Source organism: Rhinolophus ferrumequinum, chromosome 7 (genome assembly GCF_004115265.2).
Source record: "Rhinolophus ferrumequinum isolate MPI-CBG mRhiFer1 chromosome 7, mRhiFer1_v1.p, whole genome shotgun sequence".
NCBI classification, from domain to species: Eukaryota; Metazoa; Chordata; class Mammalia; order Chiroptera; family Rhinolophidae; genus Rhinolophus; species Rhinolophus ferrumequinum.
The window spans coordinates 36,759,498-36,831,586 of record NC_046290.1 but is presented as its reverse complement, the minus strand read 5'-3'; the positions used below and the strand labels follow the sequence as shown (position 1 = coordinate 36,831,586).

At 37.3% G+C, this 72,089-nt stretch overlaps 2 protein-coding genes across 4 annotated transcripts; one reads left to right on the top strand and one right to left on the bottom strand.

Annotated features, from left to right (window-relative positions):
• Positions 1–21,625: 21,625 nt before the first annotated feature.
• On the bottom strand, positions 21,626–26,259 carry GAPT (GRB2 binding adaptor protein, transmembrane). 3 transcript variants are annotated; one of them, XM_033110624.1, is made up of 2 exons: positions 26,128–26,241; positions 21,626–23,421 (listed from the first exon to the last, which is right to left on the bottom strand). In XM_033110624.1, exon 2 carries the CDS (start codon positions 23,408–23,410, stop codon positions 22,550–22,552), a length of 861 nt encoding a protein of 286 aa, XP_032966515.1. In that variant the 5' UTR covers positions 23,411–23,421; positions 26,128–26,241; the 3' UTR covers positions 21,626–22,549. The 3 variants fall into 3 exon arrangements, 2 of the variants coding, with proteins under 2 accessions (XP_032966515.1, XP_032966516.1); XM_033110625.1 differs by having other exon boundaries at positions 21,626–23,418; positions 26,128–26,221; XR_004423533.1 differs by having other exon boundaries at positions 23,184–23,319; positions 26,128–26,259.
• Positions 26,260–50,710: 24,451 nt separating this feature from the next.
• PLK2 (polo like kinase 2) lies at positions 50,711–57,064 on the top strand. Its single transcript, XM_033111193.1, has 14 exons — positions 50,711–51,205; positions 51,800–51,907; positions 52,052–52,168; positions 52,366–52,495; positions 52,730–52,817; positions 53,281–53,376; positions 53,485–53,683; positions 53,772–53,919; positions 54,265–54,362; positions 54,683–54,812; positions 55,065–55,305; positions 55,425–55,554; positions 55,810–55,920; positions 56,263–57,064. The coding sequence occupies exons 1-14, from the start codon at positions 50,936–50,938 to the stop codon at positions 56,452–56,454; spliced, it is 2,058 nt and encodes a 685-aa protein (XP_032967084.1). The 5' UTR covers positions 50,711–50,935; the 3' UTR covers positions 56,455–57,064.
• The last annotated feature ends 15,025 nt before the right edge of the window (positions 57,065–72,089 follow it).

The window sequence follows — 72,089 nt, the reverse complement described above, 5'->3', positions numbered from 1 at the left end:
GTTCACCACCCAGAGTCAGCTCCCCTTCCATCACCATACATTTGATCCCCCTCACCCTCACCCCCCACCCCCCAACCCCCTTACCTTCTGGTAACCACCAAATTACGTTTATATTTGATTTTTAATTCAATTACTTATTTATGGCAGTATGGACTCACAGATACGTATTTTATACTTCAGGTTACAAAATAACACAATTTATTCATTTTCTTGCTCCCATTGTTCCAGTTTTGACCACTCAGAGCTCTTTAAGTTGGTTCCCGTGACCCTAAACATATTTCATCATTAAAAAAAAAATTGGATTTTACTATTTTGTTTTCAACATTATTTGGTTGCAGAGAATGCATTTAATTAACATTTGGCTATAATTCTCAGCAATATAATCATCATGTATACTTGAGAATTCTTGCAAAGCAAGGAAGAGCTAACCTACAAGTTATAATAAAATATAATGAAATTTTCGTGATTTTTAACAGTAATAATTAAGTAAATGTAATACAGATTTAGCTAGCACCAACTAATTTTGATTTTGCAGTTTTATTCTGTGCACTTTGGAGTCAATACCTCTTTTTTTTTTTTTTTTTTTTTGGTTGTTGCCTAAGATCCTATTTCCTTAAAAACCTCACAAGCACAAGCCCTTAGGTCCTGTACCTCAAGGAAAGAGCACAGGAGGAAGTAATCCATTCCTGTGTGATAAGTATGCAGAACGAACCTCAGGGTAGCACCAGTAACTTTCCAGGTGTTTAAGTTAATACTTCTGCTTCTGCTTTACCCCTCTCTTCTGTTCTCTTTTCCCCCTACAAAAGGAGAAAGGCTGAACAGAAGAAAGTAACAGCTGTAACTAAGATCAGATTCAGGAAAGAGAAAGGGGAATAAGTTATATTGAAATGAGCCCATGTAGTTACCACAGGCACTAGACATAAGGTTCTGGACACAGACATAAGGAACCAGACACAGGAAATAGACCTAAGGGGTGAGGGGATAAAATTGAAGATTAGAAAGGGCTTACTCTGCCAGTGATTCCCTGGAAGTGTTAGCTGAGCGTGCTTACAGGAGCCCAGAGGTTTCACATCCAGAGTGCATGTGAGTGGTAAGGCTGGCTCCCTCGTTGTGCGTTCCCTGCTGGTGGACTGGAAACAGGTAGAAGCTCTATGAGATTCATACCCAACGTGAACTGAGTTTGGCAACACGAGCCTCTCACATCATAAATTTCAGTAGCTAAATGTCACGAAGCCTCTTGCTTGCATGTCACTCCCCCTCAACCCCCAAAACAGCAGCTTAGAGATTTATAAAAATGCAAATTTCTCTGTTCCATTCCAAAAAGTTTGGTTAGGACGATCCCAGAAGTCTGTCCTCTTAAGTCTGCCAGGGATTTTTGGTGATCAAATGTTTAAGTTGATTTTCCCGTCTGTGAGAAGACATTTTGTATAGGCGATAAATCATATGCAGTAAATGTTAAGCCTCTTGGATTTAATATAATTTGTTAGTCATTGGAAGGTCACATGCTAAGAATTTGCCCCTGACTTGGGATGAATAAAAGTGTAAAAGAACAAGGACTTAAATTATATTCTAACAGCTCATGTATCATGTGCAGGACTGGGTATATAATTTGCAGGGCTCAGTGAAAAGTAAAAATGCCGGGAGTCTTGTTCAAAGATGATTGAAAAATGTAAGGCAGCAACAACAGAGTATTAAACAAAATGTGGGGCCCCTGTAAGCACAAGGCCCGGTGTAACCACACGGGTGGCACACCCATGTACCACCTGAGACGAGATTAAGATGCTGGTAAAATGCATTTGTGAATGAAGTCATCAACTTCAGAAATCAAATTGTTGGCAGGATTGAGGTTAGAATCAACCACTGAGCAGGGATGGGGACAATACTGAATATTATCATTAGCTAAGTAATGTAGTGCCTGTAGTCGGGGTAGGGACATCAACATGTCCTCTGTTCATGAAGAAAAAAGTCTTCGTCATTGAAACTTTATATGCTTCAATTAGAAAAATCAGTGTGAACTCATTCCTTAAAAAAAATACATACATGTACATATACACACACATACACCCACACACATATATTTTACCTCTGTCACTACTGAAAATGGATCAACTGCAGAAAAAACATTTTTTTCTAACATCAGCACTCTTGTGCATTCCTAGAACCCAGGTTTTTAATTCCAATACTGTGCTCAACTAAGAGGCAAAAGCTATTATAGGGAAGTAATGAATTCTGTATCTTATGGAAGAGAAATATCAGAATATGTCATTATTACCAAAAGTGGGCAGTGCTGAAAGGACAAAAAACCGGCCCAAAGGGGTTTCAAGTTGTGACAGTTTAAACTTGAAACAACTGTGTTCAACTAGAACAAGCTTTGCTGTGAAATTCAATGAGTTCCCAATGCCATTCCAAAGAAAACAGTTTGTATAAACATTATTTAAAAATACTAACAATATGAAAGAAAGGTGGGTATATTTAATATATAATAGGGTATGTTTAAATTGGTTATTTTAACATATACAAAAAAGTTACTACTATATACAAAAATGTTTGGTTTCTTACATTTTATATATCTGCTATATGTGTTTATAAAGAAAAGACATGCTCTTGCTTCCATCTGTGCACAGTGAAAAGAATCAAGAGAAAAGCCTAGAGAAAGCTAAGAAGTACTGGGAAAAAAATGGAATCTGTACCAAAACTAGGAAGAAAAGAGCATTACAGGTGATCCAATATAAAAATCAGGTAGTCGGTATCAGTGGCCACAGACAAACCCAAGTGAGAAGGAAATCAACATTGTTCCAGGATAATAAATAATAAACCAATATTCTTAATGAGGAGAGCTAACCAACTAGTTAATCCCTTATTGCCTAGAAGGTGAAGCTCCTATAGAGTACCATTGATAATAAAATTCTAAAAAGGAATATATCAGTTTGTAATAATGCCAACAGACAACATCAATATATCACAATGACAAGACAGTGAGTTATGAAATACTGGCTACGTGATTATTTAAAAGTACATTCTGTTTGGGGAAAGGCACCAGGAAACAAAATAATGGTAATAGTAATATCTACACAAGAAGTGAGGACTTAGAGTTGTTGAAATAACACATAAAATGTGTCCACTAAAGTAGCCGAATTCTTTGTTCCGGTGTTGATAGTAAAAGTTCTTGGCTGGTCTGAGAAGGTATTATTTTCCTCGTGTATCTGGTAAGATTACTCCAATCCCAAGAAGTTGTCAAAACAAATATTGCTACAACTCTAGGTATATACCAAAATGAATATAGCTAAACCCCTAAGAAAAATATTAACATCAAGCATGAAACAATAAAAAAATGAATTAAACCCAGGATATTGAAACTATAGACTCGTTTTAAAAGTTAGTAGAATAATAAATTTGCTAAGTTTGTATGTGTTTTGTCTTTTTAGGGGGATTGAAGTATTCAAAAGAGTCAGTCACAGTAAATTTGTATTTCCCATTTAAATTGAAAGGAAATTAAATTATTTGTGTGTTATTTATATTTAAAATGTATGAAAATTCTGTTCAATGTTTCATTTATTAAATATACATATGTTTAATAAATTGACTGTTATGTGGATAATTATATTTATCAACTGCACTGGATCATGGAATACCTATATGACTGGTTAAACATTATTCCATGTGTGTCTGTAAGGTTGTCTCCAGAAAATATTAGCACTTGAATTGGTGGACTGAAAAGAGCAGGCGGCCCTCCCCAATGTGGGTGGGGATCATCCAATCCCTTACGGGCCTGACAAGAACAAAAAGCCAGGGGAAGATTGGATTCCTGTTCTCTTTGCCTCACTACATGAACTTAAATATCTGAGATCCCCTGCCCTTGGCATTCCTCATTCTCAGGTCTTCAGATCCAGACTACATTCTACACCATCAGCTCTCAGGCCTCTGAACTACAACAACTATACGTTGTCTCCAGCTTGCAGATGGCAGATCGTAGGACTTCTCAGCCTCCATAATCACGTGAGCCAATTCCTTGTCTGTGTGTGTGTGTGTGTGTGTGTGTGTGTGTGTGTGTGTAATACAGTTCAGTCATTAAACAAAATACAAATAGTCATGGATGCTGTTTTCCATGAGGTGTTCCCCTCAGACGTTAAAGAAGTGATCACTGCTCTCCAAAGAAATGACACTCACTCCACATCACAACTTAATGTTTAAGTGCTTCAGAGATTTCCTTAAAGTAATTATCCACATGACATAGAAAATGAAATATCATAGTCTATTACATTTTGTAACATGTCTCTGGCACATGTATCTTGTAATGTGTAAACTCTCCATATTTTTATTAACAGAGACACTACCTGTGAGCTTCATCCTGTGGTCTGACCCATCACTACTGCATAGGTTATGTCCCCTGATCTCACTCCTTTTGCTCCTGTAAAGAGGTCACACTGGCAAGTATGGAATTGAGCTGGAAGGAAAACTTCACTATACTGTACCTCTTGTACCTTTTGAATTTTGAACCATATGAATATATAACCATTGCATTTTTAAAATGTATCTATTAAAATTCCCATTTTTGATTAATTGATGTCTTAATGATTCTTGCAGTGTTAAGAAAGTGTTAGCTACGTATTACAAAAAGAAAGAGGCACGCCTCATGACTGGCCTGGAAGAAAGTGAGGAAATCCTCTAAATGGATATCTGAGGGAAGAGCATTCCAGGGAGAGAAAACAAATAGGTAAAAAGTCTGAAGGACCGTATTGTTGGGTGTGTGAAATCACCTTAGAGGTAAGATTATGGTGAATTTTGACTACTCCTTAAATATGTCTATTAAGAGCCATTGCCATACAAATTGCTCCCAATATGTCTAGTAGTTATGCTTTTATTACTTTGTAAATTAATTGAAGAATAAGAACTTTGCTTTATACTTTTAAATCCTGGCATCTCCTGATTTCTCAGCCTAAATTTTCAATCAAGTGATACTGATTACCATTTAAAACATACCCTAAAGAAAATTATATGGTCATGGACCACTATCGTTCAGCACCTTTAAAAATTAAATGTTACACAGAAGAAATAGAAATGTAAAAGCAAAAGCATAAGACATTTTTGACTGTTTTTACTTTAACTCCTTTTCCATTTTTATATTAATCTTTAAAAGATCAACAAATGCAATTATTTTTCATTAAAAATAGAACTCTTTCATAACTAAATTGAAAACCCAAACCTATTTCTTTGGCTGTGTATGTATCTATTTTTGTTCTCTAATTGAGTTTTCCAGTTGTTATTGTTCTCTAATCTTGAGCCATTTAATCTCCTTTTGAAACAGATGCATGTTATTATTATATAAAATATGTATAATATTTTAGATAGAGCATATTTGAACAGCTGCTTATTAGAGTTAGCTTTGTCACATTTATGAGAAACTGTTAGGTTAGAAAACAATACAACTTATTTTCTATTTAAATCTTTAATAGTGGTATTTAAGCAGATATGGTGACCTAAAAAATTCAAAAGACAGCTTAAATGTATAAAATAAATGGATACTTTTTTTTTCTTTCTTTTGGTAAAGAATAGATTGGGAAAGGAGGAAGCTATTATTTTTTGAGATAATTAGTATTAGCCTTCTCTGCTCATTTTTAAAGGTTTGTTCCTACACCTGTATCTCTCCTATTTGTTCAAACTTTCCCTTATTTATTTCCACTATATACTTAGAAAGATTTCCTATTTCCCAAGAGGACATATGACTACTGATATAGGTAATGATGAAGAAAACGGATACAAGCATGTGTGCACCCTCCATATTTTTCTTTGCTGGTGGATATGTGGGGGTGGGGACGAGGAAGAGAGGTAAGAGTAAGAGATTCTTAAGTCAGGATACCCCGTTACTAGATAGTATCTATTATCTCTCGACTTCACAATCAATTTTCTATATTCTCCTCTTTACCACTGGGAAGCATGGGAACCTGCACATTATATTTCTCAAACTCCCAAGCTCCCTTGACAGTGACTTTTTGTTCGACTGGAAGGCGGGATGAAGTGAGAAGCTCTTAGTTCTGCCTACTGATGCTACTTCCCGCAGCGGTGGCAGTGATAACAGTAGTCGGAGAGCATCACTTCCGGGGGCCCTGTTCACACAGCTTGACTCCTCAAGCAGAAAATCTCAGAGCCACGGTAATTGTGGGCTGTTCCATTTTGCTTTAGCTCTCCCTCCTGTAGGAGAGGGAATGGATTCCTGCAGTTACTGATCTTCTGAGTTAGAGAACCTATTCCTTTTTGTGCGCGCAGTTCTGAAATACCTTTGCAACCAATTCTGGTATTTCATTACCTCTATTTGAAATACCTATGTATACGCATCTATATATATTCTACAAAGTACTAAGAAAAAGTGTGCATTTGTTTATTTCATTAGCTTCCCACGTCTCCTTGAGTATCTCTCCCACTTTTAGTGTTTTCCAAACAGCAAAACTCCCTCTGTTCTCTGGTTGCCTAGAATTTATCACGATGATTCTTGCTTTCTCATCATGCTCTACTGGGTCCCTGTAGTGACCGCGCCCACATTATCTCTCATATCAAGACATAGTTTTCTTGTGGCTAATGTTTCCCGGGACTTCCAAGGTAAGGAAATCTCATACTGTTCTCCAGTCTTACTTCACCATTACTTGCCTTCTGAAGACACACTTTATCCTCCCAGGCAGAATTAGATTGCAATTCTACTAAATATAGAATTCATTGCATTGTGTTAAAACTGTTGGTTTATTCATGTGACTTCCACAATAGTCGAGGAGTTCTTTGAGATCATCTCTGTTTCACTACAGTCTAGAATAGTCCCTAGGCTACGGACACTTTTATTTTTTAATAAAGCAATTGTTGTACCAACAATGATACTGAATTCCAAAGGTTTGCAGGCGTAATCATGCAAATTAACAAGCGATGGCCAATAGTAGTCCATGACTTGAAGAGGGGGGAAGTGGTTATAAGGTTAAGCAGACTATAAACTCCGTAAGGGCACACAATCGCCTCTCACATATCTTCATCTTCAGTGAACCTTGTGCTGAGGTAGTGCATGGGCTAACACCTGGAGGGCTGTAAGAGGTGTTGTGAATTAAGAAGATATGGTGATGAAAGTCAAGAATTAAAAGGACAATTGAGGACCAGGAGGAAGGAAATAGAAGCAATAAGAGGACAATCTGGCGTATTCCCTCAATAGCATCTTTTTACCCAAAGCCATCTGAACTTGCATGGAATTGTCCCCCTGAACCCAGCTCTGACTCCCAGAACCTCTACCCTAAGCTTAGAAAAAAACCCAGCTAATTAGTTGCTCAGATATGTGGTGATTCTTGTCCAAATTCCTATCATTTACCTGAAACATTAACTCTTGAAAGTATTAAGTAGTAGATAATGATTTAAGAGCAGATCTATAAGGATTTTGTACATTTTTGTACGTTTGTCTAACTAAACAAAGTTATCGTAGAGACTCTGAAGAGTAGGGGAAAACTCAGTAGTGGCATGAGTTTTAAACTCTCTGACAGGCAGGAGGGAGGTGTAAATGGGACTTTTGACATCCTTAAATTACCTTGACCCAAGCAACAATCTCCTAGGCCACCCTTATTCATAGGCAAGTGCGCCCACCAACGAGCAGGTCAATGTGTGGCAAATAACAGGGTGTACTGACAATCTTGGTAACTGAAAAGAGGACACCTCACATCGTCATATCATAGCCCCAGTGAGGGTGGATATGATTTTTATGGACATTTTGTCTTTAGGTATTACTTCTGTATCTATCATGGGAGTTTCTAGAGGCATTCTGTAATGCTCCAAGGACGGCAGCTGGCAAAATGTAGCAGTCAAGGAGAGGCAGCAAGGGACACAGAAAGCTGACAACTTTGAGCAGAAATGTAGACTGAAGTGTGCATATTTTAATATTCTTTGTTTTAGAACTCCTAGAAAAGTACGTGTGCCAACTTCAGAAGATGACATCTCACTCTAACAATGGAACCATACCAAATATTTGCATCATTGACTTAACAGTGGAATCAACAGAAACCTTTAAAACAACAAAGAATATGGTTTTGAGTACATATAAAGTTTTTCATTGACACATATTGAAATGAGGGATTTAGCTAGATCTTTCTACTACATCTGAGTCCAACTGGAACCCTCAGAGCTGAGAGGGTGAGCAGCACATACCTCAACTATCTCTAGCCCAACCTCCCTTAACCTTGTCGAGGGTCAGCATTTTTGCCTGATTTTCCTGGAGAGGAATTTGGACAAGAGCTGCTTCACCTTTCACATGAGGGGGTGGCTATTTTGAATTAAAAACACACAAAAAAAAAAACAGTGGAATGGTGTAGGCAGTTCTGGTTTTTTTGTTTGTTTTGTTTTTGAAAAAAATATAAATTCAGTTGTGATCATGATAATCAGAAGTTCTGGTTGGTAGTTTAAGTGTAAGATTGTTGGAAATTGCAAAAGGAATTATTATATAATAAATGAAGTTTATTATATTGAGAAAAATACCTCAAGGCACAAAGTCTTTGAAGAAGAAAATCATGAGAAATAGTCCTTAATGGTGAAAACGCCAACAATACGTAGGCAATGTAACTGATACAAGTAATACAGCATATTAATGTTTTACATGCGTGTCAGGCATTAAATAACTTTAATGTTTGAAGTATTTTCACATATTATCTCATTCAATTTTCACAATAACCTTGCAGGGTTCTTATTACCACCATTTCACAGCTGTGGATTTTCTGGCTCAGAGAGGATAATAACTTTTGAAAAGCCACATAGCTGATATTCATTATAACTATGATACAAATATAGATCTGTTGTATATTTTAACACTTATTTATTCCACTCTATTACACCGCCTAGAAATATTAAAGTTTGTATTAGACATGTGTAGAAAGAAATCACTATGAAATTTTCTCAACCAATATTTTCATGTTTTTTCTACTTATTTTTAATAGTTTACAAACCCTTCAAAGCAATTTGAGATTTTGCTCTTTCTTTTAAATAAACATTCTAACACAAATAATAACGTTCTATAATAATGGGCCTGTTTTGCAGAAAGGCAGTCATTGATTTTTGTTTTTATTCTAGGTAAATTCTGCTTATACAATTAGTAAATTAGGTATCCAATGTAAGTAGTATGCCCTGTTTGAATAAGTCAAGTTGAAGATCTTCTATTATAAGCTGCAATATCCCCATGGTTCTTTCCTTCATAGAATTTATTTGTATTTCTAATTATGCATTTATCTGTGTGATTTTGAGGGGAGTATTTCATCTAGGTTGTAGGCACTGTATGTTTTTATTCATTGTTGAGTCCTCAGTCCCTATAACACTGCCTAGTAGTTAATAGGCCCTCTGTAAATATTTGTTGGATAAACAGATGGCCAGATATATGTATGTGTACATGCATGTATGCATTATGTATGTATGTATAAATGGATGGATGGGTGGGTGGGTGGGTGGGTGGATGGATGGATGGATGGAAGGATGAAAAGACTAATAGCGGAAAGAAATCAGGAAATGGATAGATCATTTTGAACTGCTAGTATTGAATAAGGCTTTATAAATGACTGGGGATTTAATCTGGGCTTTGAAAGGAGGGCAAGAGTAAGATCTCAATCCACATGTTGTAATATCTTTATTGCACCTTTAATTTTTTACATTTAGTGCAATCAAGGCAATGCATCCTAAATTAAACCTCACAGCTTTCTTTTTCAACACGTGTGGGTGAAGCAGTTATTGCTATATTAAGTAATGCAGCTAATAAAAAGAGGAAATAAGAAATCATTCTTAAATGAATATAGTCCCACTTCCTCTCCAGATTCATTTAGTACTATATGTCCTGGCACTATGAAATGTTTCATTACAAAGGACCTTTTACTAAAAGGTAAACCTAAGCCATATTTATCCTTTCTACAGACCTATATGATGCATTAGAAATAGTGGAAACGACCAGCTAGATTTTGATTTAGAGCTAAAGGACAAATATTGATTATTGTTTGTTCTGCAGAACGTCTGAAAAGGCAATAAGACTCAATTGTTTCTCTTGCTCAACATACTCTTAACACCCACCGCCTTTTAGCAGACCTAATTCATAACTGTATGCTCCCTGCCTAGCCCTTATAGATATCTGAATTTTCAACTTTTTACAGAACTTACTCTCTTTTGATTATCACAAAGGGGATTATAAAACTCTATCAAGGCTTTCCTTTTTGTGCATCTCTTCATTCCTCCTTTTTCTAAATTTTCTCTCTCCTGTGCCCTTTTCCAGTCATCTTCCACATTTTTGCTCTGAGCTTTAATTAGTTGATGTAGCAAATTAAAAAGTAATTATTGCTTAGCTTTTGCTTTTTTGTCTTTTAGTTTTAAAAGGAAACTCTCCCTTACATGTAATGCCAGATTTTTCCTTGCTCAGGAACTTCACAATATTCTCAATCTTCTCCAGGAGCAAAGAGACTGAAAATAGGTTCTAGGCCCTTTCCATGCTAGCCGAGAAGGGATATTTACTTTGTCATTAGCTGTTCCTTCAAAGGTGCTCTCCAGTCTTCTCATTGCCATGCAGTTGTCACAGACACTTCCTTACTTCCTAACACTTCTTCTCACTGGGAATGCTCCTCTTCTGTGGCTCATGTTTTTCTCTTATCAGACAATTGACTTAAAAGTGTATACAGTCTAGACAAATTCTGTCAGGTGAGACAAGATGACAAAAGAGTACATTTTAAGAAATAATGACTAAAAGAGGACATGTGCACCACTCCATCCCTGATTGATTGTCCTCATTACTTCGCTCTGGCCACACACGAGCCACATGCAGTTAAGAAATCCACATACTCTGCTCTCTTAGGTCTATCTTTGCTTAACATTTGGAAAAATCAACATCATTTCTAGATGCAGAGAATATCCAGATAGAATAAAGAAAAGCAAAGGTCTTAAGCAATGAGGCTCAAAGGGATGTCATGAGGAAGACAGATTAAGAAATAAACAGAAACGTCAATAAGAAAGGAAGCAAGATATGTTGAAAAGATCTGAGTTCTGGTCCCGGTTTAGTCATTAATTCACTGTGTGACCTTGGGAAAGGCACATAAACTTTCTGGAGCTTGCTGTTCTCATTTTCAAAATAAGGAAGTCAGTCTAGATGATTTCCAAGTTATTTTCTAGATTTGAAATTCCATGATGCTAAGACAGAAGACATTATCATTTATGACTGATACTATAATAAAATAACCTAAGCAAGCCTCTGTCATCAGAATGACTGGTTTCAAATACTGCCTCAATTTTTTTAATTGACTCTAAGATCTTTGGTCAAATTTTAACTTCCCTAATTCTCGATCTTCTCATCTGTAAAATGGGGATGACAACAGTATCTATGTTATAGGGTTGTTGGTGAATTAAGGAAAATAATTCACATAAAGCCTAATTATGGTGGTGCTCAGTAGGCATACCGATGCTAGGAATTCAATATGGACTGCAGTCTTCTCAGAAACAACTAGGTAGAAAGCAAAATGTACATATTTATGTATTTTCTTGATGAGTTTCAGCTTTCCTGATTCAATATTTTTAATATCATATGCTAATAGGTAAAACCTAATTAATTCTATTCCTGCTCCTAAATTCCGAGTATCACAATTAATATGTCAGTCTAGTATCCAGTGGAGCTGGGCAATTGGGTCTAAGGTAGCAGCTAAACTCTGGATTTCATTAAGCTTCAAATCTCATGCCTTTGACAGCTTCTGGGCTTCTGAGGAGTTCACCTGAGACCCAGCTAGACATTGTCTCTGTCACTACCAAAAATTTAGAATACACCTGGTAGTGGATGATCCAGCTTCCAGGATTTGCAGTCTTTACTATTCACTAAAACCAATCTGTCCTTAAAAAGGGAACGCGCACTCCAGGACTACAGTGCTTTGGTTTCCATGACAACAGCATAGGTCAATAGCTGCAGTCACACCTTCATCAGCCTTGATTGCATCTGGCAATTTACCGTCTTCTGTGCTTCCTTTTGTCTAAGCCTCTCTCATTTGCTTAATTCCCACCTCTGTTGGGAGAATCGCAGAATGCAAAACTACAGGAGCTGAATTTAAATTAAAAGCGATAGAAGCCATAATAAAACGCTGTAGAACTGCTTGTTTTATAACTCAGACACATGCTTCTTGAAATCAAGTTCTATATCCTGAATCTCAGAATCTTTCTTCCCATATTCTGTTGCAGCTTGGAAATTCTTTACTTGCAATATCCTATATTTTTTTTTTTGAAAAATCAATGTTATTCTGCCTTCTATGACCATATTCCGATATCATGGATATCAGCTTTGTTAGGACAAAGCCCAAACTCCTCGATCTGTCATACAAAGCCCTGTATCATCTGCCTTTTGCTCACAGGTACTACCTTCCCTTGCTCTTCTCCATTCACACTCTACACTTACGTGGTATTTATCTTCCTTCAGGTCTTGAATACATCCTATACTCTGGGCCTCACACAGGCTATCCCCTCTTTTTCAAACATAATTCCCTCAATCTCTTTGTCTGGCTATTTCCTATCGTCCTTCAGGTATCAGTTGGGGTGTCACTCTCTACAGGAAAGCTTTCTTAATTCCAAGTCTTGTTAGTTTTCCATCATATCATGTGCTTCTCTAACATTATCTCGATACATTTTAGTAACCTGTATAAGTATCAGAACTCCTTTATACTGTGTAAGTCCACTGAGCAGAGACACAAGACAGTTTCTACATCCTCCACCGACCAACCCCATTCCTCTCCCAATGTTTGACACATCACAAGCACTTGATAAATATTTGTTATATGACTGAAATCACCTTACCCTCTTAGATCATGAAAGTTAATTGTTATAATTTTCATAACCTTAATATTCTACAATCCCTTATCTATCTCACTGTAAGCATCTACCAAAAGGTAATTTTAGTCAAGACGTATTTGCAATCTTCTTATCTTTCACAAGGATATCAGTGGCTATCCATTCACTCAAAATGGATAAATTCTAAAATCTCTGGTCTGGATATTTTTTATGATATAATCAAATAACTTGATTTTTAGTTCTAGCTCCATGTAGTTATCCTAAGAATATTTCAAAATAAATAGCACAGAGATATGCTGAAGTAAATTAAGTAAGTAGCACTGCTGAGCCATACACCTATAGTTATCAGACAAGTCCACTAGCCTGATGCCCAACAGGGCCTGGACCACTTCTTGCTGTATAAACACAGAGTTATGTTTCAGAGCTCATTATTCAGAAGTCAAGGAAGAGCAGGAAAGACACTGCTTTCCAAATGTGACACCACTTGGCTTCAGTAACTGGGGATCACAGAGACAAATCTTGTTTGTGGAGCCAGGCAATGATGTTGAAGAAGAAGCTACTCACTACATGGTATTCTGATACCATATTATTTTGAGGTTGATGTTTTTGACAATGGGAAATTCTGAGCTGTCAACTTTTGAAGGTATTAGCAAGCAACCTGTGCTATGGATACCCTCCCTTCATCTCTGAGCCTTCTCCTATCTCATCACTAATTTCATCTCTATTTCTGAGGGATACCCAAACTTGGATCCGTATCCATTACTTTGGCCCATGCTGAATTTTAGATATCTGAAGGACAATGAATAGAAATAAGTAATAGATGATGAGCTATGAGGGTGAAATGCTTTAAAAAGCCATTTGGGCAGGAAAGATCATGTATACATTTCTAGATCACTTAGCAAAAGAGTGGTAGGGAAAGGATCTGAGAGCCAAGAAAAGAATCACGTAGAACCACTACATTGAATGGCTATATAAGACAAAAGGAACTGCAAAGTTGCCTAAGAAGGAAGCAAGAACACAATGCTGCAAAGTGACCACATAAAGTAAACCCTAAAATGTGGATATTAGACTTATCACTCTCTGAATTTTAAAAACCAACTAGTTATTGTGGCTTAGAATAGCAGCTAAAAACATGGAAACAGGCATCATCTTCCCCTTCTCGATTTCTTTCCTTTCCCTCTCCTACATGGAGCCCAATGTCCAATCTCACAATTGACCAAAGTGCCTCATCTTGTCTGCTTTCATTCTACCTGACATATCATAATTAAAAAGGGAAAGGTTAAAGAAAAAGAGAGAATCTTAACTGCAGCAAGAGAAAGGCAGTTAATTACTTACAAGGTAGCTCCTATAAGACTGTCAGCTGATTTCTCAACAGAGATTTTGCAGGCCAGAAGGGATTGGCAGGAGATATTCAAAGCGATGAAACAAGACTACTCTATCCAACAGGGCTATCATTTAAAATTGAAGGAGAGATAAAGAACTTCCAAGACAAGAAAAAACTAAAAGAGTTCACCACCACCAAACCAGTATTACAAGAGATGTTAAAGGGATTTCTTTAAGAAAAAGAAGGGGGGGAAACATAACTATGAATAGTAAAATGCAAATAACTAGTACCTATCAATAATCACTTTAAATGTAAATGGCTTAAATCCTCCAATCAAAAGGCATATGGTAGTTCCATGGATAAGAAAACAAGGTCCATAAATATGCTGTCTACAGGAGACCCAGTTCAGATTGAAAGACACATACAGACTGAAAGTAAAGGGTTGGAAAAAGTTATTTCATGCAAATGGAAAAAAAAAAAATCCCGCAGTAGCAATACTTATGTCAGACAAAATACACCTTTAAACAAAGGCTATAATAAGAAACAAAGGGCACTTTATAATGATAAGGGATCAATCCAAGAAGAGGATGTAACCATTGCAAACATTTATGCACCCAACATAGGAGAACCAAATATATGAAATTAATATTGACGGACATAAAGGAAGATATCAACAGTAATACAGACATAATAGGAGACTTTCACACACTATTGACATCAATGGATAGATCTTCCAGAGAGAAAATCAACAAGATAACAGTGGCCTTAAATGACACATTCAACCAGATGCATTTAATTGATATTTTCAGAGCATTTCACCCTAAAACAGCAGAATATATATTCAAGGGCACATTTTTCAAGATAGACCACAGGTTAGGTCACAAAACAAGTCTCTGTAAATTTGAGAAGACTGAAATCATATCAAGTGTCTTCTCTGACCACAGTGGTATGAAACTAGAAATCAATTCCAAAAAGGTACTAAAAAACACGTAAACAAATGGAGGCTAAATAGCATGCTACTAAATAATGAATGAGCTAACAACAAGGAAGAAATCAAAAGATACCTTAAGACAAATAAAAATGAAAACACAACAACCCAAAATCTATGGGACACAGCGAAAGCAGCCCTAAGGGGGAAATTCATAGCAATACAGGCCAACCTCAAGAAACAAGAAAAATTTCAAATAAACAATCTAACCTTACACTTAAAGAAATTAGAAAAAGAACAACAAACCAAACCCAAAGTTAATAGCAAAAATAAAATAATAAAAATCAGAGCAGAAATAGAGTCTAAAAAAACAAAACAAAAACAAACAAAAAAAGCAATGAGACCAAGAGCTGTTTCTTTGAAAAGAAAATAATAATAATAATAATAATAATAATAATAATAATACCCTAACTAGATTCATAAAGAAAAAAAGAGGACCCAAATAAATAAAATCAGAACTGAAAGAGGAGAAGTGACAACTGACACCACGAAAATACAAAGGATTATAAGAAAATATTATGAGCAATTATATGCCAACAAATTGGACAATCTGGAAGAAATGGGTAAATTCCTAGAAACATACAATCTTCCAAGGCTAAATCAAGAAGAAACATAAAATATGAACCAACTAATTATTATTAACAAAATCACATCAGTAATCAAAAAACTCCCAAACAAACAAAAGTTCTGGACCAGATTGCTTCACAGGTAAATTTTACCAAATATTCAAAGAAGAATTAACACCTATCCTTCTCAAATTATTTCAAAATATTCAAGAGGAGGGAAGGCTCCCAAAATCATTTTACCAGGCCACCATTAACCTGATTCCAAAATCAGCAAAGACATTACAGAAAGAGAAAATTATAAGCCGATATCCCCAATGGACATAGATGCAAAACTCTTCAAGAAAATATTAGCAAATTGAATTCAGCAATACATTAAAACGATCATACACCACGATCAAGTGAAATTTATTCCCGTGATGAAAGTTTGTTTCAATATCCATAAATCAATTAATGTGATACATTACATAAACAAACTTAAGGATAAAAATCATATGATAATATTAGTAGGTGCAGAAAAGTGTTTGACAAAATCCAGCATCCATTTATGACAAAAATTCTCAGAAAGTAGGAATAGAGAGAACATACCTCAACATAATAAAGGCCATATATGACAAATCTTCAGCTAATATAGTCAATGGGGGGAAAGCTCCTTAAGATCAGGAACAAGAAAAGGATGCCCACTTTCACCACTTTTATTCAACATAGTACTAGAAGTCCCAACCACAGCAATCAGAAAAGAAAAAGAAATAAAAGTCATCCAAACGGGAAAGGAAGAAGTAAAACTCGTTATTTGCAGATGACATGATACTATATAGAGAGGACCTCAGAGATTCCACACAAAAAAACTATTAGATCTGATAAATTCAGTAAAGTAGCAGTATACAGAATTAATATTCAGAAATTGGTTGCATTTTTATATACTGATAGTGAATTTTCAGAAAGAGAAATTAAGAAAACAATCCCATTCCAATTGCATCCCCCAAAAAAATAGCTAGGAAAAAAAATTAACCAAGGAAGTAAAAGACCTGTACTTGGAAAATTATAAGACATCGGGGAAAAAAAAATAAAAAGATACAAATAAATAGAAGTATATATCATGCTCATGGCTAGGAGGAATTAACGTCATTAACATGTCCATACTACCCAAAGCAATCTATAGATTCAATGCAATTTCTATCAAAATACCAATGGCATTATTTCACAGAACTAGAACAAATAATCCTTAAATTTATATGGAACCACAAAAGACTTTGGATAGCCACTGCAATCTTGAGAAAGAAGAACAAACTTGGAAGTATCATGCTACCTGATGTCAAACTATATTACAAGTCTATAGTAATCACAAGAGCATGGTACTGGTCAAAGACAGATACATGGATTGATGGAGCAGAATAGAGAGCTCAAAAATAAACCCACACTTATATGGTCAAATAATATATGACAAAGGAGGCAAGAATATACAATGGGGTAAAGACAGCCTATTCAATAAATGATGTTGGGAAAATTGGACAGCTACATGCAAAAAAAAAAAAATGAAACTAGCCCATCTTATTTACACTATATACAAGAATAAAGTCAAAATGGATTAAAGACAAATGTAAGACTCAAAACTATAAAACTCCTAGAAGAAAACACAGGCAGCAATCTCTCTGATATTGCTCTTAGTAATATTTTTTCTGATGTATCTCCTCCGGCAAGGGAAACAAAAGTAAAAATAAATAAATGGGACTACATCAAACTGAAAAATTTCTGTACAGCAAAGGAAACCATCAAGAAATGAAAAGACAACTTACTGAATGGGAGAAGATATTTGCAAATGATGTTTAAGGGGTGAGTATCCAAAATTTATAAAGAACTCATATAACTTAAGACCAAAAAAAACCCAAATAATTCAATTGAAAAATGAACAGAGGACCTGAATAGACATTTCTCCAAAGATGACATACAGATGGCCAATAGACATATGAAAAGATGCTCAGCATCACTAATAATCAAAGAAAAGCAAATTAAAACCACAGAGAGATCACCTCACACCTGTCAGAATGGCTATCATCAATAAATCAACAAAAAAAGTGTTGGCGAGGATGTGGTGAAATGGGATCCTTTATGCACTGTTGGTGGGACTGCAAGTTGGTGCAACCACAATGGCAAACAATATGGAGGTTCCTCAAAAAATTAAAAATAGAACTACCTTATGAGACAGCAATTCCACTATTGGGTATTTATTTGAAGAAACACAAAACACTAATTTAAAAGGATATATGTACCCCTGTGTTCATTGCAACATTGTTTACAATAGCCAAATATGGAAGTAACCTAAGTGCCCATCGGTTAACATTGGATAAGATGTGGAACACATATACAATGGAATATTACTCGGCCATGAAAAGGAATGAAACCCTACCATTTGTGACAACATGGATGAACCTAAAGGATATTATGCTAAGTGAAATAAATCAGACGGAGAAAGACAAATACTGTATGATTTCACTCATATGTGTGATCTGAAGAACAAAATAAACAACAACCAAAACAGAAACAGATTCATAGATACAGAAAACAAACTGATGGTTGCCAGATGGGAGGGGGGGTTAGGGAGGTGGGTGAAAAGAGTGAAGGGATTAAGTCGTACAAATCGGTCATTACAAAATAGTCACGGGGATATATAGCCTAGGGAATGTAGTCAATAATATTGTAATAACTACGAGTATGTATAGTGCCAGGTGAATACTAGACTTATCGGGGGGGATCACTTTGTAAATTATACAAATGTTTAACTTCTATTCTGTACACTTGAAACTAACATAAAATAAATTGAATGCCAACTGTAATTGCAAAATAACAGACCAAAAAACTAATTGTCCCTTTTAAATAAAAATTGCCTTAATATATCCTTGCATATTAGTGATATTCAAAATAATATATGCAACTCTCCCCGTTGTTATTCTCCAAAATGTTTCAGCAATTTCACCAAGAGTGTTAGTCCTAAATTAAAAAATACCTTATTAATTTGATCAGCAAACATAATTGAGCATGTCCTCTAAGCAAAGTACTGGCAATCAAGCCAGTAAGACAAGGAGTAAGACAGAAAATGTTTCTGCCCTCATGGAGCCTGCATTCCAGGTAGGGAGAATAGATTGTAAGTAATACACACACAAACACTAATCAATATGAAGAGGACCAAAGCAAGGTTAAAAGGGTCAGAGAGCAATTGTAGGGGCCTGTTTCAGATTGTGTTGTCAGCTCTGAGTAGGTGTCTTTCGATCAGAGAGCTAAATGAAACGAGTTCACAGTGTGACTCTCTGGGACAAAGTATTCAAGGCTGAGAGAAAGTAACTTTTCAAAATTGACCGATTTTAGGACTCGCAAGAAGATTAGTGAGCACATAAATACAGGACCATGACAAGAGTATGTACACTTACCAATGTATTTTCTCATAGCCAATTATTATCTACATTCAACCAGGTTATACAGCCAGACCAGTTCTCTCTTCTTTTTTAACTGCTTACCTTACTTGCAGTTATGGGGGGTAAGGGGGAGGTGAGCAGAAGGGAATAGAGGATATTGTTGTTTAATTTCTCTTTTTACTATACATCCTCCCCATTCTTTGTCCACTCTCCTATTTCCTATTCTCTCTTCTCTCCGTCCTTCTCTCAATACCACTTCCTCCCTCACCCTCCTCCTCTTCTTCCTCTTCCTCCTTTTTCCCCTTGCACCCCCCTTTCAAATTTCTATCTCCTATCTACATCCTTTGTCACAATATTTCCCTGCCTTCTTAAAATCTCAAAAGTAAAAATTGCCTTTGAGAGATAAATAATGGAGTCTGTCTACATTTACTGAGAGCAGCAGTTTGCATTTGTGTTATATTTTTAGCAAAAGTAACCACATGTACCACAATTAAAAGAGGAAGGATATTGGGGTCAGGGAAAATAGATAGCATCAAACACAATGAGTGTGGCTTTGCTATGCACTCACAGACATGCAGAAATATTTCATCCTGTGACTTATAACTCAACTTGGTATGACTCCATAGCCAACATCCAGCAAGGAGCACCTGGAGTCTTGACCTTGTTTTCAGCCTGCAACTTGAAACATTTCACTTCAATCTGTCTTATACTTCAATATAAAGGTAATAATAACATACCCCAATAATGAAGTAGCGTGCTCCAATCTATTATTAATCTGCACAGCAAATGGGATTTTGCTTAGCCCTTTGAAAACGCTGCTTTACGACCTTCCAGTTACTGCTCAGACCGGACACTTACCCATGTCTCTTGTCACCTTAGTGGTGACTCCAGTACCCATGTCTCCTGTCACCTCAATGGTGACTCTGACTCTTCCCGTAGATAACACCAATTCAGTTGTTAATGGATTAACTTCTCTCTACTCCTTCCAGCCTGATTTCCAGTATCCTACCATGATATAGTCACTGGTGGTATTTCTGTCAGGTTATTTTCAGCTCCTATAATTGGTTGCTAGGAAGGCACGGATATTGACTATTCTAGCAAAAAAAAAAAAAAAAATCTTATTTGAGACTTTTAAATGACGATCTGCTCCAGGACCAATCTAGAAGTTGAGAACAAGGTAAATCCTTTTCTTCTCTAAAAGGAACATAGGAGCTTTTCTAACCTTTATGAATTTTCATCAATTAGTAAGTTATCAATTTTCTTCACTGCCCTACCCACTTCCATCTTGCATCTTTTCAGTCATTTCTCAACTCAGTATCTCTTTTTAAAATGTAAACATTACCATGTCACTTCTCTGCTTAGATTTCATTTGCTTCCATAATAGAGTCTAAGTCATATACCAAGACCTTCAAGAAGTTGCATTGTGTACTATTCCCTTCTCCACCAACCCAGCAGGTATCAATTCAGCCGTCCCTCACTGAGCTCCAGCCACCATGGCTTTCTTTAAGTTCCCAGAGCACCATCAATTCTTCCATGCCTCAGATTCTTTTCACATGCTGGCCTCATACCTGCCCATCGCATTTACATGGATAACTCGTTTTCATCCTCAAGTATCAACTTACGTGTGTCCTTACAGAGGTCTCCTCTGACCATCTTATTAAAATCCAAACCCTCTTCCCTACCCAACTTCATTGCTCTCAAAAAGAGAAAGCTATTATTTTTTTCTCCAAAGCACTTACTATACATTTTTTATCTGTATCATTTTGGGTTCACTTGACAGAATAAAAACCATACCAGTTTGTTTTAACATGGAGAATTGAATCTAGGAAATAGCTTTAAAAAAAATAGCACTGGTAGACTGAAACGACAGGGGGAAAAAGGAGATTTCGGTACCACAGACATAGTCAGCGCAGGAAATGTCACCATGACTATGGCTGGGACTTATCAGAACCTAGAAGGAGGTGCCCTACAGGGCTGGAACCCAGAGCTATGAAGGTGTCATTTGTCTCCTGTCAGTCCCTGGGGAGCTTGGAGGAGGGCCCTGGAGAACTGGTTCTCAGATACTAAGGAGAGGGTGCTGCCTGGCTGGTTCTGGCATCTATGACAGGTTCGATGAAGCTGGTTCTAGGAGTGCTGGAAGAAACTGGAAACTGCAAACAACGGGTGATCTCGTAGTAAATTACATGGCAACAGTACCTGGTTGCGACAACAGCAAAAAAAGAAGCAAGTCTCTTTTGCTTCCTGCTGCCTAACAGTTTTCCTCAGTGTCCCTTGTTAACAGAACTGAATATGGATCTGCCTGGCAAAGGAAAAAAATGTAGTTTGCAGAGTCCCAGCCTAAGAAATTCAAGGATGGGTTTAGAAATGAGATGTCATAGGTTAATAACTAGCATAGTATTTATTTGTTTATTGTCTTTGTTTTCCTACTAGACCGTTTGTGTTCAGGCCCCACATCTTTCTTTTTACTATTTTACCATCTCCATTTGTACAGCAAAGTAAAACGTATATAGAAGGGACTCAATAAATATTCCTTGAATAGGTAAATGTATTAGATTTTATTCAAAACTACTTAGAAAAATGTACAATTCGATTCTTGTCAATTGAACAATAATGAGTGCCTCATATGATGGTCAAGACATTGGAGCTAAAATGTGAATATGAGGGAGTTCCTTACTCTTAGTAGGGAATTTAAGACATTCTCATATTACATATTTAAATAATAAAATGTCACAGCAAACATTCACATGCTTAAATGATCAAAGAATTGAACAGGCAGTAAAATCTACAGGGGATCAGGGGGGAAAAGGTAAATGTAGGTTTGGAATGATTCAGGAGACTTACAGAAGTTATGATCAGAGGCAGGATGGAGAGGGGGCAGACAAGAGAAGCTGGGGAGGAGGGGGGAGTTTGGCAAGTTCTGAGATAATTCTGATGAAAGTAGAGAAGGGAGGGATTAGTAGAAGCCACTGGAAAAGTAAGTTGGAACCAATTGTGTAAAATCAAGAATTTTGGACTTAGAATTAAGAGCGTTATGTTTTTTGCAAAGAGAAGGTTTTAGGCAAAGGAGTGATATAGCCATTGGAAAGATTTTCTGAAAATAATCATGGGGAACTGTTGAGGGTGTGGAAACTAGAGTCAGAAAGACTAACAATAGGAAAGTGTGGCAATCATCCTGAGCCAGAAAAAGATGGTGGAAATAGAAATAAAAAGGTAACAGGTACCATTGGAAGGAAGAATCAATATAACACAATGCGTAGTTAATCCAGGGCAAGGATGATGGAGAGGACATTTAGAATTAATCCACAGTGATTCACATACAGAGGATTCAGAAGGGTGGTGATGGACGAGACATCACTGAATTTCATCAGAACTTGATTAGTAATGACATCAGTAAAATAAAAGTGAATATTTTTTTTACCAGTGAATATTTATTCTCCAATAACTCAGCCTAGTATTTTAAAAGTTAATATGCATCAGGAAGAATATATATATCTTCATCTTGAGGGACTTCAGAAGTACAAGGCTTCTGGAAGTTGCAATAGTCAGATGTCTTATTTCCATAGATATGATCCTTGAAATAGGGCTGCTGGGTGTTCTCGTACAGTTCCTTATCAGTTTCTTCTTTAGCTTTGGGAGGACCTGCTTCCAGATTTTCATAGATGTCTTGTATGTCAGTCCCCCCTGCAGCAGATCTATAGTCTTGGGTTTGAACTGAGATTTTATGCCTTGAGCTGATAACATGGGGATTCAAGGAGAGTGTTTTAGTATAGTCTTTTCTCCTGCTGCTTCTCCTTCGCAAAAACTTCGGTAAGGTAAATTGTGTTGTGCCACGGTATTTCCAGTGCCAAACACACCCAATTCCACAGATCACCAGCAGTAAAAGAAAGACAATTCCTATAGAAATGGCCCTCGAAGTGTTTCCACAGCTTTTCAACATTTTTGCACAAACAGTGTTGTTTAGTAATAGCGTGTTGACCTTAATGAATTCACAGGTACAGACCGATGTAACTATTTGTAGGGTACAGTTCAAAGGTAATTTTGGAAACTCTTTTAGACATTTCTCTTTCAGATCTGAAAGAATATTATCTGCCAAAGTACTAATGCAATTATAGGAAAGATTGAGGAACGCTGATTTTGGAAGATGATTCTCGTATCTGATGCTTTTTTCATCACAACCATTATTGTATACTTGTACCGAGTCAGGAGGGATTTTAATCAACTCCAACTTCTTTTCTGTCAGTGAATCAGAAAATGAAGCAGAAATGAGTGGAAGATAATAGCACAGTTGAAAACTCAAGAAAAGGAAGGTTGAATGACCTGCCATCCAGAAACCTGCTATAAATTAAAGACATATTAATTACATATTTATTACATCAGCATCATTAAATATCTACCATTTTCTACCAATGCATTAGGCACCACCATTTAGTGAGTTCCTGGTTTAATACACAATACAGTACTAGATGTTGTGAGTAGAGAAAAATATTTAGAACAACCTGTCCCTGCCCAAGCCTGAGTGATTTTATCACTTAGATTTCAACATGGTTTTTGACAACAGGCTAATAATTTGCAAGTGAAAGGCAGTGCTTTGAACACAATAAGAGGAAAGGGACAAGTGCAATCATTTCCAGTACCTGTCACCTCCTCTGTGAAGCCTGTGGAGTGGTAATAGACCATGTCTTTTCCTTAATCACTCCTTCCTCTGTATTCCCACATTAATGAATCCATTCTCTATTATAGCATGATAACCTAAATTACAGGAAACTCTGTATCTTCCTGCTTGGTTAAATGGTGGGCAGAGATCAGATCTTTTCATCTTTATATTCCTAGAGTGCAAAACACTTAGCACACAAAAGTCACTCAATCAATATTTATTGAAGAATGATTAAATAAACAAATGACTCCGAATCTTAGCATCTAATTGCTTAAATCGATAGTTTAAAACTCAAGATATGTCTTCTAAAGGGTATAGTTTATACTTAAAAGAAGAAAAGAACTCTGTGACATAAAACAAAATATCTTTGAAAGCCTTCCTATCACCAGTCTTCTCACAATTTTCAGCAAACAACTTTCATTCAATTAAGATAATTTTAGAGTATTTTCTGTCAGTTTTAAAATGGTTCGTCTAGACTGATTGTTCTATTAGTCTATCAACAAAGTATTATGATTGCATGTTTTCAGCCTAGACACAGAAATAGTTACATCTCATAGTTCCTTTTTGTTCAAGGTTTATTGAGATGTATTTGACATATAACATTGTATAAGTTTAAGATGTACAACATGACTTGATATATGCATATATGTATATATTTTTAAATGATTAATACATTAAGTTTAGTTAATATCCATCATCTTACATAGTTACAATTTTTTTCTTGTGATGAGAACTTTTAAGGTCTACTCTTTTAGCAACTTTCAAATATACGATATTGTTCATTATAGTCATCCAATATTGTTAGTAGTGTTTATGAAATGATTACCATCATTTATTGAATGTCATCATCAAAGATATTTAGTTAAGAGCTTACTTTGAGTCACCTTTTAAACACCTTTACATGGATTATCTCATTTCATCCTACAGCTGCTATATAGACTAGATACTATTGTAATTCCCATTTTATGGCTGCAAAAGACAAGATTAAAGAGGTTAGGTAATTTCCTTAACAACTAAGAAGATGCTGAATTAAGATTCAAGTAAAATTTGCCCCAAAATATTATTCTTACCCAAACTTCTAGAAATGGCTGTCAAGCACATCCATCACTTAATTTGTATAGCTTGAGTATCTTTATATTACCAGTACTAGACAGAGAATAGCTAGTTTATTAGATATCCATTAATGAATGAGCAACCTGCATTAGGATAACAATAATAACAATAATGTTAAAGAAATCTCACAAAGGTTTGCCCTGCTTTCAGTGAGTATTCATATATGACAGCAAATCTTTTCAAATTTGTACAGTTAGAATACATTAACATGTAAAATTTCATGTTGGCATTTCGTGTAAAATACCAAATTGAATATAAGACGTAGTCAATTTATAAAATGCATTTGGTAAGACTATAGGAACGTATATCTCACATCTCAACATCTTTTAACATCTTCAGAACTTCTGTAGGGTTCCTCCTCTATAAGGCCAGGCACAATGATTGTGTTCAATGGCAAAGGTTTGGCAAATGACTTTAACCATTACGAATGCATTTCCTTTTTGAAACAGATGAGAATTGATCATATTTAAAGTATTTTGTGGTATAAATACTTATTTAAGTAATTATTTGCCAGCATATTTGAACTAAATTTCAAATATCGATGGAAATTAATCAGCTTTTTAAAAGGCCTGTAACCTAAGTGGGGAGGGCTAACTTGTCCCCTGAAGATAAAGTAACAAATTACTCTCTTAGTTTTCCGGAGGATAATTTATTTTTACCATTTATGTTGTTTTATGTAGAGTATGCATTCTAGTACATTCCAATTATTAAAATTGTTTGTCAAAGAAGTGTTCACTGAGATAAAGATAAGAAGACTTTTTACACAGAAAAACAAATGCATCCTTTTCCTTTCTTCAAAATAACTTACTACGAAAAACCCTGAGAGACAAGAAAGACCTACTAGAATGAAAAACATGTTAAACAAAAGCCCTTCAAATATATATATAGTTTAATATCTAAATAAGTTTCACTTCACCCAATTTGGAAGAAAACTATTTGTTTTTGTTTTAGAAAACAGTTCCAACAGGTTACCTAACAATTATTCCCTTATCTTGAAATTACGAATTGTTGATAAACTGGAATTTTCAAAGTCAGATACTGCCCTTCTGCTTGGAAACAAGGAGATAACAAAGCATAATCTTATTCTTGTGAGCATATATACTTGTAACGAATCATTAGCATCACCCTCGGATTGTAAATTGGTATTTCTCCCATCAACACCTTAGGCCACCAAATAACTGCTTGATAAGATTAAAAAAGTCATTGATTATTAAAAAATGAACTTGTTTCTTAATTTTCATTAGCTCCACACCTTAAATCAGGTTCTTACTTACCTTGAGAGTGGTACGTTAAGCTCTCTTCTGTCCATTTTGTCGTTATAAACCTGCTGTGGTTTAGACCTTGTTCCTCTTTTTCACTTTGGTCAGTTACTTCTTTCTCTACCTCCTCTTTTCAGATTATTTCAGACTTGCAAAGCTTCCTGGATCTAGAGGAAGTTCTTATCAGATGACCAGAATTAAGATAAATGACATGAGTTTTTGAATGAGGAAGTCCAGCCCTTCGTCTTTATCAGGAATAATTTTCCAACTTTATCAGAAAACATGCATAAAGCCTAGATGATTTTTTATTTGAGCAATATTTGCAGCCCTCCATTTAGAATCAATAAAAGGCATTTTACTTGCACTTTAGTTTTTAGAAAAGATGTTTAAATGTAATAACATATGGGTCTTGTTTATTTATTTATTTGTATGCTTGGATGATTGCTAGAATAGTTCTTTCAAATACTGTGTCCCAATGCCTCAGGTAACATCTATATGTGTCAATCCAGAGTCCCAATTTTGGTTCAGAAAATGTAAGAATGTAAGTATTCTTTTAAAATGATGATAAGAATTACTCTGAGTTGCAGTCCTCCTGGGATTTTCTAGTAGGTCTCTCACCAACTAAATTTGGGAAATACAACTTACCTGGAGATTCACAGACATTCAGCATATTAAAGACTATGAGCAGTTACAGCAAGTAAATACAACAAAATCAAATATGAAAGAAAAAACTGTTTGACTTGGTTTAATAATAGTCGCCAGCATATTCTAAGCACGTAATACACTTTCTAAAACCTTTGTATACTATTTAGTAAATCCTGACAACTCAATGAGAGAGGACTGCTGTTTGTCCCATCTTACAGAGAAGGGAATGGAAACAGTGGTGAACTCATCACCCACCCAGTGTGGCCTGGCAGTCTGCCTCCAGCACCTGTGGGCTAAACCACTACACTAACTGTCTAGCTAGGGTGAATAACACATTTCTAACACAAAACCTTTATTTAACAGTATCTCTCAGAGACCAACTCTGTGGAATACAAAAAAAGAAAAGCTAAATTGGACAGATGAGATGATATAGTAATGGAAAATTGGCTTTTCGTATGTACTGGAACTTTTTCAATCACAGAGGATTAACTTTGTAGAAGATGGTTTAAAAGAAGAAGATTTAGTCACTGAACTACCAACTGGATATACTAGAGCAATATTATCAGTGTAGATTGGGCACTGACATTGTGTTAGGCTCTGTGCTAAGCAACGGGATGCAATTCTAAGCAAACTCCCTTGTAGCACGAAAAGCCTAGTGGAAGAGGCTGCAGAATCCACAGATCATTTCAGATCAAGGTGATAAGGGATAAGAAATACCAGGTTATGCACAGGGGATGGAGGGAGTAGGGAAAAGAGGCATCCAGCTCAGGGTGGTCAGGGAAGGGAAGACATGAGCAAAGCCTCACAAAGTAAGAAGAGGTTGATCAAGGCAGAATAGGAGTGTGCCAGGCAAAGAGCCCAGAGTGAAGGAGGTTATGAAATTGTGAAGCTATGAACGTGAATGCTCTCTCTAGTCTCACCAGCATATTTAACTGCAATGTTAGCCACCCCTCTCAATAATATCTCTCACACACACACACAATCTGCATGTGATGTAATAAATACAGTATTTATGTAAAATTATGCAACCTACTCTAGAAGTCAGGACAACAGGATGCTCACCCAGATTTTACCTTTCAAACTTAGGAACATTATTTAATCCTTTATGACTTTAGATTTTCTACAGATAAATAAAATGGAGGAATATTGCCTGACCCTTTTCTCTAGATAGGAATTTTTTTTTTTTTTAAGTAATAGATACAAACGTTCATTGAGTTTAAGGAAGAAATGCTACATATATTCAAAATAGAGTTATTATATAATTATCTTATATGGATCAGATATTATGCCTTGAGCTCTATATTCTCCTGTTTCCCTATCTTTGGCCTAGCAAGGCACATTTTTATTGTCTGCTTTTTTATCATATCAGTTAGGCCTAGATTTCCTTTTCCTACTTTTCTTTCTACACTTGTGTGGTTTGGGTAGCAGAGGGCCTAGGAGGCAGTATATTGGACTGGACAATTTATATCCAGGCAAACCCTCCTTACCTATTAATTGCTGATTAACAACCACTGCATTTCATTGTGACTTAGAGTTCCAGCCATTTATTTTGGGTCAGTTAATTATCTATTTATTTTAACTATGTTTTTTTTTTCAGATACTTGAACTAATATCCATGAGGGTAGATATGGACAAATATTTGTGTATGTGGGTTTTATTTGAAAGCTTACTTGACTAAAAGCATCTTCATGGTTATGCTGTAAGGAGCCCCCAAACTTCATGCTAGTTGTTAAGAGCACTATGGGAACTTACATTTTAGCACAAAGCATTGTTACCTTGGAAAGGGAATATGTGCATCAGCTAGAAAATTCATTAATACTGACTGGTTTATGGGATTAATCAAAAATCAACTACAGCTTTAATGGAATGAGTGACTGCTTTCCAACTAGTAGAGTTTGAATATGTGGGTCAAGGAGTTACGAAAATTTTAAAGTGAAGAAATTGAGTAGCTGAAGGTGAAGGGAGAACCACTGTCACTTTAGTTATGTGTAGGGCCAGTCCTATTAATAGCTAGCAAACTTACATCCTTTCATTTTGAGGGGGTAGAAGATGGTTTTTACTAAAAGAGATCTCAGCTATTATTTAGTCAAGGAATTCATTTCTAAACCTGGAAATCTATCCAAATCAATTACAAAGCTTTTTTAAAATATAAATTCCTAAGACCCTGGGGATTCTGCTCCATTCAGTCTGGAATGGGGCTCAGAGATCTTTATGTTAAAAGTTCAGAACATCCCAAAGGAATTTCTGAGTTAGAGGAATGGGAGATTGTATAGACTGTAGGAGGACGGATTTTTACTTTTCATTTTACACTCTTTTATACTATTTGATCTTTTCCCACTAATATGCACCACTTTTATAGCAAAAACAAATATGAAAATTCTTCAGATGATTTTGATTTGTGGCCAGGTTTGAAAAAAGTGAACCTTCTAAGGGCCCGAGATGTTATGTGAAGTATGATAACCATCCCAGGAAGTACAGATTAACCTGGATATCAAAACTCAGTCCTGTGGTTCTGACCCTCCACTTCTCCACTATACTACACTATCCCCATGAGGAATAGATGGAAAGAAAGTTCCTAGATGTCCCCTTCAAGAATCTATCGCTCCCCCACCCCTCACATTAAGTCAGAATATAGACAACAGGAAGTTAGGGAGAAAGAAATGGGAGAGCAAAACCCACCGGGGAAGCCATAGGGAGTGAACCACGAATGATGTTACCCTATTGGTGGACCATTTTAAGAACTGTGAAATCTGCCACCTGGAACACTTGTCAGGCCTAAAGAGAAGTTAATTTTTATGGTTCATTTGACAACTTAGAAAGTTATATTATGGTCTGGGACTAAAATAGAAGACTCTAAAACAAAGTAAAAAGACCCAGGAATTCTACTCCTAAGTATATACTCAACAGAAATGAAGGTCATTTCTCTTTATAATTGCTTTATGCATAATATCCCAAAGCTCTAGAAACATTCCAAAGATCCATCAATAATACAATGGATGAAGAGAGCATGGTAAATCCACACAATGGAATACTACACAATATGAAAAAACAAAACAAAACAGCAAGATACTGACATGTACAAACAGCATGGATGAATCTCACAAACATAATGTAGAACAAAAAAAGCTATACACAAAAAGTATGCATCGTATGATTCCATTCTCAAAATACGTAAAGCTTGTCATGAACATAGGATGGTAGAGGTGAGAAGAGTTGTGATTACTATAGACTGGGGGGTGAATAAGGGAGTCTTCTCGAATGCTAGAAATGTTCTGTATCTTGATCTTTGTGGTGGTTACAAGATGTATCTATATGTAACTATTCTTTAAGTTGTCCATTTCAGATTTGTGCACTATATGTAAATTGCATCTTAATTTAAAAAAATTGGGAATGACTACTAAGACAATTACTTTAATAGTCATGAAAACCTGAGATAATTAGATATATGGTTTTGTTTATTCAGATTACCATCTTCTTTGGTAAACTGATCTACTAGCTTGAATGGAGGAATACTTTGCTAAATTGTAGATAGACTAGAAGTTGGATGAATTCAAACTTTATTTGGAGCTTCCTAAGCCTGGAGGTTGGTTAGGCTGGTGGTAAGAAAGAGGGATGTTATTAATAAATTTTTAACTTTCAGCCCAGTCAAAGCAGAGAATTTCTACTGTCTGAGATAATGGTCTTTCATTGGCACACATGGACTCACATAAGGGATGTATTGCTGAAAAATCATGTTCAAGCTAAAAACACATAGATATAAAGCAATGTTACCTAAAAGATATAATCCTGGCATCATGGGCAAGTAACACAACTTCTCAGTCTTGCTTTTTTTCATCCATAAGAAAAGAATGGATTTGGTGATACCTGAGGTTCCTTCAAATTCTACTAAATACAAATGAACAATATAAAAATGGTCATTACATTCAGAAGAGGATATTTGAAAGTGGTTTTCATGTTCAATATATACTTCCTTTTAGTCCAACTCCCTTTTTTCATCATAAGTCTTTCCTAATTGCTGTGCAGATGAGATAACATAACTTGAAGCTTGCTTCCACTTCAGTTAAACAACACTCTTTTTTCCTTCCCCCAAGCTTTTCCCCTTTTATTCCTTCGGGGAAAAAAAAAAAATGGACATTAGGAAAATTGAGTAATTATCCAATAAGAAAAAGTGAAAATATTTTACTTCTTCATGAATAAGATTGAAAGCTGCACATTTAGTATTCTAATAGCAGGACATCTTTCATCTTAGAGTATGTACACAATTTCACAAGTCAGATAACTGATAAACTATTTCAGCAGGTTTTTTGTTGTTGCTCATTTAAGGAGGAGAGTACTGTAAACCAGGATTAATAATAGACACCACATCCATCATTGTTTGATTTTGCAAACTTCTTCTGTAAATGCTGAGAGGCATAGGATAACATCATAAATTGTAAGTAACTGGAGATATTTTGAAACCTCACCGGGCAGGTAGGCTGGATATGAGAACTCCTAGATAACAGATACATTTTCCCGTGGACAGCAAGATCACTATTACCATTTCAAATCCTACAGGGGGTGGGAACTGAGGCGGGGGGCACTAGCTCATCAGAGGAAACTATTTTTAAGACCCTGAATAATCTGTTATACACTGTTTCTGAGTGAGAAATTAGGGGAGGCAGAGAACAGTAACTGCTTTAGATTCACTTTTTTTTTCCCTCCAAACTGGGATGGTATCCTGTGTAACTCTACTCCTCAATGAGGAGCAGTAGAAGGTGAAGAAAACAAAACAAACACAACCAGAGTAGGTGGGGCAGGGACCTGTGTAAAAGGGTCCTGATAATCAGGGGCCCCTTTTCTCTCCCTGTGGGAAACATACTTCAAAAGCCAGTTGATCTTCAGATGAACATCCGTGAACAGTCACCCAGAAGTCGAGAGTATTAGTATGGAGGGTAAATGGGTCATGGTTTCAGGCAAGCCAGTGTGATGCTCCAACTACACCCATTTCCCTGACACCCATTTGCTGTGCTTCCTTACAAGGTTACCACCTTCTCTTTAGATATATTTACAATTGATCAGGCTAAAGTCACATTATTCTGTCTTTTCTTAAGACACATCTCTCTCATCGTGATGTATTCCTTTTATAAGGTAACTTATTAGAATTTTAAGATTATCTGCTTCTTGTCTTCAGAGCCTATCACTATTTCTGACATACATAGCTTGGGCCAGTCATTCCATCACAGAGAGCCTCAATTTCCCATTTGTACAATGGATTTTAATGGGTCAATGCTTCTTAAATCTAGTTGTTCACTAGAATCTTCTGAGGAGTTTTTAAAAATATTGATGCTTGGGTTCCAGGCCACTTTTAAAGCTTTGAGGGTATAACTTAAAAATTAGTCATTTTTAAAAGTCCCCAGCAAGCCACTATTGAGCACTTAGGCCTTTTTTGAACTAATATCCTATCATGGTGCTGTATGACCTTGAGTAAACCATTTAATTCATTACTTAAGTTTTCTTCACTATAAAAGGGGAACTCGATAGTGTTGCAAGGCAAACCAATCTGCAAAGTGCTCAAAGTTTATCAGAGAAACGCATATTATTAAAAACTCCACGAATCTGCAAGCTCACTGAAATGACACTAATAGTTCCCATCGATCGCATAGTTGTACAGGTCTCTGACCATTCCCTAACCCCTTTACATGGATTTTCTTTTTAATTCCCACAAGCATAGGAAGAGGTATGTTTAGAGATGAGGAAATTGAGGCGTAGAAAGATTAAATTAATTATCTACCCAATTTCATACAACTTGTGCCGGCGCTTGAGTTCAAACTCAGACAATGTAACTTGAATTTAGAACTGGTGTTCTTACCTTCTACACTGCTATAAACTCCCCCTGTCACTCTTGGATTGTGTAACCAAATTCCTGCAAAGTCTCAGGTTAAAATCTGCTTTATTCCAAATGATATACAGTCAAATCCCTCTCTATTTCAGAATATTTGACCTGAGCCAAAAATGGTGGCCCTGACCGTGGGGGGTTGGTAGGTCTACCTGGCTGGAGCAGTGCTCCTGCTTGGGTTTTAATAAAATATGAAGGTTTTCAGTAACTAATGGAGGGAGTGAAAAATGAGAGACGGAGGTGTAAGATCATGAAGCCCATGATTTAAGAACCTTCTGTACAATGTACGGAAGGAAATCAACATGCTCTAAATGGGGCCTGAGTATGATGACCCTTGTTACTATTATGGAGAATAATGAAAATGATCTAATGTTTACTTCCGACTGGGCTTAGTTCTGTCTGTTCTAAATGTAGTCTTCCCACTTCTCTGTGTATACAAGGACATGTCTTTATCTCAGACCACATCATCTTTTGCCTGAACAACTTACTGAACTTTATCCTACCCTGGGCATCCTACAATACTGTATCCTTAAAACTGACAGAGTGATAGTTCTCAAATATAAATCAGACCACATCAGCCTCCTGCTTAAGTTCCTTGAGTGGCTTCCTATAGAGTTAGAATTAAATTCCAGCCCCTACTAGGGACGGTAAGCTTCCCATGATCTGGCCCCTGCCCTTTGCTGTCATGTCCTCCAGTCTCCTCCCGTAATCACTAGGCCCCAGACGCATTTGCTTTCTCTCTAATTCTCCAATGCATCCAGTTTGTTCCTGCCTTTAGGCAGGGAGCATTAGCTGCTCCCTTTCATATAATGTTTTTCTTCTAGATCATCCCATGCCTCCATCACTCTGTCATTCATCCTTCCTGTTAAATGTCCCCTCCTCAGGGGGCTTTCTTTGGCCATCCCAGTCTGAAAAACATCCTTACACATCCTCTCACTCAATCTCACCCCTACACATGCTCTCATTCTCTCTTACACCATTGTTTTATTTTCATTATAGCATGTAGTACTATCTAATACTTTCATATATGTTTGTTTATTTTTTTATTGTAGGATGCCCAGGGCAGGATGAAGGTCAGTGAGCTGTTCAGACAAGAGATAATGTGGTCTGGAATACAGACATGTCCTTGTATACACAGAGAGGTGGGAAGACTACACACTACGGGGTGAGGGGATAAAAATTTCATGAGAACAGGGAGCATATTTTATTCAGTGCCTATGTCTAGCAGTGTCTGTCATATCATGTAGAAGATGTTCAACAAATAGATGTTGAGTGAATAAATGAAAGAAATAGGGATTATTCTGGGCTGTAATGATAGATTTGTTTGGTGTTATAAATACAAATCAAAGAGCATATAAAACATTTATACACACATATCTGTATAACATATTCACACATACATGTATATAATTTAGAGAATAAATAATTTAAAGATAAAATAAGCACCAATGTATTACTACTTTGGAAACCCCAGTTTGCCCCACTCCATGACATTATACTTCCTCATCTTCAGAGTAACAACAATCCAGGTTTCTCTAATAATCATCTCTTGCTTTTATTTATAGTTTTACCACCTACAAATGTATTCTGAAATAGTTTTGCAAAACTGTAGAGCAAGCATCGGCTCAGTTAATGTAGACATGGCAAGATCCCCACTATTAGATGAGGCTCTTGGGAGAACAGAGCTACATTGAGCGACGGGACTGTTCAGCGTCCCTGAAAGCATACAGAGTCAGTTCTGGTGGGCTGGGGCGTCAGTGGGACAGGTCTAGAAAGTGCCATGAGAACAGACATCTCATCATCAGGCAGCCGGTAGGGCTTTAGTGTGGACAAGACATGGACGTACAGTGGGGACAAAGTCAGAGCCAGGGCTCCTTTATATTTTCTGCTTCTAAATATAACCTTTAGAGGTAGGTCAAAGAAGAGCATTTCTGTAGGGTAAAAGGGGCCTGAATGTATCCTGGCAGCATACTGTCAAGATAAGCCAAGTGCAGGAAAGTTTCAGGGCCACGCTCACTGGGACTTTCTATGCTTAGGCTTAAAAAGCGTGCAAAATCTTGGCGGTTTCTTACAAAGCTAAATATACCTTTACCATATGACTCTTTGGTATTTACCCAAAGGACTGAAAAACATATGTCTACATGAAAACCTGCACAAGAATGTTTATAGCAACTTTACTCAGAATTACCACAACTTAGAACAAACCAAGATGACCTTCAGTAGATGAATGGATATACGCATACAAACTGCGAAATCCAGGCAATGGAATATTAGTCAGTGCTAAAAAGAAGTGAGCTATCAAGACATGAAAAGACACGGAGGAATCTTAAATACATATTACTTAGCGAAATAAGCCAATCTGAAAATGTTACATATTGTATGATTCCAATTACATGACATTCTGGGAAAGGTAAAACTATGGAGACAGTAAAAATATCAATGGTTGCCAGGAATTGGGAGAGGAGGGAGATATGATCAGGCAAAGCACAGGGGATTTTCAGGGCAGTGAAAATACTCTGTATGATACCATAATGATGGGTAAATGACACAGTACATTTGTCCATACTCGTAGAATGTACAAAACCAAGAGTGAACCATGATGTAACCTATGGACTTTGAGTGATAATACGTCAATCTAGGTTTATCAATTGTAACAAATGTACCACTCTGGTGGGGATGTTGATAATGGGGGAGGCCCTGCAATGTGTGGGTGCATGGGGTACACGGGAAATCTCTGTACCTTCCTCTCAATTTTGCTGTAAATCTAAAACTGCTCTAAAAAAATCGTCTTTAAAAAAAGGTATAAAATCAGCTTCAATAGACTCTGTTATTTGCAACTAAAACCATGGCTGATACACCATGCTTTTATATATATGTGTGTGTGTGTGTGTGTGTATATATACACACACACACACACACACACACACACATATATATATATATAACTAGAACAAATTAGCAAAGAGATCTTAAATTAATTACCCCGAAACCAGACGAGCTACCTACAAACAGCTTTACAGAGCAAACCCATCTATGTGGCAAAATAGTGGAAAGATTTGTAGTTAAAGGTGAAAAGCGTACCGAGCCTGGTGATAGTTGGTTGTCCAGGACAGAACATTAGTTCAAATTTAAAAAAAAAAAAAAAAAAAAATATATATATATATATATATATATATATATATATATATATATATATAGAGAGAGAGAGAGAGAGAGAGAGAGAGAGAGAGAGAGAGAGCATCTTAAGACAGGCTTTATTGGCTAAGTATTGGAAGTCTTCTGTTGTACAGGACACAGCCACAACTCAAAATGGCTTACACAAAATAGATTTATTGACCTATGTAACTGAAGAGTCCATGAGTCCAATTTCATTGGTCATCTTTTATTTCTCAGACTGCCTAGTGGGTCCATAGATGCTCATGATAATAATTTCACAGCTTCTTGAATACCTGAAATACTTCAAAATAAATTAAAACAATTTTTTTAAAAAAAATGTGAAGTGACTGGATGCAGTAGCTCAAGAAACGTCATCAGAACTGGCCTCTCCTTGTCTTCGCTGGCTCCCTTTCCTCTACAAGCCCTCTCCAGGGAGAATCCCCGGCAGCTCCTGGCTTGCTATACCACAGCAAGATTGCCCATCTCCTCAATAGTTCCAGAAGTCCCAGCATTGACCACTGGCCTGAGTCAGGCTTCAAGCCAACCCTTGGAAGAACTGTTTAGCTAGAGATATGTGGTGCTCTGATGAGTCCGGTGAGGTTCTCACGCCCCCCTGGAGCTAACGCATCAGGCTAACTACTTCTCTTCCCGGTGGATGCATGGTTAACCAAAGGTTACTGCAGAGCTTTGGCTAGCAGGGGAACAGATGCTGGACAGGAGATACACAAGTGACCCTTTCTGTTTTTGAAGGTTATTTACAGGAAAAAAGACAGGAGTACGACAAACATTTCCCTCAGGACAGAGAAAGCTATTTCTCAAGTGGTCTCTCAAATTCTGTTGAGATCCCAAGGCCTCTCCAAACCAGAATTATTGTATGTAAGACATTGAGAAGTACCAACATTATCCTACTGAGAGTAAGAGGTAGTGGGATTATATTTTTGTCAATAAAACTAATATTAATACTGTCCCCTGTGACAAAGATTCTCTCCAGCCGGGCTCCTCTGAGCCCTTTCTCCAATAGGCCTCAAAATTGGCCTACGAAGACTTGAAAAAATACTAACAGTTTTTAATAGCTCAAGACTGCACCCCTAGGATGACCCTCACCGCCCCCACCCCTTAAACTACATGCCTGAGAAAATTCAGTGCTGCCAAAGCATTTACTGTGTGGTCCAGCCAACACCTAAAGTTAGGCACCATTTCCCAGTCTCTGTGCGAGGTAGGAGCCTAACTTCGATAAAAGCCAGTGAGCATCCCCGATGGATTTCATGTGGACGCCTTCCTGCCTTTTGTAAATTTTTATTTTTCTAACTCTACTGAACTTTCGCTCCCCCCTCCTCCACCCCATCCTCATTTTCCCTTTAAAACACCACGTCACCTCTGTATAAATCAAAGTTAGTTCAGTCCATACTGTATTATTGCAATAGTATATTAATAATTATATGGGCATACCTCATTTTATTGCCCTTTGCTTTACTGTGCATCACAGATGTTCCAGTTTTTTTACAAATTAAAGGCAAGACTCTCCACCACCAAAAAGATTATGACATGCTTAGAGTTCCTTGCTTTACTGCCGTGGTCTAAAACTGAAACTGCAATATCTCCGAGATACGTCTGTAATCTGTCCTTATCATTTTACCTAATTTCTGGCTTTGTTTTTCTTTGACCCAGTATTACCAGTAGGAAAAATATGTATATTAGAGGTTAAAGGACCTTATATACTCCAGAAGCAAATGCTCTAGATCTTAAAAACTGGAGAAGAGTGCCCTCTACTGGTTAAAATCTTGGTTTTTGCAATGTGCTTTTTTCCTTTCTCACACCCTTTTTTTTCCTTTTTTAGAAATAGCTGTTGTACAGTAGCTAACATTTATTGAGCATTTACTAAGGGTCAGTTATTGTTTTAAACGCTTCATGTGTATTGTCCGTTTAATCCTCCAACAGTCCTATAAAGTATTATCAGTCTCACACCCAATTTTTGTGTACAAGTCAGGTTAGCACTGTTTTTGTTATAAACAAGACTTCTCTGCAAATGATCATTCATTAGAAACCATCACACTCAGAGCCAGCAAAACATGAGCAGGTAGTATGGCTGACCATTCTCGCTGATCTGGTCAGCTGTCAGCAGACCAGTGCCTGATAGCCCTTGTCTAATGTTTAAGAAGACATCTTTATAATCCTCGTCAGACTAACAAAACAAACTCAGGAAACACTGAGCTACTCCACAAAAATGCAGTAACTCAGCCTTCAAATTATAGTATTATAGTACCAAGAGAGTTTGCTGATGACATTGTTTTTTTTTTTTTAAATTTAAGCTTTACTGAAATATAATTGACAAATCATATTTAAAGCATACAATATGATGATTTTACATACATATACATTGTGAAAGGATTCCCACAATTGAGTTAATTCATCACCAATTTACTTTTTTTTTTTTTTTGGTGAGAAAACCTGATTTACTCTCTTAGCAAATTTCAATTCTATAATACAGTATTGTCAACTATAATCACAATACCATATGTTAGATTCTCAGACCTTATTCATCTTATAACTGAAAGTCTGTACCCTTTTTCCAACCTGTTCCCATTTCCTCCAACCCTTAGCCCTTGGCAACCACCATTTTACTCTGTTTCTATGAGTTTCACTTTTTGTTAGATTCCACATATAAGCATACCATGCAGTATTTGTCTTTCTCTGCCTGGCTTATTTCAATTAGCATGTCCTTCAGATTCATACATGTTGTTTCAAATGACAGGATTTTCTTCTTTTTTAGGTGGAATAATATTCCATTGCATACATATACCACATTTTCTTCATTCATCTGTTGATGGCCATTTAGGTTGTTTCTAAAACTTGGCTATCATGAATAATGCTGCAGTGAACATGGCCGAACAGGTATGTCTTTGAGATTACAATCTCACTTTCTTTGGGTATATACCCAGAAGTGGGATTGCTGGATCATATGGTTGTTCTCTAATTTTTTGAAATACCTCCATACTGTTTTCCATAGTGATTGTACCAGTTTACATTCCACTAAGATTTATCTTTTCTCCATACCTTCACTAGCACTTGGTATCTTCCGTCTTTCTGATAATAGACATCATAATAGGTGTGAGGTGATATATTTCATTGTGTTTTTGGTGTGCATTTCTCCAATGATTGGTGATGCTGGACATGTACCTGTTGGTTATCTGTATATCTTCTTTAGAAAAATGTCTATTCAAGTTCTTTGCCCATTTTTTTTAATTGGGTTGTTATTATTATTATTTTGCTATCGAGTTGTATGAGTTCCTTGTATATTTTGGCAATTAACCCCTTATCAGAAAATTGGTTGGCAAAAATTTTCTCCCATTCCATGGGATGCCTTACCATTTTCGTTATGGTTTCCTTTGCTGTGTGGATGCTTTTTAGTTTGATGTAAGCTGATAACATTGTTTATCTGCACCTTCCTTAATCTTTTTTTTAACCCCTTCTTTAAACTTTTTTTCTTTATTCCTTGTTCATTGTAGGAAATTTGAAAAACAGAAAAACCTTAAAGGGATCAGTATTGATAAAATTACACTTTAAATACTCATAAGACAGGCTGAGCAACAACCCTAACACAGTCTCTCTCCTACTCCTCTATCACGGCTTTCCTGGCATATCTTCCAAGTAGTTATTTACTCCTCTATTCAGTACAGGACTTCACTTTCTACTTTACTGAGACCACCATCTGGAGGTGGAGGCTCTGGCTACCTCTGTCCTCTCCAGCTATCCTCACAGCCTTCTGCTCATTCCTGACAGTTTCAGAGGAAGAGCTGTCTTCCTCATCCTGAAGGCAGTGCCCCTCTACTCACTGTATTCCTTCAAACAGTCTTCACTGTCCAACATTTTGAATTGCTTTTTCGGTAATAAGAGCAATTCCAATGATCTGGTTAGATAGTATTATAAATAGTATTTTTTTCCCCATCATTACTGCCCAACATTTTGAATGACCTAAACAGACTATTAACTCTATCCCACCTGCAGAAACTACTTTCACAAAGATTATTTTCTAATCATTATTCTCCTTGACCTTTCTGGAATGTTTGACACTTTTCATTATCCCTCTTTTTTCGCCATCATACCTACTTCCTGGAGTCTCTTCTGCCTTCCACTCTGTTTCTCTCCATATGCCCCTGATTTTTTCTAATCATTTTCTGTCTCTTCAGGTCCTCTAACTGATAGGACTTCAGATAGTTTGGTCCATGTACTCCCTAATAAAAGAATTATGAAAACTATGTACTACCTCACATATTTTTAAGTTGATATGTAATTTTTTTCATAAGATTAAGGGTTATAAAGAATATAATATCTGAAACAGTGAATATTGTATGTGTGCCTTAAATACATGTTTGTCAAAACTATGGAGCTATGGAAAACTTCCAGGATATAATTTAATTGGCAAGCACCATCTTCACTGTCAAACTAATCAATCAGAAAACTGACTTTGTCTTCTAACTCAAAGAAATATGTTAATACCTGTTTCTGTGACAACCATCTTGCTTCTAAATTCTAAGTCTGGATTACAAGGGAAAAGTGTTAAATTGCTATAGTCATTGTTATAGGAAGCTCCTCATAGTTAATATTTACTGAACATAATATATTCCAAGCACTTTCAAAGCATTTTACATAGACTATGTCATTTAATTCCCACAATACTATTTGGTAAGCATTATTAACTCCAGTTTCTAGATGGGGAAAGACTAAAAATAACTTGCTAAAGATCTCATAGCTAATAAGTAGAGTATAAATAATTCTTAACAAGACCTCTAGTTAATGAAAACAGTCCCGTTCTGAGAGGTAAGAATAATGTTAAGGTCAGTCTTTGGTGGACAAAGCAAGCACAAGGTACAACCCCATGCTAACTAGTTGTTCCGGAGCAGCTTATGTTTGAAGCATTTTAGCAAACTTGAGTTGTAACTCTTCCAGGGTATTATGGAAGAGGCTTCACTGGGAGGGCCGAAAATGCACTAGAGATTAGGATGTTTGAAAGAAAGAACAGATATATAGATATAGATATAGATATAGATATAGATATAGATATAGATATAGATATGGATATCTATATATATATAGATATATATCTGGATATATAGATATAGATGTAGATAGATATATCTTTATATATAGATATATCTATCTATATCTATATATCTAGATAGATATATCTTTATATATAGATATATCTATCTATATCTATATATCTTTATGTATATCTATATCTATATATCTTAGATATACACATATCTATATCTATATCTCTGCCTTCTTTTGTGATGACAGTGAAACTCTTTCTCAGGGGAAGAAGTCCGTGGGATTATAGCAGCCACCAAAGTGGGTAGTGACTGGGGTGGAAGTAGTTAACATCCAACCATTAAAAGGAATGGAGCGCACTTTGTCATTGTGTGATAAATACCTTTTTTTCTTTATCAAGTTTGAGTTTGATGACTGCTCTACATTTATAAGTTTAATGACTTTAACTCTTTCTCCTGTATTAAGAGCAGTGTTTTGGAATAGCTCTAACAATCTTCACTTGTCTCTTTTGTGTTATATTGAAAGTTTTGGTGGGAAGCTAAAACTATATCTAGTCAGATTTTCTCCCCGGATTACGTCCCCATAAAATAATTTTCAAGGTTAACGAACAATAAGTGACCAGTTTTTCAAAATAGTTTTTAAAAATAATAAAATGGATCTTATAAGATGTCAGTATTAAAATAAAATGACAAAAAAGGACTCTTTACTTTCAAGAAAATGTTTTTATGGGGCTATAGGTTGATGTTAGTCCACACACAAAATTCCAATTGAATTGGCATTTCATTGTGAAGTTTGTGACGGACACTCTGAGGATTCTAAACTCAAATGAACTGTATAGTATAAGAGGAAAACAATATATCCTCTATTATTGTTTTTCAAGCACACGTTTGAAGAAATCTTAAATGAACAGGAAATTCAGAAGTATATATGTAGAGGACAAGCAAACTGCAAGAATTCAAAAGAAGAAAAGAGAAAGACTTTAAAAAAAAATTTAAGATATCAATGAGACAGTTTTCGTATTAATACTTACAAAAGGTTTTTACTTCCAAGAACAAGGCAAAGCTAAAACACCTTTAGCTTGTTTTTCATTTGTGTTATATTCACTTAGTAATTTGTTTTTTATTTATAAAAGTTTAAGTAAATTGGCTTTGGATAATAATTGTGCCCTTTAAGATAGATTAAAAAGTGAGATTACTTCTTCTGCTAATGCCACATACAAGACAATGACATAGTGGATATGACTTAAAGGAAAAGCTACATCTTAAACAACCTTGAAAACTTTCCAGCATTGAGTGGCATTATCATTTTGTACCAGCAGAGGGAGATCTAAGTCCCTTGCAATAAATCAGTAATTGCAGTTTGTGTAACAGTGAATGTGGGTAGGGGGTGCTCTAAAAGGGAAGCAGTTTGCTACCCCAAAATATGCCTTTCGGGGTATTGATTTTAAGCTAGTTATTAAGGAACAAAAGACTCAGGGAAAAAAACTTCAAACTCTCCTTAACTGCCTAAATGGAATTTAGATAGAGGCCCTGCTCCAGAAAGGAAGATATCACAGTTCATTACAGTTTAATACAAGCTAAGGTATGATTGACAGAGAGGACCATAGCAAGGCCCAACTGTTCAAAGTCTTCTCTGTATCCCATTGTTAAAGATGGCCTAGCAAACATTTATTTTCCAAACATTTGCTTTTCCATCTCTGTATGAATTGCCTTTGTGCCCTTTGAAATCCCCAACCACAATCCCCCTTTCTCCTTAGCTCCAGAATGGCATATAAACCTCAACTGCCCGATATTTCTTTGGTTTTCTATTCTTATGGCACCCTGAATGTGTATTTGTAAAATAAGCTCTGTACATTTTCTCCTGTTAATCTGTCTGTTTAATTGGATTACTAGCCCAGCTAGAAGAATTTTAGAAGGTGGGAGGAAAAGTTATTTTTTTAGGCCCCATACTCTCAAACATTGTTGTTATTACCATGTCCAGAAAATAGATAGATGAATAGGTAGGTAGATAGGTAGGTAGGTAGACAGACAGATAGATGAATGAATAAAAGTTTTGGTCAAATATTTTGATAAATGTGTAATATAAACCTTCATCAAAGATTATTGGTAGGATTTGCCACTGAGTTTACAAAATGCCAGTATGTCAGAATGAACACAACATAAAAGACATGTATCTAACATTTAAATTTAAATAATAAAATTAACCTTTTATTTTAAATTCATTAAGTTACTTTGCAAAGATTAGATATTAAATTTAAATATCCAAGTTAATATACTGTAATGCATATAAAACGAGGTTTTATATAAAATGAAGGTTTTATATAAAATGAAGGCTCTTTTCACCCTTCAGATTGAAGCCTTAGGATACTTCAACTCAGATGTAACATGCCCGTACCCTATCCTTCTCATTGTTTCACTTCCCTCACTTTATTATGTTCATCAGAAATGGTTTGTTTCTTTTTTTAACCTGGATTTAAGGTACTTATAATTGGACTAGCCATCTTCCTTGGCTCATGACATAATTATTGATCTCTGCATTCATGCATGCTCCTTTTGAGTGTTCCCATAATCCAACCCAAGAGCTAAACCACTGGCAATAACTTATACAAACCCGTATGTTCTTTCCGTCTTCTATATCCCTTGCCTCACTCAGACAAGGTAACCATTATTCTAAATTTTGTATGTAAAATTTCCTCGTTTTTTAAAATAGTATTTTTAAATCAATATGTATGCATGTATGAACATAATATTTAGGTGTAGTTCTTGAATTTTATAAAAAGTAATCTTTAATACGCCATTTTTAAACTCAACATTAAGATTTAGTCATACTGTAATGAGTTATCTATAATGCATTGATTTTCACATAATATCCCATTATATATATGTACCATGATTTAGTTATCCATTCTCTTATCTCATAGGCATTTGGTTTGTGTCTGGGTTCTTTTCTTTTTTTCGCTATTACTAAAGTGTTCCCATGACTACGATTGTGTATGTCTCCTGGTACATATATGCAGGCATTTCTCTTGTTGGGTTATAGGATATAAGAATGATCAGTTCACTCTCCCAGCATAATTATATAAGTAAATCGTTGATCTACATCTTCTCCAAAACTTGATATTTTTAGGCTTCCTAATTTTCACCTGTTAAATGATTTTAAATTATCTTAATGCACATTTGCCTGATTATTAATAACTTTAACAATTTAGTCTTGTTTATTGGCTATACTCATAAGTAGTTCCTTTTCTATAAAATGCTGCTTGTGTCTTTCACTCATTTTTCTGTTGGGTGGTTGTTTTTCTTATCATTTTGTAGGAGCCCTTTATATACTCTTGTCCTAATCCTTTGTTGGTTATATGTATGCAAATATCTCCACCAATTTATAGCTTATCTTTTTTTACTTTAAGGTGTCTTTTAATGAATCAAACTGTTTAACTTTAATTTAGCCAAATTTATCAGTCTTTTGCTATATAGTTAACGCTTTCTGCATGAAAAGAAAGTGTTGCTTTTATTAAAGAGATCATCCTTTCCCCATAGCATATTCTTGGATATATGTATAAAGGATAGTCTCTTCAACAAACAGTGTAGGGACCACTGGACAGCCACAGACAAGAGATGAAACCATTGGATCACTATCTTTATGCCATACACAAAAATCAACTCAAAATAGATTAAAGACTTGAATAAAAGACCTGAAATTATAAAACTAGTGGAAGAAAACACAGGGGGTAAGCTTTTTGATGTCAGTTTTCACAATGATTTTTTTTTGTATTTGGCAACATAAGCAAAAATAAACAAGTGGGACTACATCAAACTAAAAAGCTCCTGCACAGCAAAGGAAATAATCAAAAGAATGAAGAGGCAACCTACAGAATGGAAGAAAATATTTCCAAATCATGTATATGACAAAGGGTTAATATCCAAACTATATGAAGAACTCATACAATTCAATAGTAAAAAGACAAACAATTTGATTTAAAAAAAATGGGCAAAGGACTTTAGACATTTTCCAAAGAAGACATACAGATGGCCAGCAGCAGGTATTTGAAAAGGTGCTCAACATCACTATTCATCAGGGAAAGGGAAATCAAAACCACAATGTATCACTTTATAACCATTACAATGGCTATCATCCAAAAGACAAGAAATAACAAGTGTTGGTGAGAATGTGGTAAAAAGGGAACGCTTGTGCACTGGTAGGAATATAAATTGGTGTAGCCATTATGAAAAACAGTATGGAGATTCCTCAAGAAATCAAAAATAGAATTAACATATGATCCAGCAATTCCACTTCTGGGTATATATCCAAAAGAAACAAAATTGTAATATCAAAGAGATATCTGTACTCCCATGTTCAATGCAGCATTATTCCTGATAACCAAGATCTAGAAACAACCTAAGTGTCCTTCAAAAATTTATATATATATATATATATATATATATATATATATATATATATATATATATATATATATATATAATGGAATATTATTCAGCCTTAAAAAAGAAGGAAATCCTGCCATTTGCAACAACATGGATGGACTTTAAGGGCATTCTGCTAAGTGAAATAAGTCAGACAAATACATGTGTTCTCACTTACATTTGGAATCTAAAAACAATGGAACTCATAGATATAGAGAACACATTGGTGGTTTCCAGAGGAAGGGGGTGGGGGTGGGCCAAAGGGGTAAAGGACATCAAACTTCCTGTTACAAGATTAATAAGTCCTGGAATGCAATGCACAGCTTGGTGATACAATTAACAATACTGTATTGCATATTTGAAAGTTGCTAAGAAAGTAGATTTTAAATGTTCTCATTATAAGAAAAAAAATTGTAACTATGTGTGGTAATGTAAACTGACTGTGTTAACCATTTCACAACATATATCAAATCATTATGTCGTATACTTAAAACTAATACATTATATGTCAATTATATCTCAATAAAAAACCAAAAACAAACCTTTCCCTACCCTATACTTAAAAAGTTGGTTTCCTACATTTTATACTAATACTTTGTTTTGTTCTTGATCTTTAAGTCCTTACTCTACCTGAAGTACGTTTTATGTACATGGTGTGTTATGAGTTGAATACTGTCCCCTCAAATTTCATATACTGGAGACCTAACTCCTAATATCCCACAATGTGACTGTATTTGGACATTGGGCCTTTCAATAGGTAATTAAGGTTAAATGAGGCCGTATGGGTGGACCTTAATCTAATCTAACTACTATCCTCATGACAGGAAGTTTGGACATAGAAGGGGACGCCAGCGATGTTCGAGCACAGATGAAAGATCATGTGAAGACATGGTGACATTATCCATCTGCAAGCCAAGGAGAGAGGCCTCAGAAGAAACTAACCCTGCCTACACTTTGGTCTTGGCCTTCCAGCCTCCAGAGGTGTGAGAAAATAAGTTTATGTTGTTTAAGCCACCCAGTCTGTGGTACTTTGCAGCCCCAGGAAAGTAATACAGTGTGAGATATGGGTTTCATTTTTTTTTAATATGGAAAAATCATTTGTTTCTAGTTCCATTTATTTATAGTCCCTCCTTTCTTCACTGATCTGTCATGTCTCCTGACGTATATCAACCTTTCATATATATGTGGATATATCTCTAAGCTCTGTATTCTATTCCATTGGTCAGTATATCTCTGCAAGAGGATCAAACTTTCTTTATTGCTGTAGCTTCATTATAAGTCGTGATAGCTATAAAGAAAGGTCTTCCTCCTTTAATTCTTCTTTAAAGCAACTTTGCTATTTTCGATCACTTACTCAGTCATACAAAGTTTACAAATCAGCTTGTTGAGTTTCACTAAAAATCCTATCAGGATTTTAGTTGTTTTTGCATAAATCTATGGAACTACAGAGAAAAATTTTGTAGTTAAAGATTTCTCTCCATTGGAAAGTACATTTATTTCCTTTTTTTGGTCTATGGACTAGTTTTGTTTCTGTCCACATGATGGCACCACAAGTCAAAATATCAAATTTTCACAGTTGGGCAGAAGACTCCATAATACACACAGAGTATTAATATTTTATTAAATGCCCAAATGTTTCAGAGCATAGAACTGAATTTCATATGGAATGTTCAATAACCTATCAAATGCTTAAGCACATTTGGTAAAAATATATACAATAGTATATAATAATCAAATAATTGAAATAGTAAAGAAAAATATCTTGGCAAGCTATTCTTCACAGTCCTTTTATCATAGAAGGCCATAAACAAATAGATTAAAAATTCATTATCAACTAACAGATAAAGACATGGTGTAAAATCAGCTCTGGAAATTAAGGTAGTATATTCTGAACCAGCAAGCCTATTATTACAATCTATGAATAGGTTTGCATACATATGGGGAGCAAAGATCACCCCCAGGTTTATTCATGAATGGGAGGATTATGTAATTCTTCATTTTTACCCCCAGCCCTTATTCCAGCCTTGACAACCTTGGGGCAAAGTCTACTTTCACTTTTGAGAAACATGCCTGGGCTTGCCTTGAACTGTTTAAAGAATCAAAAAGAGAAGACATAGAGGGGATTTTCCATTCTACTCTGTAGTGCCAATGAAGCCTACTTTCTATTACATTATATTGGAAGTATTTGGGACAGAATATCTTTGAAAATGTTTGTTTGACATCTTGAATACCTAAATGTGATAGTGGACTGGATCAAACCCTTTTTCTAAGTAACTCCCAGGGGTTTATTAATATGGTATTCTAAATAGCACTGGAATTTACTATCAAGAAACTGTTTACCGCATCTTGTTAATTTAGATAACAAGTTTTGTCTACTGTTAATTAACATAATTTGGATTATCTACTAAAATATACATAGAGAGAATAGTTACTTAAATTCTCTAAAGTCCCAGTGTGGGGACAGAGCCAGGAGTGGTTTCCAGGCTCTCGGCCTCACATGGAAAGGTGCTGGCTCAGGTAGTAAATGGCCATCAACTGTGATTGGATGGCCATCAGCTGTGGCTAGTTGGCCGTCAGCTGTAACCAGTGAGCCATTGGCAACTAATATAACTGCTGTGGCTGCGCTAGCAAAAAATGGGGGCTAGCAAGAAGATGGTGGCTGAGCTAGCAAGCGCGGATTGCAGTTAGCACGGCAGATTGCAGCTAGCAAGTGGGGTTGGTTGGTTGGCAGAAGTGGACATTAGGTTGCGGATAGTGTGGCTCCTGCTTCCTGTGTCTCCAACCCAGCCGCTAGTGAGAATATAGTGGTATGACTCCCCTATCTATGGCTCTGTAGGTGTTCTTTTTTGGTTTCACCATGTCCTGCGTTCTTATGTGGGGGGTGGGGAACTGAGACCCTGCATGACACCCCGAATAACACATGGCACAGCGAGCAGCGTACGGTGCCGGCCAAAGCTCTCTGAAGGGTGCTGGAGCAGTTTGTGCACTGAACACTCAGTCTCAGGAAGACCAGGAGGAGCAGCTGCCTGAGAGCTGGACCCCCGTGGAGGGGTGGGAAGACGAGGACGGTTCCCCAACCAGCATAGGCCAGAGAAAGCGAAGTTCGTTGTGGCCCTGTGGGTTGGGAAGTTCTTGCTGAGGCAGCCCAGATGCAGAACTTGTAGTCCCAAGAGGAAACGCTTGCTGAGCCCTCCATGGGAGCTGAGGGTGAGGTCAAGACCGTCCCTCACCCCCAGGACAGCCCTAGCAAATGACTATGGACTATGGGGAATTGCCTTCCATCCCTGATTTAATGGACCGCTTGACTATTTGCTTGGGAACATACCACCATGCAGTGGAACTGGCGGATGTTTGCTTTTGTGTCTTGACCGGACACCATCGAGAATATGTAAGCACCTTGACTGTGAGTCGCTGTTGTTCTAGCATGGTGCCCTGAGAGGCCCTGGCTGTGCCAAGGAAGTCGGGCTGTGCCCAGAGAGAGTGTCAATGCCCTGAGAGCCCTTGCTGAGCCCAGGAGGTCTGGCTGTGCCCAGAGAGAGTGGCAGTGCCCTGAGAGGCCCTGGTTGTGCCTGGGGAGGCTGGTGGTACCCTAAGAAGCCCAGGAAGTCTGGCTGTGCCCAGAAGGCCTGGTGGTGCCCTGAGAAACCCTGGCTGTGTGCCCAGAGAACCTGGCTGTGTCCAAAATATTGCATTCACCTCCAGGCTCCTCGCACAGGGCCCCTCGCGGAAGATGCTTGTCACGTATATTGTGAGGCGAAACCCTGTAGGGGTGGAGTGTGGGGACAGAGCCAGGAGTGCAGTTTCCAGGCTCTTGACCTCACGTGGAAAGGTGCTGGCTCAGGTAGTAAACAGCCATCAACTGTGATTGGATGGCCATCAGCTGTGGCTAGTTGGCTGTCAGCTGTAACCAGTGAGCCATTGGCCACTAATATAAGTGCTGTGGCTACGCTAGCAGAAAATGGGGGCTAGCAAGAAGATGGGGGCTGAGCTGGCAAGCACGGATTGCAGCTAGGATGGCGGGTTGCAGCTAGCAAGTGGGGTTGGTTGGTTGGTTGGCAGAAGCAGACGGCAGGTTGAGGATAGTGTGGCTCCTGCTTCCTGTGTCTCCAACCCAGCTGCCAGTGAGAATACAGTGGTATGACTCCCCTACCTATGGCTCCGTGGGTGTTCCTTTCTGGCCTCACCGTGTCCTGCGTTCTTATGTGGAGGGCAGGAGCTGAGACCCCGCATGGCACCCTGCATGACACCCAGTTTCCCCACCTGTAAAAGGGGATTGACAATATCCCCCCTCAGAATTGCTGTAGTATTAAATAAGTTATTACTATTTCAAAATACTACACATGGTGCCTTGCACATCAGTGCTCAATAAATGTTACATGGTCATTACAGCAAGAACACATGGTGTTCCTGGATTAGCAAAACTGAATAGCAAGATGGGGACATAGGAAGCTGAGCCTTGTTTTAGGTCACTTGCCTATCCTCCCTTCATCCTACCAATCCCCCCCTACCTCAGAAGGCCTTGGACTGACTCTCTCATCACCAGGGCAGCCAGGTAGCTTAAAGAGCCATTGGACCATGCATTTTGCTTATTCTCCTAGGGATAAGAATTGATCGATGATTTCCATTGCAAAACTGTAATTAACACCAAAAGCACTTTCAACACCACTTAGGGTCAAAGGTGGCCCACATTGTCTAACAACGGCCCTCAGACAGCTAACTGCGCTTCTGGAACATTCCACGAGATGGCGCCCTTGCTTTCCAGTGTGGCAACTTGAAGGCAAGCGTATGCCAGGCACTGGTCTCGGTCTGAAGGGTTAAGGGCCCGACTTCTGACAAAGGCCCGGCCTAAGGTGACAGGCAGAGGCCACACTGGCCTAAGTGGGACTCAGCTAGGGTCAGCCGATCGGCCCTAGCCGGAGTCCGCCTACTGCAGAAGCAGGGCTGAGCTCCAACACCCTGCTCTGAGCGCCCTTGCCTTTCGCTGGCATTGCCTCCCCGTCGTGCCCCCATCTAGACCGTAACTCGTGGGGTAAAAGCGGCAGCACCGCCGATTTCCAGTGGGCCAGGGCGCGGTGTCCCGCGTCCGTGCAGTGGACTCCGGCACGCTCACACCTTGACACTAGAGGCGTCAGGTGTGGGGAGGTCAGCAAGGGCCGTGTGGGGGAAGGGACTTGCGAGTACAGAAGCACCCTGCCGGGCTGCCACCAAAGCACAGCCTGGCCACCGGGAGCGTGGGCGCGGGGAGAGGGCGAGGCCGAGGGGAGGGTGGGAGGGGGACAGGCCTCAGCCCTCGGGTTTCTATTTCAAACCCCAAAGTGCGGAGCCTTCTAAAAAAAATGGGGTGGCTGCCCGGCGACTGCCGGACGCTTGTCCTGGGCTCCCCGTCCCAGTGAGCGCCCGACGCTGCCGCTGCACCGCCTGCGCCGCCCTGGGCCACCAGCTCAGGCCGGCGGGTCGCGCCCGCCGGGGGGCGGGGCGTCGTCCGTGACGTCGCATCCCGTTTGGAGTCTCCGCCCCGTTCTCGGCCCGTATAAAGCCTTCGCCCGGCGTTCGCACTCGCACAAGTGGACGAGGGAGCGGGCGTGCGTGTTTGGAGGTGGCTGGGGCTCGAGGGCTAGGGCCAGCTCGGACGTGAGTCCGCGCCCTGGAAGCGGCAGCAGGCGGCCGGGCGACGATGGAGCTCTTGCGGACTATCACCTACCAGCCGGCCGCTAGCACCAAGATGTGCGAGCAGGCGCTGGGCAAGGCTTGCGGCGCGGACTCGAAGAAGAAGCGGTCGCAGCAGACCCCCGAGGAGCCGCAGCCCCCGCAGCCCCAGGCGCAGGTGCCGCCGGCGGCCCCGCACCACCATCATCACCACTCGCACTCGGGGGCCGAGATCTCGAGGATTATCGTCGACCCCACGACGGGGAAGCGCTACTGCCGGGGCAAAGTGCTGGGCAAGGTGAAGAGCGACAGGCTCCCGGCTGCCAGGCGGGAGGGAGGTCTGCCCGGACATTCCCCGAGCCGGGCTGGACCCCGAGTCGACGCGCGCCGCCGCTCCTGGGTTTTTGGGGAGACTGATCCCGGCGCGACGGGGGCTGCTCACCTGCGCTCCTCTGGCTTTTGTGCGCTGACAGCGCCGGCTTGGCTTTACATCCTAAACCCATGGCAGCTCTGTTTGCCTCCCGCAGCTCAAAGAAATTGATCTTGAAGCCAGAAACGAGGGCTTTCTACACCAGACCCTTCTCCCTCCACCTGTTTCCTAGAGAATTTTCTTGACAATGTCTTCAGACATTATTTCTCATCTCCCCAACCCCAAACCCCTCCCTAAAGCTCCTCTTCGTAAAGGGAGAAAGAAACAGATTTAACTAAGTATTTTCAGGAATGCTTTTCTTTTCATGAAGGAGCTCTTAAAAAGTAAACTGCATCCCTCTGTCCACCCCCCCCCCCAATATTTTTATCTTTTTTCCTTATATTTATTTATTTATTTAAAAAATATATCTGCCGTCCATTTTTCTGCCATACTCAATTCCTTCTCGGCTTTGTTTCTTTTCAGGGTGGCTTTGCAAAATGTTATGAGATGACAGATTTGACAAACAACAAAGTCTATGCTGCAAAAATTATTCCTCACAGCAGAGTAGCTAAACCTCATCAAAGAGAAAAGGTGTGTATGACTGTTGAGTAAAATATTTTCTTTGTGTGCAGGATGGCCCTTCCCTGTTAGGAAAAATATCTTCTGCATGTGTAAGCAACTGGCTTTTCATAGGTGAAGGGAGACTAAACAGCCTTATCTTGCTTTTTCTTTTAGATTGACAAAGAAATAGAGCTTCACAGAATTCTCCATCATAAGCACGTAGTGCAGTTTTACCACTACTTTGAAGACAAAGAAAACATTTACATTCTCTTGGAATACTGCAGTAGAAGGGTAAGTGTTAAGTCCTATTTCAGTGCATTTACTTCCCCCAAACTGAGATGGCATTCAAATTGCATTTAATCTGGGATTGTAGTTGTGGAGGTAATTATTATACTGCAACATTAACTTTCATTGCTCATCCTGCAAAAGGAAACTACTGATTTTGAGAACTTTGTTTGACAGACTCTCTTTTTTCCTTATCTTCCTAGTCCATGGCTCATATCTTGAAAGCAAGAAAGGTGTTGACTGAGCCGGAAGTCCGATACTACCTCAGGCAGATTGTGTCTGGACTGAAGTACCTTCATGAACAAGAAATCTTGCACAGAGATCTCAAACTAGGTAAGCCCTCACTCCAGATGCTGACTTTTGTCTTAGAGGTGTTTTTTTCTTCTGTCTCTTCCTTTTTTTGTACGAATGTTCTTAATTGGGATCTAGCCTATGCAGTCTTTCTTGCTTTTGAATGGGTGACTTTAATATTAAACTACTGACTGCCTGCCTCCAAAATTGATTTGTGTGTACTTGGTTAGAACACCTTTTCAAAGGGATTCAAGTTTGTTGTGTTTTATCACCTAGGCAACTTTTTTATTAATGAAGCCATGGAACTAAAAGTTGGGGACTTCGGTTTGGCAGCCAGGCTGGAACCCTTGGAACACAGAAGGAGGTAAGAGTCAGAACAGTACATCCTATAGGGTATTGTGCAGATTAAATGTGCCCTTATTATTTTCCAGTTAATGTTTCAGAGAAGGTCAGTTGATGCTGAAATTCTATAAACCACAACAATGTTAACTAAAGAAAACACTTACTAATTGCCCACTATGGACCAGGCCAGAGTATCTTATGCCTATATGTTAATTATGAAAGAAATCTGTCTAATGTTTGCCTGATATGTATAAAAATGTCATGCTGTACTTGGTCTCAGTTGATTAAAAACCCTGTCATGTTGGCTGAAAAAATTGTACATGCACTAAAATAAAATCACTTGGTCAAATGTCAATTGTTCAAATGCCAAAAAAAGTCAAATGTTTCCAAATAAAAATTCAACATAGTACTTTCAAGGTTTTAGCCAGAGAACTAAATTTAAACAAAATAGTTCCTAATGAGAGCTTCATATTTTGTCGTTCTAGGACAATATGTGGTACCCCAAATTATCTCTCCCCTGAAGTCCTCAATAAGCAAGGACACGGCTGTGAATCAGACATTTGGGCTTTAGGCTGTGTAATGTAAGTAAATACTCCAAAATGATCAAAAAGCAAATTTCATTTTAGATTTTAACACTTGAAAAGAGTTGGTTTATGACCATTTCTAAAGAAGTGTTTCCTTTCACATAGGTATACAATGTTACTAGGAAGACCCCCATTTGAAACTACAAATCTGAAAGAAACTTACAGGTGCATAAGAGAAGCAAGGTATACAATGCCGTCTTCGTTGCTGGCTCCTGCTAAGCACTTAATAGCTAGCATGTTGTCCAAAAATCCAGAGGATCGGCCCAGTTTGGATGACATCATTCGACATGAATTTTTTTTGCAGGTTGGTATGTTTCTTGAGCCCTTTTATTACATCCTACTGATCCCAATTACCCAGCAGTTTACTGAACGTCTTTTCTGATACTCCACAGGGCTTCACTCCAGACAAACTGTCTTCTAGCTGTTGTCATACAGTTCCAGATTTCCACTTGTCAAGCCCAGCTAAGAATTTCTTTAAGAAAGCAGCTGCTGCTCTTTTTGGTGGCAAAAAAGACAAAGCAAGATATATTGACACACACAGTAAGTTGTAAAACTTCTCTGGCTCTTCTGTATCCAATGTTTAAATTTTAGAAGTTAGTTAAAAGAGGTGTATATATTAGCATAATTTAGTCCAGTATCTTTGTATACGATTGAACTTTATATAGCATAATAAATCCACATGTGAATTGTGGGTAATAGCTTTTTGTGTCATATGCATTAAAGTAGGCTTCTTGCATAATTCCAGCTGATGGCAATGATAAAAATGTTGTTTTTGCCTTGGATGCTCATAACTGGTTATTAATTCAAAAGAAGGAAATATTGCTAGCTCTGTTCCTATGTCGTTAGGATATAATAACACTCGTAATTCTTTCCCTTGATTTACAGATAGAATTTCTAAAGAAGATGAAGAAATTTACAAGCTTAGGCATGATTTGAAAAAGACTTCAATAACTCAGCAACCCAACAAACATCGGACGGATGAGGTATGCCAGAAAAGAGCAAAATCGATATAAACACTGTATATCATTTTCATTCTTTGTTAACTATCACTTGGACTGCGGCACTCACGGCTCAATCATGTTGCGTTTACTTAATTTTCTTCCAATCCTTGAAAAGGAAAGATTTTTGTCTTAGTTTAGCAATGTATGCGGTTGAGTTACTGCGCTATCTTTTACCTGGCTTGTGTCCATTGCTTCTTGATCAGCTTTCCCAGCAATTGCCATAATCTCATCTGAACCTAGAATTCTCAACCTTAAATGAATTTCAGATGCTTGCCTCATTGCCTGACTCTTCTCCTTCCTAGGAGCTCCAGCCACCTAGCACGACAGTGGCCAGCTCTGGAACCCCCGCAGTCGAGAACAAGCAGCACATTGGAGATGCGATCCGGATGATAGTTAGAGGGACTCTTGGCAGCTGCAGCAGTAGCAGTGAATGTAAGTGGTGGTCAACACCATTTTAAGTTATGACATTACACACGCCAGTGCCCAGTGCAAAGGAACTGAAGTACTCCTATATTGAAGTGACTAACTGAATGTAGAGGAAACAGAAGGAGAGGAATTGAAAGAAGACAAGGAACAATTTTGAGTTCTATGTCCTTAGAATTAGTGGAGGGAAACTGAGCATCTACCAAAGCCTAAGGTGTGTTGTTGTTGTTAATTATTCTACAAATTTCTCTGACTTTTCAGGCCTTGAAGACAGTACCATGGGAAGTGTGGCAGACACAGTGGCAAGAGTCCTTCGAGGATGTTTAGAAAACATGCCGGCAGCTGACTGTATTCCCAAAGAGCAGCTGAGCACTTCCTTTCAGTGGGTCACCAAATGGGTCGATTACTCTAACAAATACGGCTTTGGGTACCAGCTCTCAGACCACACTGTAGGTGTCCTTTTCAACAACGGTGCTCACATGAGCCTCCTTCCGGACAAAAAGTAAGTGTATCTAATTAATGAAGTCCTGTCAGTTCTTTTGTCTTGCACTGAAGAAATCTGAAAACAGTGACTAACTCCTGTTTTTTTCCTCTTCTCTCCCTACCGTTCATGTTTTTTAGAACAGTTCACTATTATGCAGAGCTTGGCCAATGCTCTGTTTTCCCAGCAACAGATGCTCCTGAACAATTCATTAGTCAAGTGACGGTGCTGAAATACTTCTCTCATTACATGGAGGAGAACCTTATGGATGTAAGTAGTGCGGCTTTTCAGCAGTGATATTTGTAGTCCGCAGACCAGTAGCATCTGCATAGCCTCAAAGCTTGTTAGAAATGCAGATTCTCATGTCCTGCGCTATATCCGCTGAATCAGAATCTCTGGGTAATGGGGCCAGGAATTTCTAGGCCATTCTGATGCTTGCTTAAGTTGGAGAAGTGTTCGCTTTTTGAAGAATTAAGTGCACACTGCAAAATTTTTATAGGCACTAACTCTCCCAATCTTTTCCAGGGTGGAGATCTACCTAGTGTTACTGATATTCGAAGACCTCGGCTCTACCTCCTTCAGTGGCTAAAATCTGATAAGGCCTTAATGATGCTTTTCAATGATGGCACCTTTCAGGTGAATAAACCCTTCAACAAATTGCATGTTCGGTCCTAAACAATTATTTTTACCTAGCCAATTTAGTCATTGACTAAATTTTTGTAATTCGTAATGTAATATTTAGAGCAGCGGTGTCCAAACTGCGGTCCGCAATTCATTTTTTATTGGCCCACAGCAAATTCCAAAAATATATTTAGTTTACTTAAATAAACCAGGTGAGGCAATACGCACTTCACCTCGAGTGAGTGGCCCGGCTGTTTGTGTATTTTACCGCATATGGCCCTTGGTAAAAAACGTTGAAAAAAGTTTGGACACCCCTGATTTAGAGAGAGATCTAATATCTATGTCTAATTTTTAAAGGTGAATTTCTACCATGACCATACAAAAATAATCATCTGTAGTCAAAATGAAGAATACCTTCTTACATACATCAATGAGGACAGGATATCTACAACGTTTAGACTGACAACTCTGCTGATGTCTGGCTGTTCGTTAGAATTAAAAAATCGAATGGAATATGCCCTGAACATGCTCTTACAGAGATGTAACTAACAGACTTTGTGAATGGACCCTATGGGACTCCTCTTTTCCACTGTGAGATCTACAGGGAAGCTAGTAGAATGATCTACAGTATGTTGAAGAAGATGGACAGGTGGTGGTACGAAAACAATTCCTCTGTGACCTGTTGGACTGGGTTGAGCCAGACCAGGCTGAGGCATGCAGTTCTTGACTTTGGACAATCTGAGAGTGAACCAGAATGCAGTTTTCCTTGACATACCTGTGTTAAAAGGTTTTTCAGACAATTTCACAGAAAGGTGCATTGACTCTTCTCTCTGTTGAGAGCATTTCAGACAGAGGACTTGGAACTGTGAATATACTTCCTGAAGGGGAGGGAGAAGGGAGGAAGCTCCCAGGTTGTTTAAAGCCTGTAATCGAAGCAGCTTTTGGCTGCTTAACTGTGAACTATGGCCATATATAATTTTTTTTGGTTAATTTTTGAAGACACTCGTGGCTGGAAAAGTGCATTCCTTGTTAATAAACTTTTTATTTATTGCAGCCCAAAGAGCAGTATTTATTATCACAATGTTTTCTTGTTTTGTTTTTTTTTATGTTGACCATTTTAAACTGTTGGCAATAAATAAAGAGTATGGAAAAGCAAAAACAGTCGTCTCCTGTGTTTGGTATGTGCATCACCACATCACAACTTTCTTTGGTCATGGATTCTTAGCACTCTGGCAATACACAGTATGGAAGTATACTATAAAGTTAGAGCTTTAATTTTCCAATAATAGTTTCTAGGAAGTCAATCTTTAATACTGGAAATATAGTCATACAATCCCTGGGTAGATCTAGCTTGAGAAGAGTAGAGCAAAAACACCGCTCTTGTTAGAAACAAATACAGGCTTCCTATTAAACCTAAAACCAATTTCTCACTGGAGTATTTCCTCAAAACTTGTTTAGCTTGCAGCTGAAAGCTAGTGTAATCCTGTGTAAACAGACCTCTGCTATTAAGTGTCAGGTACAGGAAGTTTATGTTAACATGGGCAAAACTCTGCGTTATAATACTTGTACCACCTAAACGTATTACTCAGCTGAAACCTGCCTAAACACTTCCAGTGCCGCTGGCAGGACGACCAAAGAATTCCAGTACTGGGAAGTACTTTGTAAATAAGTCATTTTATTTTCCTTTTGGTGCATGGTGGATGAGGCATGGTATGTGAACCAAGCTATGGTGTTTAAACTATTAAATAATCCAACAGGAAAATCTGAGGTTTTCCTCTTCCAGCGGCATCTACTCTTTGATGAGTGTAAAAAGTTGCTCTTCCTGTTACTCCGAACTTATAGTGACCTATATAAGATGCAAATACTTTTTTGTTCAATTGTAATCCTACTATAAGGAAAATACTGTTCTGAGAAAAACAGCACTCACGTGCATTAGGCTCTGTTTACACTGGGACCCGTACAGTTTACTGTAGAGACGGTGACTGTACTTCTGTATTTCTCCAAAGTTACTCTGCACCTGGTATGTTTAATAAAAATCAAATCTGGAGAATTTGTAGTGAATATTCCAAAGGTCCTACGTTCACTCCCGCTGGCCATATACAATGTGAGTCTTTGTTAAATGGCTTTATAATAATAGCTGAATAAAACTGGATGATTACACAAATAGTTGGGTGTGCAAAAGTAGAACCGATTTTTATTCTTACAATCCGAGAAGAAGAAATAGGAGTTTGCAAATCGTAAAAAAATGTTCTTTCATTTTGGGTTTCACATTGTAAGATTGTATATTACTTCACAGTTTCAAAATATGCACTCATCCATTCTTGTATATATTGAGGATCAGGGCGGCATTGTGATTGTAGAGTAAACCAGTGCCTCTCCCAGCCCTCAAGGAAATGACTGCGAAGTGGAGGAGACAGTGCATTTGCTTAGCAGTCTGATAAGTGCTATGATATTATGTTAAAAGTATACCCTGGGTGTTCTTGGAACCCAAAAATAGGAATCATGAGGAAGGAGCCCCTGGCTTGAGGTAGACTCAGAGAATAGATTCCAGGGAAGGAATTCTTTCTTACTGGGTTTTGAAAGATGAGTGGGGGTTAAAAAGAAGCAAGAAATGGGGAGGGGTGTAATAAGCAATGGGAATTACATGTACAGATGCCTGAGGGTGAAAGAATTCACAGTAGAAGTGGGTGTACAAGTCTGATAGATAAAGCCTGGCATGGAAATCAAGGCTGGAAGAAACAGACATCGCCGCTCATCTGTCATCCTAAGGCATTTAGGCTGCACTGAAGGTTATATGTAGTAACTGAAAGATTTGAAGGAAGGAAGTGACCTCGTACTTCAGTTTCATAGAATTGATTCTGGGAACATAGGCAAGATGAGTGGGGAAGAAGATGGAGAAAGACAATCCAAACAGTAAAGAGGTTAATGTTTTGATCCAGGTGAGAAAGGCCTTACTGAAAAGGAAGATACAAAGTGTATGAGAAGCAGTACCTCCTTTGGCCCACCTGGTGCATTTCAGTATTCCCAGCACTGAGGACCAGGCCTGGCTAAGGCTGCCAAATACTAAGTGAATGAATACATGACAGTGGGTTAGAGAAGGACTCAGGAAGTTGCTTTTGATAGGATTTGGCCCCTGATTGAATGTGAAACCCGAGCGAGCAGGAGGGTAGGGCTTAGGATGATTGGCTGGAGCAGTCAGTGGGGGACAGGTGGAATACTGAGGGGCCATTAACTGAAATAAGTTAGGAATACAGAAGGAAGAGCCTGATATTCAGGAAAATATAGTGAGTTTAGCACATGTTAAATGAAACTTATATGAGGATACCCAAATAGGCCCAGAAAACAGTTGAGTATACATGTCTACATCTCAAGAGCGAGCAAGATTTGGGAGTAACCAGGTTTTGGATAACATCCTAGGGGCGGATGAGAGCACATAGGATGGATCCCCGTCATTCCTTCTAACGAGCAGATTTCTTTGGGTACTGAGGACATCTACATAAAACATAACAGTGTTGATAAACCTTTGTGGGGGTGAAGGAGAATAAAAAATTCCCAAATAAATTCTACTCTTTCAAACCAAAAGAAACTGAATTCCATAAAAACAATTCCAAAATAACACATGTGCTTAATGAATACGTTCGGTCCTCAAGAATGTTTCTCAGTTAGCCATCCCAAACTCTGGAAGTACATAGACTGAGCTAAAAGATGGTATTTAAAGGTGTATAGTTTTGAAGCATAGTAGTAATTACGTTCAGCTAAGCTTGATGTGGCCATGGCAGAAACCCAGATCCCAGGCTATTTGACATTTACTACTTTTACATTTTAGTCACCCTCAACCCTTTAAGAACTATTTCTGAATATAACCTTTTGCTCGGGAGGAAGCATACCCCCGTGGAAAAGCTTTGGAATCAGTCCTGAGTTGAAATTCCTCTTCAACCATGTATTGCCAATATGATCCAGTAAATTCCTAACTTCTCTAAGCTTCAGTTTCCTCATCTGTGAAGATTAAATGGTAATAAAGCACTTGTAAACCGAAAGTGCTCAATAAATATTTGCTCGCTTTCTGGTTCTCTTTCCTTCGTGTCCTCCCATGCCCATAATGACACCTAGCAAAGAAAATAGCTAACTCATTCTCCCCCTTCCAGTCTTCCTCTCTGCGTCAGTCACGGTCCAGTCAGGGAGACAAAATTCGTTTTAGGAATTTCAAAGAGAAGGAATTTAGTGGATGTTATTGGTTATACAGATGATGCAAGATCTCGGAAGCCAAACACCTGGAGGTGGTGGGTGATGGTACAACCAGAAAATAAGCAGAGGTAGAAGCCACTACCACACTATGGCTGGAGAGAGACAGAGAAAAGTGGTAATACTAGGTTCCAGAACTGGGGGTCTCTGGCAGAAAGTAGAATCATGCTGGGTACTGCCAACCAGGAGTTTGAAATCATGAAGTAAATCAAGTCATCCCTCGAGGTAACTCTTGTACCTATTTGGTTGAGAAACAAAGGGGACGACATAGTCCAGATTGTTTCTTCCTTTTGCTCTCTGATCTCCCATTGACCAAAAGAACTGCAATCTAGTAGAAAAGAAACCTGAGAAATATAGTTGCAGGGGTCATTTATAATTTGTGGAACAGTACAGGGGCAGGGAAGGGATGGGTCTGAGTTTAATACGCAAATAAATGGCCTGCCTTCCTTCTTTCTAAACTTATCTCTTCCATTATTTTTGCACCACCTCTATCCTTTCTTCCTCTTAAATTCCAAAATGACGTAAATGCTAGGAGCTGTGGTTCACTAGGCAGGAGGATGAGAGGCAGGGGACAGTTAGAGAAGGAATAAAACAGGCTGAGGGGTACTGAGACTGGAGTCATTCGTGTTTGAGGTCTCTCTGATGTGAAACATCATCAAATCCTTTTTACATTACAGAGATTTTAGTCTAATGAAAATAGATGTGACTAAAAATGAATAAGATACATTTTCATAAGGTATACAGAAAAGTTGATGTGGTACTTTGTAGCAATTCCATATGTGGGAGAATCAGTATATTTCTAAGGCTTGGAATAAACTCTTCTATAAACAGAAACTGTAGATTTCATTTTGTTTCCTTGACTTGCAAGAGATTCTAGTCTATACGTGCTTAGATTCGTGCTTTGTTCTAGCACTTCTTTATGCCTTATTAACTTTAGTAATGGAAAGCATCTCTTTGCAAAATTTAATTATCTTAGTAAATTCCAACTAAAAAGTTAAACTGCCATATGCAATGTTGGAATCCAATATCATGGTTCTCAATGTTTGGAATTTAATTGAATAGAACATATGGATTTTGCCCCTGGAATTAGCATTATAATACATTTATACATGAAAGAAAAATGATTCCAGTGATTGAAGTACAATAACTTCATCCCAAGTTAAGATAAAAATAACAAATTTACTGAGCTATCTCTGCTATAAAATACTGAATGCTTATATATTTTAACCTAACCATGCAAGTGAGTACAGATTATTTGTTCTAGGCCTGTAACAAATCAGTTCTACAAGACACGAGGCAACTAGGCAAAATGGACTAAAATCAACAATGCTGCTCTTATGAACTCCTTTGTAATCAACAGCAGCACAACGAACTTTAAAATTGGGATCATGTAGTCGAACGAGCCAAAAGAGTTTCATTGGGCTATCAATTTATTGCCTGATTTGTGTGGTCCCACTAAACATAAACAATGCAACAAATGGAGGATTATGTGAATTTCAAAGAACTTTAGAACTAAATAAAATATATTGAAATATTTCAAGAGCTATAATATTGCAAAATCCTAACAAGTGATACAGCCACCTGGGAGGGAGAGCAGAGAGAGAATTAGATAATGACATTAACTACTTATGCACCGGGCAATGGTTAACAACCAGCTCTTTGGGAAGTAGAGAGCCCTGATTGGTTGTGCATGCTGATTTCTGTGGTGTAAATAATTTCACCATGCCTATTTCAAGACACCAGTGTGATGTCCTGAACACAGAATTGGGAAGAGATGCAAAGTAGCTTACCATTATATTTCCAACATGCTGATACAATAAACATAACTTCAAGAAATAGATAATAGTAAAATGTAGTAAAACAATTAGATAGTAATGAGTTTTGAGTATCTGCAGCCTTTCTTTTTAATATAATTTATTTCATTGTAAGTTTATGTAATTTAATTTTTAATAATGGTTGTGTTTAATGAGTTGGCTTGCACAATTCCTGAAATTTTAGCTCTCAGTTTTTGCGAGCCTGTATAGGTAAGGTTCAGCACCACAAGGGTAATGATTCAAACTTAGGGATGTAGACCACGTGGGTTCTGAACTAGGAAACCACTCCCATATTCTGAGCAATTAATAGAGTTTGGTATATTCCCTTGACATCTCAGATAGCAGTACCGTAAGTATCTTGGTCCTAGCACTGGTTATACAAAACCTCAGCCATCCTAAGTTACAGACAAAATTTATTTAGGTGACATAAGTTTCTTTAGTAGCAAAGTATCTTTTAATTCCAAGAAGATTTAATATTCAGCACATAAATATTTAAGATAATCAAAATCACGGACTTAGTATTTTTGTTAAAGAAGCTCTACATATTAGGCTTAACATTAGAACTGTGTGTTAATACTTAAAATACATTAAAGTTAGTACTATAATTCAAATTAAAAAGTGAAATTTTAGTAGACATATAGATTTAGAATTTTAAGATAAAATTTTTATAACATTTATATTTAGCAATATAATGTATAAGAATTTAAATTTCTCATATCTATAAGTTTAACTTTTTCAATCTATAAGAATGCTTACAGGAGTGGCCGGATGGCTCAGTTGTTTAGAGAGTGAGCTCTGAACAACAAGGTTGCCAGTTCAATTCCCACATGAGATGGTGGGCTGCACCCCTGAAACTAAAGATTGAAAACGGTGACTGGACTTGGGGCTGAGCTGTGCCCTCTACAAGTAGATTGAAGGACAATGACTTGGAGCTGATGGGCCCTGGAGAAACACAGTGTTCCACAATAAAATTAAAAACAAAAAGAATGCTTACATACTTGAAACACTTGATACATCAGACAACTGCAATACAACATTTTGAAAGGAATTCAAATATGCTATATATGCAATATAAAATATTTAAGGAAGTTTAAGTTTATAAATGGGACTGTATATTAAAGTCTCTTCAAAATCTTTTTGTTGAAACATGAAAACGGAATATGAGTTTTTAAAACTAGTAAGTGCAAACAACTAGATAGTTAAATACATTAAATATTAATTTAAAAAAATCAAATATACTTCTGAGCATAAGAGTCAACCTCAAGAAAAAAATCTCATTGGCAAATTCTATTCCTGGTGTTTGGGGATGAATGTCAATCTATTCTGATATGGGCATATAATTTCATTCCAGTAATATGCTTTTGAGAACAAGACATGAGCCAAGAGCTAGTAGAAAGAAAAGGGAAGAAAAACTCTATTAAATGGTAAGGTCATTTGGAAATTGGCAAATAGACTTTTGGTTGGAGTACAGATTTTAAAACATTGTCAAGTAATTGTCATCACTTAATCATTGGGAGCTTTCAGATAAAATTAAAAATTTCAACTTCTTTTGAAAAACCTCAATATCAGGCAATGTCTCATTTGCATTTCTCTATATGGCCAATCAGATGGAACCGAGAAGTGCCCGCCGCCTGCAAACAGGGAAAGCCCTCTTCATGGCTCTCACCTGACTGCTTCACTCAGTTGGCTCCAGAGCCAAATGGGAACCTCTTTCATAGAGTCAGATGAAACTTTTGGGGAACCTGTCTATTTTCAAATTCTGATTGCAAAACCTGGTTCCATTTCTATAAAGTATGTTTGGATGATTTGGGGGAAAGTATGGATTTCACCAAAAGATCCTTTCTGAGATATTTAAGTGTTAGTGGTTTAAACAATGTTAATGGTTAGGTAGAGCTGAAGAGAAATGAAGCAATAAGTCCCGGCACAGACAAATGAAGACCTACCAAAGCCTTCCTAAACCAAGCTTTCACCAAAATATGAATTACTTCTTTTCTTCAGGATTTCTACCTAATCAACATAAGGTAATTAAATTCATCTCATGTCACTCTCTTAATGCATCATAAAATTTGGGATAAAGCTGAATTTGGAAGTTTAGTAAACTAGGAATAAGAGATCATTCCTCACTTCATTGCACTGCTGGTTCAAACATAAATTTTATTAGCAGTTACCATAATCTGTCCTCGTTCCCTTCTTTAGACTTGTTGATAGACTCAATTTACTAATTCTGAAATATCGGAACTGTGTGGGCTAGTGCGGCTACTCTTTTCATTCCATTTATTGTACCAATATAGAGTGAAACATAATCATTAGAGGCGAAGCTTTATAGCAGCAAGTCGTGCCTGCCTTACATGGACTTGCCCTCATGCATTCTTTAATGAGCAACCTCCAAGTTTCCAATCACTGTTCTGTTGGTATGTCTGATAGTTTTGCTACAGAGAGATTCAGGATTCAACTCTAAGGAATGTTCTCCATATAGGTTAGTCATAGGGAAGGGCAAGTGACTAAATTGGTCCAAGAAAAGCACCAGACTTTTCGGTTTTATCTAAATGATGTACTTTGAGTTGAAGCAGTTAAATCTTCCTCCAAATACAACTTTACTACCTAGACTATTTTTAAAAAAGAATAACTTTTGAGTTTTGTGCAATCTGATATAGTGATCTCAGGTTTTTTCCCCACCCACATGTCAATATTTAAATATTATGTTGATCAAGTTCAAACAATGTAGTTGACAGTACAGAAATCTTTTTCACTTTAATACAGTAATTTAAGAACTGAATTAGGAATATTACTAAAAATTGACTTTTATAAATGCATTCAGAAATAGCAATGAAAACAAAATTGTTTGATCTGAATAGAAGTATGGAAATTAATACATTTTCAAAGTCTTAAAAAAAATTACAGTTAACTTCAAATAAAATACGCAAGTTATATTTTTTGTTAAAATACAAAACTTATGGCAAAAAAATCAGTTCCCCAAATAGGAAACATTTGTGGTTAAAATAAAAAGTAAACAAATTATAAAAATATGTGATATGGCAGGAATGGCTTAGAATTTTAATCAGATATATTAAGCTTGAGGCAACTGAGCCAATTGCTTGCTGAGTAATCATGAATATGACATTGTTTAATTCTTATTTTTCTCTGCTATAAGATAATGATAATAAAAATTATATTAGAATTTATTAGGTTGAACGATATAATATTGACAAAATTTGACCATTTTTGAGCTAGAACAAGCCATTTTTTATTATTCAAAAGAATAACAGAGGAGAAATAAAAATGTAAGTTTTCTCCCCTATTTTAACATTGTCCTTATTAATATTTCCCTATGCCTAATACCTTCTTGTTTTATATAGAAACTGGTGGTTTTCTATATCCCATATCATATGTATTATATTGTCATTCTTAATGAGCATAATCTTATACTTAACAATTAAATTATTAGCACTTTTCATTATTAATTGCTTTATTCATTATGCTCCTGGGGAACCAAGTAAGGCATGCCTCAAAATGAGAGCGGTTTACTTTCATATGACTGACAAAATTGAAGGGAAGTCACATGAACATTTTCCACAATTTGAGTCTGCCTTTGTTGCTTTTACTGGTTACAGCCCATTATCAACTATCTTCAAAATTTTTTTCCCAACTGTTTTCTAAAGAATACCAAATTTCTTTGATATCCCCTGATAAAATATCCCCTGAAAAACATATTCACTGGCAAATTATTTGGGGGACATGCAGGGCTAAATAAAAGTGGACAGATTTCCTTAAGTCAGGACTTCTCAGGAACTTCAATATGGTATGTCTGCATTGTAAATCTCCAAGAGAGAAACAGACTGTGAAAGCTTTTCCAAACTTATTTGGCCTAGGACACTATTTTTGTTACATTAACTTTTCAGATCACAAGAAATGTTCCTGGGGATATAGTTTGCTAATGTATGTAGTAACTGTCCTTGATAATCCAAATTTACTTTGAAAAGATCTTGAACATACCAGATAGGTTTGGATGAAAGCCCAGATCTTTACGGTAATAGGACAACATTAAGGTAAACAGGGAAGGTAGCATCGTCTCTGATATCACAGTTCCAAAACCCTTAGATGTTTAATCCATAACCTCTCTAAGAAAAAAATCCCTCTAGAAGAGAAATTTATGCCCCCAAATCAACTGGGTGACCAGGTAGCTAAGTTAACTGTTCAATGCAGACATTTCATCCCCAGGTAATAAAGAATGGCCCACAATTGACTTTTTCACATTTCTAATTCCTTATAATGATAGAATTGCAATGCTTTAAAATAAATGTTAGTCCGTGTTCACTGTGATTTGCAAGACATTTTGGGTTTGGAAGAGAGCATGATGGTAGTTGTTTACACTGAACAGGGCAGTTGTACAAGCTGTAAAGCATCTTTCTCCATATGCTACCTCCTGTGAAGAACCTACCTCATAAAGCATGTGGACGTATCATATGGAATATATTACAGCAAAATTTTTAAATTAAACTTTTAATTTTGAGATTATTGGAGAAGTGCAAGCTTTAATTGATTTAATTTAATGGCACAATGTGGAAAGGAGTTATATATTCAAAAGTGCATAGAAACTTAGTTCAGTGCCGAGTCTGGAAACCTGAATTGAACAAATGTCACACTGTTCCTAAAATATAAGTTTGCAGTTCCAATTCAACTTAAGAGGGTCTTTCAACATCCAGTACACGGTGTGGAACATGCTGTGCTAGCTACTAATGAAATAGTCCAATTTGGCTTTTTCTCGCTAGTATTGAAAAGCTGTGGGGGGGCCGGTTAGCTCAGTTGGTTACAGCGTGATGCTCGTAACACCAAGTTTGCCAGTTTGATCCCCACATAGGCCATGGTGAGCTGTGCCGTCCACAACTAGATGGAAACAACTACTTGACTTGGAGCTGATTGGTCTTGGAAAAACACACTTAAAATAAATAAAAGTTAAAAAAAAAAGGAAAGAAAAGTTGTGAACTGCCAAAGATATGATGCATGCATGTAGGAGGTAACCACACGTTTCAGTTTACCTGAGAAAGGTTTAACTATGTCTTGCCCCAGTCAAACGGAGGATACATATATGGTTGCCCTATGAAATACTCATTGCTATTACACGTGAATTTAATGTAGCTAAGATGCATCTGGTATGACTCATTCTCATGTTACTGCACATTTGATTTCAATTCCTTCTGCTATGAAAGGTAGGTTAGAATTTTCAAAACTATTACTGTCTATGACCTTATTTTTTTGCTTCATTGAATAGAGCAGCAGAAAAATGAATCCAGCCTATCCAAATTTATTCAGATTCTTCTATACACTACATGTTTTCTTATTTCATCTGCCTGTTAAGACCAGTATGAAAATGGTGGTAAAAATGACTAATGGTAGTCAATGACACAGGTGCCATCTGGTAAATGAGAATGAAAGAAATGTATCTGGGCAGGATATGATTTCTCTAATCTCTAGTCTTTTACATACTCTGACTCATAATCAATTACTTGTCATTTCAACTTGGAGGTATGTGGTTGTATTAAACAGTGACATGGTTTCATCCTGGCTTCAAAGAGGAAGGACTAAAATAGAAATATAGAATCACTTTCTGAAATAAAAGTGATTTCCTTTAATTCAGGTGGACACAACTGGAAAAATAATTTGACAGGAAAAATGAATAAATTTTAAATATGTTCTGAGAATAATAGATTTCACTGACTTTAAAAAAATTAAAATATTATGTGGAGTGTGGTAAAACTGTTATGGAGAGAAGAGTTTAAATACGTCAACACTAACTTCTACAGTCAATATTTACTGAAATGCCAATACTACCTAAGCATACCAAGATGTCATAATTATTTATCTAGGAAAGGAAGTTATAAAATAATATTCTTCTGAGTTCTTAGATACGGCAAAAGAATTTCACTTTGAACTTAGTAACATTGTCAATTTACTGATGCATTTAGAATTGCAATTGTATTAGTACAAATATGGGCTTAGCTGAGAATTAAAAGTAAGAATACATTTTATACTGAGCATATAACAGCTGGTTTGCTTTAATGACGCAGATAATACACTGAAATATGCTGCATAGCAATTTAACATTTTACTTAGGGCTTGCCAGATTCTAAGTGGCTTTTCTCTTAGCATTTATGGCATAAGAGTAACATAGCATGGTTACTTGAAGTCACTTTTTATTTTAGTGGAGAGAGCAAATCAGGACATGAGACTGAGAGTCATAATAACAAAAAATTAGACTTTTATTAATATGTCTATTGACCATCTGTATGTCCTGTTTAGAGAAATATTTCTTCATGGCTTCTGCCCATTTTTTAATTGGATTGCTTGTATTTTTTGGTGTTGAGTTGTATGAGTTTTTCATAAATTTTGAATATTAACCTCTTATCAGATGTATCATTGGCAAATATCTTCCCCATTCAGTAGGGTGCCTTTTTATTTTGTTGATGGTTTCCTTTGCTGTGAAAAACTTTTTAGTTTGATGTAATCCCATGTTTATTTTTTCTTTTGCTTCCCTTATCTGAGAGGATATATCAGTAAAAATATTACTAAGGGTAATGTCTGCGAGTTTACTTCCTATATTTTCTTCTAGGAGTTTTATGGCTTCAGGTATTATATTTAAGTCTTCAATCCATTTTGAGTTTATTCTTGTATGTAGTGTAAGAAGGTGGCCCAGTTTCATTTTTTTTTTTTGCATGTATCTGTCGTTTTCCCAGCACCACTTATTTAAAAGACTGTTTTTACCCCAGTGTAAATTATTGCATCCTTTGTCATAGATTAAATGACCATATAGGCATGGATTTATTTCTGGGCTCTCTATTCTATTCTATTGATCTATGTGTCTGTTTGTATGCCAATACCAACATCACTAATTATTAGAGAAATGCAAAACAAACCACAATGAGATACCACCTCACTCCTGTCAGAATGGCCATCATCAATAAATCAAGTAAAACAAGTGTTGGCGAGGATGTGGAGAAAAGGGAACCCTCATGCACTGTTGATGGGATTGTAAATTGTTGCAGCCACTATGGAAAACAGTGTGGAGTTTCCTCAAAAAATTAAAAATAGAACTACCTTATGACCCAGCAATTCCACTCCTGGGTATTTATCCAAAGTAATCTAAAATACTAATTCAAAAAATATATATACACCCCTATGTTTATTGCAGCACTATTCACAATAGCCAAGATATGGAAACAACCTAAATGCTCATCAACAGACGGTTGGATAAATAAATTGTGGTACATATATACATGGAAGTATTACTTTGTCATAAAAAAGAATGAAGTCTTACCATTTGCAGCAACATGGATGGACCTAGAGAATATTATGCTAAGTGAAATAAGTCAGACTGAGAAAGACAAATACCATGTGATCTCACGTATATATGGAATTTAAAGAACAAAATAAATGAGCAAACAAAACAGAAATAGACTCAGAGATACAGAGAAAAAACTGATGGTTCCTAGACGGAAGCAGGGCTGGGGAATAGGGGAGAAGTGAAGGAATAAGAAAGTACAAATTGGTAGTCACAAAATAGTCACGGGCATGTGAAATACAGTACGGGGAATATAATCAATAATGTTGTAAAGATCATGGAGGATGTCAGATGGGTACTGGACTTATCAGGGGAATCACTTCATAGATTGTGTAGATGTCTGACTATTGCACTGTCCACCTGAAGCCGAAGTAGAAAAATATTGAATATCAACTATAATAAATTAATTATACACAGAGGGTGCCAAAAAAAGTATACACATTTTAAGAAAGGAAAAATCTATTAAAACTGTAATACTCAACACACACCAATAACAAAAGATGAATACAAGTCACATTTGACTTCTGCAATTATAAGAGGCGCTCAAACCAGAAGCGTCCAGACACTTCTGATTACGGCAAACTACTGCTTGAGCAACTTTGACCAAAGAGTCCACTTGTATACTTTTTTAGCATCCCCAGCATACATACACACACACACACACACTCACATACATACACACAGTCACGGGATGCAAAGTACAGCATAGGGAGTATACTGTGTTTCCCCGAAAATAAGACCTAGCTAGAGCATCTGTTCTAATGCGTCTTTTGGAGCAAAAAATAATATAAGACCTGGTCTTATTTTACTGTAAGACCAGGTCTTATCTAACACAATATAATATAAGACTGGGTCTTATATTAATTTTTGCTCCAAAAGATGCATTAGAGCCGATGGTCCGGCTAGGGCTTATTTTTGGGGAAACACGGTAGTCAATGGTATTATAATAGCTATGTACGATGTCAGAGGGGTAGTCGACTTGGGCGAGGATTATCACTTTGTAAGGGATGTAAATGTCTAATCATTATGTTGTTTTGTACACCTAAAACTAATATTAAAAAAAATTTAAATTACAAGTCCACCTAATTCATCGAAGTTAAATAAAAATTTGGGGGAAAAATTGGACTTTTATTACATGTATTTAAAGATTTCCACAGATACTACACGTCACATCACAATACTCCAAAATTTTGTAAAGAAGTTAGGTTTGGGCTCTTGTTCTTCCACTCTAGTTGTTAAGCATCAAAATGACCTAAGTAACATTTTTTTTTTTAAATATCATTTATGTCAGTGACACAGACAAGGTCTTAATTTCTGTAGTGTTTTGGTGACTTCTTTCAGTGAAGCCCTATGAGTCTTTCAGAAAAGTTACTAAATATACTGATATTATTTCCCGAGCACTGTTTCACAGTACCAGTTTGATATTAACACATACCCAGTGTCTTTAGGGGCAAGTTTCTTGTCAACATAAAGGAATTTTAGGTTAATAAAGTAGACAGTTTCTTAATGTTTGGTTGTATTCCAATCTGCTGACTGTGTTGAAGTTACTGTAGATTGTTTTCCAAAGATTGTGTGTTTGTTTTAGTTGTGTGCAAGATGAATGAAAGACAGTATTTTAACAAGCTAATGGAAGAACATTGCTCACTTTATGTAATAAAGCAAAACAACAACAACAACAAATCCACATCTCTAACCAACCTGTCCAAAATATAAGGCAGGTGCCACGAGGAAGGGTAAACATTTTTGAGTACTTTGAGCTAGGAGTCCCTCTATTCAAGAAAATAAACAAATAATTAAAACCTCTTGGGCAATGAAGCAATTTCATTTGTTTTTGTTTGTTTTCTTGGTGGTAGACTCTATTTATTCGGAATAAGGGAAGCGCTTCGATTTTTAAAGTATAGGTCTTAAAAACGCAGGTGTTTAACTATTTCTTAGAAAACTTTCAGCAGTATATTAACTCGTTGTCTTCCTGAAAACAAGAGAAAGGTAGGTACGCCAAATAACACTAACCCAATTTACAAGAAAATCACTTCCTAGGTATAGTCGATAAAGTGTTATATCATTCATTAAAATCATAATTTCAGGTTCTTTCCAAAAAATGTTTCTGTATCATTTCAAGGTCAACCCTGATGGCCAACAGCACCTTTATGGAAAACATTTTGTTGGTTCAGGTGCTTTAGACAATCCAATCCAGTGTGAAAGTTTGCACTTCTTATCTAAAAATGGCTTCTCAAGAATAAGCCTACCATATCAAATTTGCAAGCCACAGATGTCTCTCTGGCTCGATAGTTTTACCCTTAGTAACTCTAGACTGTTGAAATAGAGTCATTCATTAAGAAGACTTGAATGTCTGGTGGCTGTCCTTCAGGCTCTTTTTGGAGAGAATACACATTCTATAGTTTCCCTGAGTGGGCGGCATGCCAGCCTGACTAATGAAGACTGTCACTGTAGTGAGACAGTGACCAGGGCCAACAAAACTGTTGTGTGATTGCTGGATTATAAAGTGGCACTTTTAGTGTTGAAACAAAGCCTGCTTCATCATCTTAGGTTTTTTTTCTGAGCCAGACTCTGAAGAACACGTTTTCACCTGTGTGTAGCAGTGGGCTGGAAAATGGCACAATCTGTAAAATTGGAAAGTCTATTTACTGCTGAGGCACTTAAAATGAAAAAAAAAAACAAAAAAAAAAAATAAATCCAATTACGATGAGTTCAATGTGGCAAGAATTGGTGAAACCTTAATTTCAGTTTAAATATTATATTTAATTGTATTCAATATAAACCTCACATTTCTA

Excerpts from the sequence above, each read along its gene's own strand:
- PLK2 (XM_033111193.1), top strand. The coding sequence starts at position 50,936 with ATGGAGCTCTTGCGGACTATCACCTACCAGCCGGCCGCTAGCACCAAG. Across the intron at positions 51,908-52,051 it reads AACCTCATCAAAGAGAAAAG|ATTGACAAAGAAATAGAGCT; the intron begins GTGTGTATGACT and ends TTTTTCTTTTAG. Across the intron at positions 53,920-54,264 it reads AAGATATATTGACACACACA|ATAGAATTTCTAAAGAAGAT; the intron begins GTAAGTTGTAAA and ends CTTGATTTACAG.
- GAPT (XM_033110624.1), bottom strand. The coding sequence starts at position 23,410 with ATGGCAGGTCATTCAACCTTCCTTTTCTTGAGTTTTCAACTGTGCTAT.